This window comes from Papio anubis, chromosome 6 (assembly GCF_008728515.1).
Source record: "Papio anubis isolate 15944 chromosome 6, Panubis1.0, whole genome shotgun sequence".
Taxonomy (NCBI): Eukaryota; Metazoa; Chordata; class Mammalia; order Primates; family Cercopithecidae; genus Papio; species Papio anubis.
The window spans coordinates 15,048,421-15,120,509 of NC_044981.1; positions in this window are offsets into that span (position 1 = coordinate 15,048,421).

Below are 72,089 nucleotides of genomic sequence, written 5' to 3' on the forward strand. Positions count from 1 at the left end.
CTCGGGTAGCTGGGATTACAGGCAAGCGCTATCACATCTGGCTAATTATTTTGTATTTTTAGTGGAGACAAAGTCTCACCATGTTGCCCAGGCTGGTCTTGAACTCCTGCACTCAGGCAATCTGCCCACCTCAGCCTCCCAAAGTCCTGGGATTACAGGCATGAGCCACCGTGCCCAGCCCTTACTTTTTTTTTTTTTTTTTTTTTTAATATTTAAAATAAAAATTTTTTCCAATATAGAGACAGGGTCTCCCTGTGTTGCCCAGGCTGGTCTCAAACTCCTGGGCTCAAGCAATTCTCCCATCTCGGCCTCCCAAACTGTTGGGATTCCAGGCATGAGCCAGTACACCCAGCTGCAAATGTATTATTACATTAATGTTTCAAAAGATACTCTGCTATTAAAATTCAGCAATGAGAGCCTTTTTTCCGCTTTTCAGGAAAAAATAAAATCAACGACAGAATTTTCTAAGATTTACCAGCATTTACCAGATTTACCAGAATTTCCTAGATTTACCATCAGTTAGGTTTTTCTATTGGGGTTGGATTCTACTTGTCTTTTAAGAAACATATGAGTCGGATGAGATTTGATAAAAATTAAGTACTCAGCCAGGCGTGAACCCACTCACTATCGACTGTCACAAGAACACAATGGGGGTGATCTCCCCCATGATCCAATCACCTCCCACCATGTCCCTCCCTCGACATGTGGGTTTTCAATTCAAGACGAGATTTGGGTGAGGACACAAAGCCAAACCATATCACAAGCATTTGCAATAAAATTCCAACTAAATCAGAGACTTTGAAACCTACATGTAAAGGTCTTATGTGAGTGCCAAGAAAGTAGGGCTGTGCAATTCTTGGGTGGATTTAGGAAATGCTTCATGGAAAAAAATTACACCAAGGCCAAGTCTTAGAAAATGTGAGCAAGACAATTCACTATATCCCCATTTCAGGAGTTCACTATGGCAAGGTGACGCTAGGGCTTGGATGCACCCAAGGAGATGTTCTTGAACAGGATTTAAGCACCAGATTTAGCTTTAACATTCAAGGTTTCCTGAGTAGAAATCCCATTACTGTAGAGCCCAGCAGTCTGAGTTATAGCCAGACTGTAACAGAGAGTGGATGGAGGAAGATTAATTAAGGCAGTTGGGTTTGAAAGGACAAATGAATCTGACATAGCAACATGACAAATGTGTGTGAGCCCAACACTAATTAGCAATAAAAAAATACTTATCTTCTAAATACACAAAGCACATATTTTCAGTGACAACTCATTCTACTCCTAATCCCCACATAAACATGTAGGTCAAAGAATGCCTGGGTCAAATTGGTGCTTTCATCCCCTGTATCCACATGGGCGTCACTAACCAGCCCTCGAGTGAGGGGAAGATAGTCCATCTGGGCCCATTTGGAGAGAATGCTCATTTGCCAAAAGGCAGATTTACTCTAAGGACCACCTCTCCACTCATAAAGCTCTCTGCAAATGTGCAAAGAATTTAAAGGCAAGCTAGTATTTATATACTTACTCCTCTGCATTTTTGCCCTTTCAGTTTTAAGGTAGAATGGCTTGTTTCACCTCTCTTTTGGAGATCAAAGAGTTTATACTCAATCTGGACTGAACTAAACAGGCCTTCTTCTGGGAAAAGGTCTGAGGGAGCCCCCAACTCTGGATCTACGCAATCAGTTAACGAATTAATTATTCAGAAATTCTTCTCTGTCACTGTAAGGTTGTGTGTGCTAGTTCTTCCTCAGGAAGGACCTCCCTTACCACCTTAACACAGTGAATAACCCCTCGCCCACATTCTCTGCTCCTGCCCACATTCTCTGCCCACATTCTCTGCTCCTGCTTTATTTTTCTTCATAGCATTGATCATTGCCTAACTTTATAGTGTAAATATATTTTTTTGATTCCTATCTTCACCTCTATTATGAAAGCTCCCCTTGATGGAGACTTTGAGAGTTGTATTTAATTCTGTCAACCCAGTGCATAGAATAATGCTTGGCATGTGATAGGCACTCAATAAATACTTGCAAAATGAGTGAGTGAGTGAGTGAATGAATGAAGTCGAATAAATGAGGCTGAGACTGCTTAAAGTTCATCCCAGGCCAATTCCCTCACTGTTGAGAACTAAGTGCAATGGTGGTCTTCAGAAGGAGGTTTTTCTGGGAGGATCCACCCCTCATTGTGTGAGGAGCTACTAGCCCTTGGCCAGAGTGTCAGATAAACATAAGAAAAATTAAATAGAGTGTGAAGCTCTCAGCGGCTTGGAAGAGTGTCCTATAAATAGGGAGGAGGAAGAAGGCCTTGGAGGTTAGGGATGACTCAGACAGTTTTGTCAGGACATGATTTTCAACTTTCCACCCACGGACACTTTGGGTTGGTTAGAGAATTATTGCTAAATCCTGACAACGTGTGCCTACAGTGTGATTTCTGTTCTCTTTCTCTCCGTTCCCCTCTCACTGACCCTTTTCTCTCTACCGCCATGCACATTGTTTCTGGGAAGTCTGTGAGGAATCCACCATCAAGAACCTGTAAGCTACTGTAGTTAAACTTTGAATGCGGTCCGTTCCCAGCGTCATTTCCCCTTCCCTTTCCCGCAGGCCCTGGTGTCTGTTGGTCATTGAGGGTCAACTCTGGGGCTGAGGTATATGATACAGAGTAAGCCGATCAGCCTATTCCTTTCGCCTAGCCAGAGACTGGGTTAGGTCAACAAGCAGACATTGCTGGGCACTTTAGGAAGGAAGTTTCCCAGTCTTTGAGTGACCCCTTTGTCAACACATATGAGTAGGGGAGCATGTAGTCCAGGACTTACCGGCAGCCATCTTGTGACCCTGAGATGAGCAGGGATGGAGCAGAGCCACCAAAGGCAGAGAGGAGAGAATGAGAGAAACAGGATCTCGGAGACATCCCTGAGCTACAAGAAGCCTGCCCTAGCTCTGGGTTTTCCAGTGGATGCAAGCCAGTATATGCCATTCATCATTCATCCATTCATTCATTTATTCGTTCATTCATTTATTTATTTATTTACGAAGAGTCTCGCCTGTTGCCCAGGCTTGGAGTGTAGTGGCCTATCTCGCTCACTGCAAGCCCGCCCGGTTCGTTTTATTCCTCTGCCCCATTCTCCTGAGTAGCTGGGATTACAGGCGCATGCCACCACGCCAGGCTAATTTTTTGTATTTTTAATAGAGATGGGGATTCACTGTGTTAGCCACAGATGGTCCTTCCAGTTCCTCACCTCTATGATCCACCAGCCTCGCCTCCCAAAGTGCTGGGATTACAGGGGCGGTGAGCCACCACACCACCCAGCCTATTCATTTCTTTTTTTTTTTTTTTTTTTTTGAGACGGAGTCTCTGTGTCGCTTCAGGCTGGAGTGCAGGGCGCTGATCTCTCGGCTCACTGCAAGCTCCTTCCTGGGTTCATACACCATTCTCACCTCAGCCTCCGAGTAGCTGGGACTACAGGCTCACCTCGGGCCTCGGGCTATTTTTTGTATTTTAGTAGACGGCTTCACCGTGTTAGCTGGTGGATGGTTCTGGATCTCCTGACTCTGATTCACCTCACTGCCTCCCAAAGTGCTGGGATTACAGGCTTGAGCCACCGCTACCGCCGGCCATTCATTTCATTTTAGAGACGTCTTGTTCTGTCACCCAGGCTGGAATGCAGTGACGTTGGCTCACTGCAGCCTCCACTTCCTGGGTTCAAGCAATTCTCCCACCTCAGCCACCCCAGTAGCTGGGACTATAGGGCGCCAAGCACTCCACCACGCCACTTTTTGTATTTTTAGTAGAGATGGGGTTTCACCATGTTGGCCAGGCTGGTCTCAAACTCTTGGCCTCAGGCGATACGCCCGCTTTGTCCTCCCAAAGTGCTGGAATTACAGGCGGGCGTGAATCACTGTGCCCGGTTATGTTCCATTTATTGTGTAAATCAATTTGAGCTGTTGTTAAAACTGAAAGCTGCCTAACTGATACATTGGTTCGGATTCTTCTTCCCAACTTAAAGTGAATTAAAGGAGTTTGTCTCTTTTTTTTTTAAGTTTAATATATTTCATTTCAAATGTCAATATATATATTTGAGGCCACATTGCAAATATGGATTCTAATAGTGCAATACCTCCTTGTTGAGCCAACTTTAAATTCCTTTAACTTTTATGGTTCACCGGTAAATCATAGCAGAGGATCATGAGAATAAAGATCTGCCACTTTCACTTTTAACCATGTAAAATTAGGAAATTTTATTAATAAAAGGTATTTGTGAAAAATCATACATGCATGAAGAGTCTTATTATGATATAACAGTGAATACATAATTCTAGCCACCACCAGAATATAACAAAAATTGTGTAGTGAAAATAAAATTCACAGTAACACTACCAAAAAAAAATGTCTGGGTTCAGTTAGATTGGTTACCGAGACAAGTTTAATTTAGATATCCCATTCTGAAAGCCTCAGGAAATGCTGGAGATGGAGCCTGGGTTCTAGCAAGCAGTTAGGTCTCTAAAATCTGGTGGAGCTGTAAAGTTCGATATTGAGATCTGGCCCCATAAAATAAACTTATTTGTTTTTTTTTTTTTTTTTTTTTTTTGAGATAGAGTCTCTGGCCCAGGCTGAGCAGAAGCAACGACTTCAGCTCACCCGCAACCCTAACCTCCTGGGTTCGTCATTTCTCCTGCTTCTGTTCCTGAGTAGTTGGATTGCAGGCATGCAAACCATCACAGTCCAAATCCATTTTATTTAGAAGAGATGAGGTTTTCAACCATAAGTTGGGCCTGTGGGCTATCTTTGAAACCCTACCCAAGCACCCCGTCCAACCTTGGCTCCTCAAAGAGTGCTGGGATTATTAGGTGTGGACCCAAATCATGTCCGGGCCCATTTTTGGCTTTGGTTTTTAACCACTGTGTAATGATGGTGGGAGGATGCCTGATTTTTAATTCTTATGCTGGTGCTTTCTTGTGTGGATAGTTGTGCAATTTGGTGTTCCTGCAAGGAGGGGGTGATGGCTGGAGGGATCTATTTGGCCATCTTGCTCCGCCTCCCTTAGAGGAGTTTGTCTTAATAAATAAACGCAGAAGATAAACATTGTTTGATTTTCCCAGATTTTATTGTGGATAAACTATTTTAATTTAATTATTTGTTTGGAATGAAATTTTGTACACTTGCATATTAGGGAATCAGAAAGATCTGGAGCTTTGAAACTGAAATGCTTCACTCATAAACTGATAATCAGATATCTTAGACCAAAATCTTCTTCAATATTAATTGGCATACAAAATACCCTTTGAAAAAGGCTATATAGAGAAGCTGAATGTGTCCAGCGATTAAGACAGCATTTATTTATACTCTTATGCTGGTTTATATATACCCTTATACTGGTTGAAATGTTTCTAATTGATTAGACACATGGAATATCTGAGATAGAAGGGATATCAGGCAATGAGGTACAGTAGTTAAGAACAAGGTTAACTTGCCCAAGTTCTATCTTAACTTCATTTTCGTAGGTCTTGTTGGTGCTGATATGAGTTGGGTCTGTGTTGCCACCCAAATCTCATGTCAAATTGTAATCCTCAATGTTGGAGGAGAGGTCTGGTGGGAGGTGACTGGATCACGGGGGCATGGATTTCCCCCTTGTTGCTCTCGCGATAGTGAGTGAGTTCTCGTGAGATCTGGTTGTTCAAAAGTGTGTAGCACCTCCAGCCCCTCTCTTCCTCCTGTTCTGACCATGTGAAGATGTGCCTGCTTCCCTTTCCCCTTCCGCCATGATTGTGATTGTAAGTTTCCTGAGGCCTCCCCAGTCATGCTTTCTGTACAGCCTGTGGCACCATGAGCCAATTAAACCTCTTTTCTTTATACATTACCCAGTCTCAGGTATTTTTTTATAGCAGTGTGAGAAGGGACTAATACAGTGGCCTATCCAACATTCATATCCCTCCTTCCTCTCTCCTAGTGGAGCCCTGATTTCATTCTCCATGCCACTAGAGAAAGCTACCTATTTCTCTGGTGCCAGGAATGAGTCTTGATTTATCTAAACTAATCAAAGCAGGCTTATCCTCCTTTTCAGTTATTGAAACGTATCAGTCCAGGAAGACACACACAGGAGGATTTTCCCAAGAGTCTCTAGGACAGTTCCTCTATGAGAATTTCCAGAAGTAATTCCCTCTCTTAGGCTTACCATGGAAAAGAAAGCAAAGAACCTTGACTACTGTTGACAGCCACTCCTCAACCATGAGGTAACCTAGGCTCAGGACGCAGTCCACACTGCCTATAGCAGAGCAGAAAGATGGAAAGAGCCCGAAGTCCTTGTTACAGACCAACCATCCACCAACTTTAAAGCCTATTCTGCCTTTGGATTTCCTGTGAGCTATGTGAGCCAATAAATGTCCTTCTCATTTAAGCCAGTTTGAGTTGGGTTTTCCGTTACTTGTAGCCAAAAACAACCTCACTTTTAGGCTCTTTAAATCCTATCTCTTAGGTATGTTGGGAGGAATAAATTTGATATGAAGTGCTTAGCATAATGCCTGCATCATATAAGTGCTTAATCAATGGGCACTCTGATTATCTAACTACTCACGTTATAGATTACTTGCCCAAGTTAACATAGACTTCCTCTGAATGGTCTGTGGATTAGTCTAAATGCATCAAACCAGAGAGAGGACCAGGGCAAAAGTCAGGTCATTGAATCAGGAAGGCTGATGACACAAGGACCAAGATCCTAGAGGCAGAAAAATTTCAAAGCCGGAACAAAAGGCTAGTTAGATAGGGTCGGTAGCAGATACCTTGAAGGTGTAGCAGGAATGGGCCAGGGCGGATCTCCCAGTCGCCAGGCTCCCACATGGCAATTTCACCCTGTCCTAATGGGCCCTGGCTGGGGTCCTAAATGGAAGACCATGTGACGCAGCATGTTAGTGGCAGAATCTAATTAAATACTGAGATCTTACTCAGTCCAGCACCCTTTCCACTACACCAAATTTAATTCCATTGCATGGGCATTTGTTTTTATTACATTCAGAGGACTTCTCATAAGTTACCTGAAATCACAGAATGCAAGAGGCAAAGTACTCACTCCCCACTTCAAAGTAAGTTTAGTGACTCTCCTTGGGTAGAAGGAGATGAGCTGGGACTTTACTATCTACTTTGTATGTGTTATGGTTGAAGTCTTCACAAAGCATGATGTTTCTTTTTATACACGAAGGAAACTGGATCTTTAGTTTAATAAGCATTCAGTAGTCCCTGCTTCTGCCCCTTCTAATCAGGACAAGTGGTTGACAAGTATTCCTTTTTTCACACACACACAAGCACACACGCAAATACAGACTTTCTGTCCAAAGCCCAGGCAGTATTTCTAGACGCGGCCCTTTGGGTGTAACATGCTTCCCCAGTCCTTCCACCTCCATGCACTTTTCCTTGCCCTTCTGGAGAGCCATAGCACTCTAGGGCAGATATGCAAAACTTCAGCTCAAACAGACCAAGTGCTGAACTGTCCCAAAGCACACTCAGCAGGGGAGGGTGACCCTGCTGCACTCATAGAAGGCTCCAGAAGAAACACGCTCATCTCTCTCTGCACTCCTTCTGTTGAACAGGGCCCTGGGTACATTCCACACACTGACATTATGGCCACAGGGCCAGCCCTGTTCACTGTGGGGATGTTGGAGGGAAGGTGGTCTTGTATCCCTATCCTGGGCCCTTTTCCTCGACTGATGGGACATTTTCCCACCCGTCCGCTCCCACCAACACACCATCCTGCTTGGTATTTCCTGGCCTCCCCCATTTTCCTCTCAGCTCTTCGCACCCTGCTGTCTGGAAAGAACCTAATGTGTTCAATCCTGCAGAGTTGCAAATGGTAAATCAGAAGGAAAATAGTGAGAACAAATTGTGTACCTTGGCACTGAGTGTCTCTGGGGGAAAAAATACAACCAGACCCAGTCACCAACCACAGTACAAGATTGTGATGGGAATCATGCAAGTTTCCTGTCTTAATTTCTACGAGTAAGACTTATTCCCAGACCTTGGTGGCACGCTGGTGACAGGAAGTCTCCCTAGAAAGGTCACACATAAGCTGTCTCATATGAACCCTAAGAAATAATCCTGGAGTCTAGGATTCTTGTGAGGGTTAACTGAGGTAATTCATGAAAAAAAAAAAAAAAAAAAAAGTCCCAAAGCAGGCTACCCAAAGTCAAGTTCATAATTTCATCCCCCAGCCAACTGGGTAATTCTCCTGGTTTGGTTTGGCCTCCCAGAGTGCTAGGAGGATTACAGGCATGAGCCACTTGCCCAGCCCCTGAGAACATTTTTAATAGCCAGAAGCCATATCTTTAGCACCATTTTGTCTTCAGAAGTAACCCAAATTGAAACATTATTTACTCACACACAAGTTTTTATCTCTTTTCTTTTTTTTTTTTTTTTTTTTTTTGAGATGGAGTCTCACTCTGTTGTCTAGGCTAGAGTGCAGTGGCATGATCTCAGCTCACTGCAGCCTCTGCCTCCCTGATTCCAGCAATTCTCCTGCCTCAGCCTCCAGAGTAGCTATGATTACAGGTGCGCACCACCATGCCTGGCTGATTTTTGTGTTTTTAGTGGAGGCGAGGTTTCACCATGTTGGCCAGGCTGGTCTCGAACTCTTGAACTCCGGTGATCTGCCCACCTCGGCCTCCCAAAGTGCTAGGATTACAGGCATGAGCCACCGCACCCAGTCTCTATATCTCTTTTCAATGTAAGTACACGGGGAAGCAGAAACCCTTGGTTGGTCTGAGTCAACTGGGCAGCTCGCTGACAAAGAAAGCTTTATTTCCTGGGTTAATGGTACCAGCCCCTCCCAGCAATGGGAAGATGCCAGTAGGGGAGGGCATTCCCCACAGGCAAAGCCTCAGGCGCTATTTTGAGCAGGCCTTCTAGAGGCTGAGTCTGGACTTGAGGTCGCTGAAGGTTTCTGCTTATTCTGAAAGATGATCTAACTAACCTAAGATAAGCGCCAGGTGTCTGTGGTCCACATTTCCTCACTGTGCTTTCTCTGCCTGGAACTGGCCAGGGGACGCTGATGGTTCAGTAACTGCAGAAAAGCCAGCTTTAAGACTCTTAATTACTAGTTTAAATAACATGGTACACTGGCTTTGGTAACATGATATATTTTATTGGGTTTGTTCATACTCATGACAAAGAGAAGCTGAGGTTTATGTGCCTAAAATATACCTATTAGGCCCTGTGATTTGGAATTATTGGGGGACAGGGGCGGGGGACACTAGTGACTTTCTAATGTCCATCTTTTCAAGGCCTGAGGGTGGCTGGCAGGCACAGCAAAGATGTTTTCATGCCAGAGCCTGCCAGGTCATCCAGTGTGTGGAGATTTTCACTAACTCATACCAAACCTGCCCGTGTCCCCATGCTGATTTACGGGACTAACCTGTGATGAGTTTGGGTGTCCCATAATAAAATGTCACCTGATGATATATGAGGGAAAAAAACAACTTGTGATTTTTGATATTCAGAAACACTTATCCTTTCCCAAAACAGGAAGATGGCTGTGCTTTCCTACGGCTCTGGAGCCGCCGGGTTTCTAAGCTCTTTTGTGTCTTTGAACATTTTTGTCTGAGAACTTGGCAGCAGAAGGCCTGGCTTCAATGGGAGAACCTGGGAGCCCAAGTGCACAGACTTCCCGAAACAGGGAAACAAAGAGAGCTGAGGCCTACACGGCTTGGCTGGCTTTCTATATCAGTGGAGGTGTTTGCGGGCTGATCACAAGGGCAATGAAAAAGCCTCAGACCCCGGAGTGCCAGCTTCCTAGGGCTGCTGTAACAAAGTACCAAAACTGGGTGCTTTAAAGCCATAGGAAATCATTCATTACAGTTCTGAAGACAAGAAGTCACAAATCAAGGTGTCGGCAGGGCTCCTCGCATTCTGAAGGCTCTGAGCCAGCGGTCCCCAACCTTTTTGGCACCAGCGACCAGTTTTGTGGAAGACAATTTTTCCACGGATGGAAGGTGGGTGTGGTTTCAGGATGATTCAAGCACATTACATTTATTGTGCACGTTATTTCTATTATTATTACATTGTAATATAATATATAATGAAATAATTATATGACTCACCATAATGTAGAATCAGTGGGAGCCCTGAGCTTGTTTTCCTGCAACTAGATGGTCCCATCTAGGGGTAATGAGAGACAGTGACAAGTCATCAGACTTTAGATTCTCACAAGGAACGTGCAACCGACATCTCTCGCATGCACCATTCACAACAGAGTTCACACTCATAGAGTATCCAATGTTGCTGCTGATCTGACAGGAGGCAGAGCTCAGGTGGTAACATGGGCCATGGGGAGCAGCTGTAAATACAGATGAAGCTTCGCTCCACTGCCCGCCACTCACCTCCTGCTGTGTGGCCCAGTTCCTAATAGGTCATGGACCAGGGCTTGGGGACCCCTGCTGTAGGGAGTGGCTGCTCCATGCCTTTCCCTTGCCTCCTGGTATTGCTGGCCATCCTTCACCGTGCCTCACTTTTGACACTTGGCTCCCAGCTCTGTCTCCGTTGTCACATGGCCTTCTCCCTGTGTGTCTTCACATTGTCTTCCCTCTGTGCCCATCCCTTCCCATGTCTCTTCTTATAAGGACACCAGTTGCATTGGACTAGGGGACCCATCCACATTAGTATGACTTCATCTTACCTAATTACATCTGCAACAACCCTAGTTCCAAACAAGGTCACATTCTGAGTTTCTGGGGGTCAAGACTATGTCTTAGTCTGCTCAGGCTGCCATAACAAAATACCATAGGCCAGGTGGTTTAAACAGCAGAAGTTTGTTTTCTCACAGTTCTGGAGGCTGGGAAGCCCAAGATCAAGGTGTCAGCAGGGTCAATTTCAGAGAGAGCAAGAAAGCATGAGAGAGAGTACTCAAACGTCTCTTCTTACAAGGGCACTGCTCTGGCTGGGCACAGTGGCTCACACCTGTAATCCCAGCACTTTGGGAGGCTGAGGTGGAAGGATTACCTGAGGTTAGGAGTTCAAGACCAGCCTGGCCAACATGGTGAAATCCCATCTCTACTAAAAATGTAAAAATTAGCCAGGCGTGGTGGCGGTCACCTGTAATCCCAGCTACTCGGGAGGCTGAGGCAGGAGAATCACTTGGACCCGGGAGGAGGAGTCTACAATGAGCTGAGATCTTACCACTGCATTCCAGCCTGGGTGACAGAATAAGACTCCATCTCAAAACACAACAAAAAACAAAGGCACTGCTCCCAGCATGAGGGCCCCACCCTTATGACCTCATCTAAGCCTAATTATTTCCCAAAGGCCCCACCTCCAAATGACATCACACTGGGGGTTAAGGCTTCAATATGGGGATTTTGGAGGGACGCAAACATTTGGTTCATAACAGACTTCAACATATCTTTTGGGGGACAGCCACACACCCACCCAAGGAGATACAGGGCAGTCAACAGGGACAGAGGTGCCAGGTCTACCAGCTACATCCTCCAGTGACAGGAGACAATGGGAGGAGAGACCCAACTGTTCCCACAGGATTAGACATCCCAAATTAGTCCTCTAATGACTTGACCATTTGATACTGAAATCTGCATGAGGCACTTCCCAAACAACCTTCACATAGGTGGAGAGGGTTAGTCAGGGTGGTCATTTGCCCTCCTCCCTTAGAAAACAAAAGCTGGCTAGTTAGCAGAGAGTTCTCTTGTGGGTAATGCTGGCCAGGCCAGGAAGTGGTTCTAAAAGCCAGCACAGTTCCCCTGATTGGAAAAAGCCTGGGAGGGCACAGCCCAGCTGGGACTCAGCCTAACTGATGTCTCTTCTCGGCTTCCACATCACTGCCACAGACAGGTTTAGCAGGAACCGTCCTTTGCCCACTCATGTTGCTCATGCACATACAGTCTGTGGAGGGGACACCCACGTTTCCACTTCTTAATGGCAGTCCCTGTCCTTTACCCCAGCCTCCCAGATCACAGGATGAGACTAAAGGCTGACAGCCTTCTCCAAAAACAGGCTCCTTTGGCCACATCTCCTCTGTAGCCCTATTCTGCCCCTCTTTCCGCACACGGTCCTCGGTTTGGAAACACTGTGCTCTACCACTATTAATAATACATAGGGAGAGCCCATCTTGAAGGAACTCCAAGGGCTTCACAGGCATTATCTAATTAGCCCTCATCACATCCTAGTGAGGCTTAGCAAAAGCCCTTCTCCAGCAAAACCATAAGGGAAGACTGCACACAGGGTCAAAGCTGCTAAGAGACAGAGGCATCCTCAGGTTGTCCAGGAGGGCAGAGGACCCAGCACTGACCCTGGAGGTAGGGGAAGATCACTTGAGCACAGGAGTTCGAATCCAACCTGGGCAACATAGTGAGACACCATCGCAAAAAAAAAAAAAAATTATTTTAAAAGATTCCTTGCCTAGAGATTCATAGCTAGTAAATTTCAATCACACTCCACCCTAGATGTTCTGACTCAGAGATAGTGGTCTTTCCAGTTCACCAGGGCCACTCCATTCTCTTGTAATGATTTCAGAAGCATAGCCATGAGTATTTGCCGATTTGCAGCCACTCTTGCTGTGTCAGACATCACTGCTGGTCACTGATACAGCTCCCCTGTCCTTCCAGGCATGCAGGAGGTCTGATTTTCTGCTCCACTTAAAGTCGGGCATGGCATCTCACTTGCTTGCACCAATGAAATGTGGGCAGAACTCACGTGTGTCATTTCCAGGTAGAAACATTTGACTTCTGGCCTCTCCAGCTTTCTTCCCCGGCTGTGCAGTAATAGTGAAAGCTTATAGGGGCCGGGCGCGGTGGCTCAAGCCTGTAATCCCAGCACTTTGGGAGGCCGAGACGGGCGGATCACAAGGTCAGGAGATTGAGACCATCCTGGCTAACATGGTGAAACCCCGTCTCTACTAAAAACATACAAAAAACTAGCCGGGCGAGGTGGCGGGCGCCTGTAGTCCCAACTACTAGGGAGGCTGAGGCAGGAGAATGGCGTGAACCGGGAGGTGGAGCTTGCAGTGAGCTGAGATCCGGCCACTGCACTCCAGCTTGGGTGACAGAGCGAGACTCCGTCTCAAAAAAAAAAAAAAAAAAAAAAAAAAAAAGAAGAAAGCTTATATTGAGATGGAGCCTCTGGCAGCCTGGTGTCCGGAGTGACACCATGAACTGAGCTTTCCTGTTGACCTGCATCAAAGATGAGCTAAAAGTGTCTATACGGTTTTAAACTACTGAGATGTTGAATTTGTTTATTACTGCAGCATAACCTATTCTGTCCTGATGGATACATTACCCAGAATTTCTTCATTCAGTCTCTTTTTGTTTGATGAGACCCTGTCACCCAGGCTAGAGTGCAGTGGCAGGATCTCAGCTCATTGCAACCTCTGCCTCCTCGGTTCAAGCGATTCTCCTGCTCAGCCTCTCAGGTAGCTGGGACTACAGGGGCATGCCACTACGCCCAGCTAATTTTTGTATTTTTAGTAGAGACGGGGTTTTGCCATGTTGACCAGGCTAGTCTCGAACTCCTGACCTCAAATGATCCACCCACCTCGGGCCTCCCAAAGTGCTGTATTACATGCATGAGCCACCGCGCCTGACCCCTCATTAAGCCTTGAGCAGGAATAAATCTATCCTAGCTCTGAGGGATAGACCCTAATTGGCATATATCAATCAATTTAAAGTTACCTACTCCTCTGCCGCAGCAATTGGTTGATGTATGGATAATAATCTAGACCCAAACCAATTAACTCGTAGTATTTGCTTAGAGTAGTTCAGGGATGAGCCAATCAGTGTTAAAGTACAAACTGTTGGATGATTATGGAGAGCAGCGCTTTCTCCCCTTTCAGGGTAAGACCCGGTTGCTGCAGGCGACAATCTCGCAGAGGAAGGAAGCCCGCTGAAAACAAAGGTGAATCACAGGCAGTGGAGGGGGGTGGGGGCAATCTGCAAATTGTAGACACACAGAGCCCTGCCTGAAGCCCACAGTCAGCTGTGGACCTGTCAGAAAGGAACCAGTAATGACTCTTAATTCTCTAAGCCAGACTGAAGTGAGATTCTGTTACTTGAAATTTAATTTTTTATTTTATTTTATTTATTTTGAGACAGGGTCTTGCTCTGTCACTCAGGCTGGAGTGCATGGTACTATCTCTGCTCACTTGTACCCTCGACCTCCCAGGCCCAAGCGATCCTCCTGTTTCAGCCTCCTGGGTAGCTGGGACAACAGGTGTGTGCCGTCATACCTGGATAATTTTTGAATTTTTTGTAGAGACGAGGTTTCACCATGTTGCCCAGGCTGCTCTAGAACTCCTGGGCTCAAGTGATCTTCCCACCTCAGCCTCCCAAAGTGCTGGGGTTACAGGCGTGAGCCTACTTAAAATTTAAAAAACAATCTGCCAGGCGTGGTGGCTTATGCCTGTAATGTCAGCACTTCGGGAGGCTGAGGCAGGCGGATCACCTGAGGTCAGGAGTTTGAGACCAGCCTGGCCAACATGGTGAAACCCCATCTCTACCGAAAATACAAAAATTAGCCAGGCATAGTGCTGGGTGCCTGTAATCCCAGCTACTTGGAAGGCTGAGGCAGGAGACTTGTTTGACCCCAGGAGGCAGAGGTTGCAGTGAGCCCAGATTGCGTCACTGTACTCCAGCTTGAGTGACAGAGCAAGACTGTGTCTCAAAAAAAACAAAACAGAAAACAAACAAACAAACAAAAAAGCCGGGCATGGTGGCAGGTACCTGTAATCCCAGCTACTAGGGAGACTGAGGAAGGACAATTGCTTGAACCCGGGAGGCGGAGGTTGCAGTGAGCCCAGATAGTGCCGCTGCACTCCAGCCTGGGGGATGGAGCAAGACACAGTCTCCAAAAATAAAAATAAAAAATAAAAACAACCTTCACTGATCGTTTTAAACAACTCCTGCCTCAGAATACTAACCTGCTGACATAGAGATATCAATCTGTATGTATTTCTATAATCAGTGCTCCATCTTTTTGGGGCTTGACACTTTGAATTTTGTTAGGATGCACATATTTGTAAGAAAGGCAACAGAAATGAATTTTAGAGTCAGAAAGGAATCGTTAAAACATCCGATCTAACTGCCTCATTTTATAAATGAGGGACTCAGGCGCAGAAAGGTAAAGTCACTTACACTGGGCAATATGCACTCTGTTTCCTGCTGACCTCCGACCCCACGGACTTAAATTGTGCTGTGTCAGAGTTGTCCTGGGCTTAAAAGGAGATAACATACATCGAGCTTCCAGCACAGTGGCTGACATAATGTTGATAATCAACAATTGCTGACTTCTTTTTATCAGTCACTCACATTTTAGGATAGAAGTGGGGGGAAGTGGGATGATAAACAACAGGCACTCCTTTCACGGGCTGTTATAGTGAAAGAACGCACCTTGAGCAGAGAAGCAGCCAGGACTTGGCTACTCGGAGAGGCTGAGGCAGGAGAATCGCTTAAACTCGGGAGGCGGAGGTTGCGGTAAACCGAGATCACACCATTGCACTCCAGCCTGTCAACAAGAACAAAACCATCTCAAAAAAAAAAAAAAAGGAAAAAGAAATACCTAGTGGAGATTGCTCAGGGGACCAGTGGTCCCGGTGAACCTGCAAGGACAATGGCCCATGACATTTGAGTGGCTGCAGTAACAGAGATCCATGTCCGCCGGACTACAAAAGCCTGGGAGACAGACACAGGCTGCAGGGCATGTGCAGTGACTGACTTAGATCCTTGCTCCAGCCCTGACCCAATAACTGCAGCAAGAATGGAGCATCTAACCGAGCACAGTGGCTCACACCTGTAATCTCAGCACTTTGGGAGGCCAAGGCAAGTGGATCACTTGAGGTCAGGAGTTCAAGACCAGCCTGGCCAACATGGTGAAATCCCCGTCTCCACTCAAAATACAAAAATTAGCCAGGCGTGGTAGTGCATGTCTGTAATCCCAGCTACTGGGGAGGCAGAAGAATTGCTTGAACCCAGGGGGTCGAGGTTGAAGTGAACCTAGATCATGCCACAGCACTCCAGCCTGGGCAACAGAGTCAGACTCCATCTCAAAAAAAATAAAAAATAAAAATAAAGAATGGAGCATTTACCTCCCGGGAGCAAGCGGGAGACAGCCCAGAGGGAGGAGGAAGATTTAGTCAAAGGGAACCCCAGGCCAACAGAACCAACCGTGCTCATTTAGTGTTTTGTTAAAAGCCAGCCCTGGAGAATGCTTTTCTTGTTTGTTTTGGGTTCTGGTGTTCTTAAGTCTTGTTTAAATGAGATAACAAATGTAAGCCACCCCACCCTGTCCTGACACAAAATGAACACAAAATAAATGGCAACTGTCTTTCCCTGCCTTTTTTTTTTTTTTTTTTTTTTTGGTAGACAGGGTCTTGCTTTGTCAACCAGGCTGGAGTGCAGTGGTGCACACATGGCTCACTGCCGCCTTCACCTCCTGAGCTCCCAGCAACTCAGGAGGCTGAGGCAGGAGAATCGCTTGAAACCAGGAGGCAGAGGTTGCAGCGAGCCGAGATTGCACCATTGCATTCCAGCCTGGGGGACAGAGTGAGACTCTGTCTCTAAATAAAGAAACAAATAAAAATAGAATCTTTCGGTGGGCATGGTGGCTCCTGCCTGTAATCCCAGCACTTTGGGAAGCTGAGACTGGCGGATCACCTGAGGCTTCACCTCCTAAGCACCTCCCCATCTCAGCCTTCCAAGTATCTAGAACCACAAGCATGCACCATCACAAGCAGTTAATTTTTGCATTTTTTGGTAGAGATGAAGTCTCACTTTGTTGCCCAGGCTGATCTCAAACTCCTGGGCTCAAGCAATTCTCCTGTCTTGGTCTCCCAAAGTACTAGGATTACAGGTGTTAGCCACCAAGCCCAGCCTCCCTTGCTTTTGTTCAAAGTAGTGACTCTCACCTAAAATTCAGTTGGACCACATATACTCATCCAAAAAGCATAGGCTTCTGTGTAGATTTAGAAATTGCAAGATATGCCCTCATCTTATCAGCTGTACAGTTGTAGGTTATCACCTGTTTTCTTTATTTATTAACTGAAGATAACATAACCCCTACTGTACGCTACGCACCCCACAGTGCTGTGTGCGAGGATTAAGTGAGACCATGGAAAGGGGAGGGGTTTTATCAGATGCTAAAGAACTGTACACCTTCAAAATTCTTATTATTCCAACGGTTCTCTTAAGTTGGTGATTAGAAACTGACAAGCTCCTTCCAAACGAAGCCATAGTCTCCTGACTTCACGACCTCAAAGAACAAGGCAGCAGCCCTCTCTTTCTCTAACCTATTTATTTATTTGTTTGTTTGTTTAGGTAGAGACATGATCTTGCCATGCTGCTCAGGCTTGTCTTGAAAGTCTGGCCTCAAGTGCAGTGGTGTGATCGTAGCTCACTGCAGCCTTGAATGTCTGTGCTCAAGCAATCCCCCCACCCCACCCTCCCAAATAGTGAAGACCACAGGCATGCACCACCATGCCTGGCTAATTTGTATTTTTAATGTTTTAATTTTTTATTTTTTTTACCAATGGGGGTCTCATCATGTTGCCCAGGCTGGTCTTGAACTCCTGGTCTCAAGTGATTCTCCACCCTCAGCTTCCCAGAAAGCTGCAATTACAGGCAGGAGCCACCACCACGCCTGGCCACAAACACAGTTTTTTAAGAGACAAATTTATGGGATTTATCTGATCACCACTTTGCTCAAGCAAATCATTTTTCCAATCTATATTCAGTAGCAGCTGCGGCAACTGCAAAATGACTTACTGTTCATAACACTTTGCTTTGGCGACAGGAAGGAAATTAGACAAACTGTAAAGGTCTCCATATTTCATTCCGTATTTATGTAAAAACCCAAAACACAATAATGCTTTGCAGTTGTTCCTGATGTCAGACGGGCCAGAGGGTTATGGAGTGAAGGAATTGGCAAAGCCAGCAAGTTGGTGACCAGAGGACAGCTCCAGAGAGGGTTACCAATCACAAGGGACAGGGGGAGCTGGACAAAGGGCCAGTCATAGGTCAGGGTGGCCATCACCCTACCCTCACACCACCTATGTCCATACACAGACATCCACTGTCCATTCTCTTCCCTCTCAGCTCCTTCTCTTAGGAAAGGTTCTATTTTTATTTATTTTCCTTTTGAGATGGAGTTTCGCTCTTGTTGCCCAGGCTAGAGTGTAATGGCAAAATCTCGGCTCACTGCAACCTCCACCTCCCAGGTTCAAGCGATTCTGCCTGAGCCTCCCAAGTAGCTGGGATTACAGGCATGTGCCACCACACCTGGCTAATTTTGTATTTTTAGTAGAGATGGGGTTTCTCCATCTTGGTCAGGCTGGTCTCGAACTCCTGGCCTCAGGTGACCTGCCCGTCTCAGCCTCCCAAAGTGCTGGGATTACAGGCATGAGCCACTGTGTGGGCTGAAGATTCTATTTTTATTTATTTCTTTATTTAGAGACAGAGTCTCACTCTATCCCCCAGGCCGGAGTGCAATGGTGCGATCTTGGCTCCCTGCAACCTCTGCGTCCTGGTTTCAAGCGATTCTCCTGCCTCAGCCTCCTGAGTAGCTGGGATTACAGGCATGCGCCACCATGCCCAGCTAATTTTTATATTTTTCGTAGAGACGGGGTTTTGCCATGTTGGCCAGGCTGGTCTTGAACTCCTGACCTCAAGTTATCCACCCACCTCAGCCTCCCAAAGTGCTGGGATTATAGATGTGAGCCACCACACCCAGCCAACTCTTAGGAAAGATTCTGACAGAAGTCATTTAAGCCTCAAAGTGGGTGTAAGACACTCCACTGCCTCTCTCTAGAGGTATTTCCATTTTAACTATTATCACTGTTTAAATACAGATGTGTCCAATCTTTTGACTTCACTGGGCTACACCGGAAGAAGAATTGTCTTGGGCCACACATAAAATACACTAACGATAGCTGATGAGCTTAAAAATAAATTGCAACAAAATCTCATAATGTTGTAAGAAAATTTACGAATTTGTGTTGGGCCGCATTCGAAGCCATTCTGGGCCACATGCGGCCTGCGGGCTGTGGATTGGACAAGCCTTGTTTAAAACCTTTAGTACAAAATTCAAAATTCAAGCCCTCTGGCCAAGCACGGTGCCTCATGTCTGCAATACCAACAGCATGTTGGGAGGCCAAGGCGGGAGGATTGCTTGAGCCCAGGAGTTCAAGGCTGCAGTGAGCCGTGATCATGCCACCGACCTGGGGAATAAAGCAAGACCGTATCTTAAAAAAAAAATTCAAGCCCCCTAATGTAAGAAAGCACTCCTGGCCAGGCACGGCGGCTCGTGCCTGTAATTCTAGCACTCTGGGAGGCCGAGCCCGGCAGACTGCCTGAGCTCTGGAGTTTGAGACCAGCCTGAACAACACAGTGAAGCACCGTCTCTACTAAAACACACACACAAAAAATTAGCTGGACCTGCGACTGTAGTCCCAACTCCTCGGGAGGCTGAGGCAGGAGAATTGCTTGAACCCGGGAGGCGGAGATTGCAGTGACCGAGATCGTGCCACTGCACTCCAGCCTGGGTGGCAGACAGAGCGAGACTCTGTCTGTTAAAAAAAAAAAAAAAAAGAAAAGAAAAGAAAAGAAAAAAGAAAGAAATAAGGCACTCCAGTTTGCTTCTCCTGCCAGTTCATCATTACTCCACCAACTCCATGTTGCAGTCAACTCGATGTGCCACGCATGTGGTGACCAACAGTTCTGCACCCTGACTGCAGTGGTAGTTACCAATGTCTGTTTCATGGTATTGATGTTGTAACGTAGTTATGCAAGATGCCACATTGGGAGAGGAGGGCTGATGGGTGCCCGGCACCTCCCTGTACATATATTTTTTACAACTTCCTGTGACTCTACCATTATTTCAAAATAAAACGATTGGCTGGGTGTGGTGGCCCAAGTCTGCAATCCCAGCACTTTGGGAGGCTGAGGTGGGCAGATCACCCGAGCCCAGAAGTTCAAAATCAGTCTGGGCAACATGGCAAAACTCTGTCTCTACAGAAAATACAAAAATTAGTCACGTGTGGTGGTACGTGCCTGTAGTCCCAGCTACTTGTGAATTACAGGTCGAAGTCGAGGCCGCGGTGAGCTGCGGCCACTGCATGCCACTGCACTCCAGCCTGGTGAGAGAAAGACCTCGTCTCAAAAAAAAATAATAATTATTATTATTATTAAAACGTGCCAGGTCTCTTGTGTCTTTCTCTCTTTTCTGAGAACATTATCATTCTCATATATACCTTCTAGACCTTCCTCATTCTTCAAAATCAGCTTGCTCATCACGGCTCAACACCAAATAGGCACTGAATTAAATAAAATAATAAATAATAAAATAAATAAAAAATAAATGTTTGATGAATAGGCAAATGAATGGTCCCTGTTATTTATGGGATAAAGAATTAATAAAGCAGCAAAGGCTGGGCACAGTGGCTCATGCCTGTAATCCCAGCACTTTGGGAGGCTGAGGCAGGTGGACCACGGGGTCAAGAGATCAAGACTATCCCAGCCAACATGGTGAAACCCCATCTCTACTAAAAATAAAAAATTAGCTGGGCATGGTGGCACGTGCCTGTAATCCCAGCTACTTGGGAGGTTGAGACAGGAGAATGGCTTGAACCCGGGAGGCAGAGGTTGCAGAGAGCCGAAATCGCGCCATTGCACTCCAGGCTGAGCAACAAGAGCGAAACTCCATCTCTAAATAAATAAATAAATAAACCAGCACAATTTAGCAGTTAAAAGCATGAACTCAGAAGTCAGGCTGCCTGACTTCAATCCCAGTTGTATACTCTCTGTGTTTCTGAGCACCTCTGAGCTTCGTTTCCTCATCTTGGGTAGGAATAGTATGCACACTGTAGGATGGTTGTGAGAATTCAGTGAGTGAATACACATAAAGTGCTTACAACACTGCCTGGGCACAAAGTAAGCTCTTAAAATTGGGCTTTTATTATATCTGGAATGGCGTTTCTGACCTGTCTCCAAACATATCACTGTCCCCCACGTTCCCATATGTACCCAAAACATCCTGTGCTACTCCTCCACCCACCCCTACACCTCCATCTTGCTGCCAGCATCATCTTATCATACTGTGTCCTGGTTATCTACTGCTATGTAACAGACCACCGCAAGAGTAGTGGCTTAAAACAACGATACCATTTATTTTGCTCAAGAATCAACAGTTTGGGCAGGCTCTGTGAGAATGGCTTTTCTCTGCTCTAGATCATATCAGCCCAAGTGGCTCAAAGGCTGGGGGATGGATCTAAAGCCATATTCGCTCACATGCTGGTGCTTGATGCAGGCTATCAGTTGAGACCTTAGCTGGGGCTTCTGGCCAGGAGACAGACACACAGCCTCTTCGTGTATCCTGGGCTCTCTCATGACATGATGGTTGAGCTCCAAGGGCAAATGTCTGAACAGAAAAAGAGCCAAGTAGAAGCCATATCACCTTGTATGACCTAGCCTCAGAAACCACCTGGTGTTACTTCCTCTACTATCTATTCATCAAGGAAGTCACAAAGGTCCTCCCAAGTTCACAGTAAGAAGAAATAAACTCCAACTCTCTTTTTTCTTTTTTTTTGAGACAGCGTCTCACTCTGTTGCCCAGGCTAGAGTACAGTGGCATGATCTCAGCTCACTGCAACCTCCAATTCCTGGTTCAAACCATTCTCCTGCCTCAGACTCCTGAGTAGCTGGGATTATAGGCACCCGTCCTCGCGCCTGGCTAATTTTTGTATTTTTTAAATAGAGACGGGGTTTCACCATGTCATCCAGGCTGGTCTTGAACTCCTGACCTCAGGCGATCCAACTGCCTCAGCCTCCCAAAGTGCTGGGACTGCAGGTGTGAGCCACTGCACCTGGCTGAACTCTTGATGAGGGAGTAGCAAGGTTCTGGCAATGTGGGACCAGAGATATTACTGTACTAACCGTGTGTTTTACTTTCTGTATGTTGATGCTTTGAGATCTGGGGTCTTGCTGACTCTGAAGGGACTACTCCTCCCAGGATTAGCCAATTCCTAGAGACAATAAACAAGCTCAAGTTCTAACTCCTCAGGATAGAATTCAAGACCCCTCCAATTAGGCCTCAGTCTAACTTTCTGACTTCCCTCTCTCTAGCCCCTCTACAAACTACTCCAACGGTTTAGCCAATTTCCCGTTCTCCAAAGACACCTCGCAATTACTCTTTACTAGATCTCTTGCTCATCTTTCAAAGTCCAACCTGAGCCCCCACTCCTCCGTGCTCCTCCGTGAAGCCATTCCCATTCACAGGGATGCATGTCCTTTCTGAACCCTGTCTCACAGCATTCATCCTCTGCACCAGTCCCTTTATTGCTTGGTTATACAACAGATCTACCTATGTTGTAATTAGATTCCGAAGATTAAAGCTCTAAGGAACTTTAAGAGATTATTTTGTTCAACACCCTTAATTTGAAGTGAGGAAACCAGGCCTGAGCGATTACTGACCCAAGGTCCCAGCACTCATTAATGGCAGAGGAAGGAACAGAAGCCACAAACCCATTTCTGCTCTCTTCTCTTTCCTTAACACCAGGTTGCCTCTATTTTAAATGTATTAGTCTTGTCCCCGGCAGAGTTTTGAAGCTATATCAGGGCAGGCAAGGACTATATCTCAAGTCACTTGTATCCTGACAACATCCAGCAATGTCGTAGTAAATTTATGTTGAAAACCATAAAAATGTTTCTAGTTCATTCCTACCCACTAGGACACTAGGAACTGATACCTTTTCTTTTTTTTCTTTTCTTTTTTTTTTTTTTCTTTGAGAGAGTCTCACCAGTCCAGTGGTGGATTCTGTGCCACGCAACCCCTTGTCTCGGGTTCAAGAGATTCTCATGTCTCAGCCTCCCAGGTAGCTGGGACTACAGGTGCACACCCACCACACTGGACTAATTTTTGTATTTTAGTAGAGACAGGGTTTCACCATGTTGGCCAGGGCTGGGACTTCAACTCCTGGCCTCAAGTGATCCTACCAGCCTCGCCTCCCAAAGTGCTGGGATTACAGGCATGAGCCACTGCACCCAGACTTGAAATTTTTTTCTTTTCTTTTTTTTCTTTTTTTTTTTTTTTTGATATTTGAGTTCATTTTGTCCCCAGGCTGGCGCAGCCGCACCATCTCATCTCACTGCAACCCCATTTCCTGGTTCAGTTTATTCTCCTGCCCCCAGCCTCCTGGCTAGCTGGGACTACAGGTGCCCACCACCACATCCAGTTAATTTTTGTATTTTTATTAGAGATCTGGCTTTGCCATGTTGGCCAGGCTGGTCTTCTCGAACTCCTGATCTCAGGCGATCTGCCCGCCTTGACCTCCCAAAGTGTTGGGATTACAGGCGTGAGCCACCATGCCTGGCCAAAATTTTTCTTAAGAATAAAACATTTTTCTCCTCTTTTAATACAGAATACCTTTCTTAGGAGTTTTCTAAAAGTACGTTAAGCAAACCAAAACAAGAGGAGGTGGGTAATATACTTGAAGAAACTTAGCCAATTCAATTTTTGCAACCTCAGAAGCATGCTCCATTTATTTCTTGGACCTAAGTGTGGTCCCACCATAAATTGAACCAGATACACTTGCTCTAATGTTATCTCAACTTTGCAGGCAGATCGTAACCCAGGGTTGGTTTAGTTCATCTATTTCCTAGTCCATTAATCCATTGCTCTTGCTGTCTCAGCCGTGCGGGCATTCTTTCAGTTGGAACATACGGAGGCTGCTTTCTCCAAAAGCTCAAAAGCAACAAAGCAAGAATGAGAGAAAAAGCAAGAAAGCAAGAAACTGAGAAAAAGCAAGAAAGAGAAAAGCAAGCAAACACAGCTTTCATCTCTTCCCTTATAGAAACAGAGCCCCTTGAGAGCGCCCGCAGGACCTACTTAGAAAGGTTATTTTGCAAATGTCCCATTAGCTGGGGCATAATACAGCTCTCCTCCAGCAGAAAAGCTCCACTTTCTGGGAGTCTGTTCCCTCCTCAGCCTAATGGATTCTGTCAGGGGCAGGATGTGGCTTTTGCCATCGTGGGCCATAAAATCCAGGAGTAATGGCTGCAGTGATGGGGGCCTCCTGCCGGCCCATCAGCACTGGAGTTTGATGGTGAGGAGGAGAGAAAGGAAAAGTGGGAAAAGTTCTGAATGCTCAATAACTTTTCAGCGGTAAGATGAGGGAGAAAGAGATCTAGAGCCATAATTGCAGAAGCGTCTTGCAAAATTTAATTAAAACTTAGGCAGAAACGAACACTAGAAACAAGTGTCATTCATCACCTTAAACCGCCAACTAAGGTAAACACTGCCACAAACTCAGGAAAAGAAAGGGAGGAGAATGGAACGAGGGGTGATCACTCTAGATATCAAACAAATCAAATTACCCTGAAGGCCCTACCAGACACATGCATTAATCATTGGTTATCCCAGCTGCACACCTGTATAGAGAGGAGAACTTGGCGAGCTCAAATTGACTCTGGCTGGCAAACTGGGAAAGCAGAAGGGACAGGGCGGCAGGCCAAGGGGAACCCAACCCAGAAGTGACCACGTGGCACCCACGGCTCTGCACCGGCCAGGTGGAAGGAGGACCGTGTAAGATTCACGCGAGGGCGTGCAATCATCCCCAGCTTTCCAGTCTTGCGTCTTGTTTTCTGGATCCTATGTAGCTGGACAAACCTGCTGAGCTGCAACGTGAAGCAACTTTCCCTGGGAGGTGGAAGGCCTCAGGGTGAATCCAAGCCAATTCCAGGGATGACAGAGTGGGAAAGCAAGTTGAGCTTTCAAATCCTTTATGTGGCTGGTTTTCTCCTCTCCTGAGATTCAGCATTTAGTAGGAGGGAGACGGCATAGGGTGGGGTAGGGACAAAGTGAGCCGCTGACTTTGTTTCCCGGGGCACAGGCTTTGTACACCCACAAGTCCCCAGGGCTGGTCACAAGCTGAAACCTTCTTACTCCAGACAGAGGAGGCTGGAGGGCAGCTCAGCCATCCAGGCTGGGAGCTATTTGCCCTTGATGAGCAATTTCAAGTGGGAACCATCTGAGTGTGTGCCTGTGTGAATGCCAGAGTGCATTTAGAGGGAACAAATGATTTATTATTGGGGCCTCGAAAAAGTTGCTTTCAAAAAGAGAGGGAGCCTCTTATTCCCCTCCTTATCATTAAAACCTTAAAGGGGTAGAATCCATTTGGTCTCTTAAGCCAGGCTGGAAGGGAGTCACAGCTAATCAAGCAGCCCGCTCAGCTCCTCCAGCCCTTCTTTGAGTACAACAATATGTATAAACTGGCAAAAGGGACTGCAGACTACTTTGATGTTAAACAAAGAGGAAAACCTCCAAAACAGGGTAAAAATTGTATCTCTGTTTAACTCTTCCATGTCCTTTCTTCAGCACAAATTTAAGACACAGCTAGACTCCAGGGAGAGTTACATAATGAATAATTATCATTTCAGATACTTAGATCCAAGTATTTTGTAGCAAGAGAAAACGTCCAGTGTCCTCTTCTGAATTACTTTCTCTGATTAAGATTTTTTTGTTTGTTTGTTTTGTTGTTGTTTTTGTTTTTGAGATGGAATGTCACTCTTGTTGCCCAGGCTGGAGTGCAGTGGCACGATCTCGGCTCACTGCAACCTCCACCTCCCAGGTTGAAGCAATTCTCCCGGCTCAGCCTCCCAAGTAGCTGGGATTACAGGCACCTGCCACCAAGCCCAGCTATAATTAAGTATTACTTTGCTAATAACAAATACTGTGCTCTGGCCAGGCACCGTGGCTCACACATGTAATCCTAGCACTTCAGAAGGCTGAGGTGGGAGGATCACCTGAGCCCAGGAATTTGAGATCAGCCTGGGCAACACAGTAAGACCCTGTCTCTACAAAAAATAGAAAAAATTAACCGGGCATGGTGGTGCACACCTGTCATCCTGGCTACTTGGAAGGTTGAGGCAGGAGGATCACTTGAGTCCAAGAAGTCAGAGGCTACAGTGACCTGTGGTCGTGCCACTGCACTCCAGCATGGGTGAAAGAGGGAGACCCTATCCCCAAAATAAATACATAAATAAAATACTGTTTTTTGAGCAGTTTCTGGGGCCTGATGCTACAAGAAGAGCTCTATGGTAACCACCTCATTTAATCCTTCAATAACCCTGTGAGATCCATATTGTTGTCTCACTTTAAAACTAGAGGAATAGACGAGTTAAGGGACATGCCTAATATGTCCCAGACTATGATAGAGAAGTGTTCTTTTTTTTTTTTTTTTTTTTAGACTGAGTTTTGCTGTGTCTCCCAAGCTAGCGTGTAGTGGAGCGATCTCGGCTCACTGCAACTTCTGCCTCCCGGGTTCAAGCGATTCTCCTGCCTCAGTCTTCTGAGTAGCTGGGATTACAGGTGCACACCACCATGCCCAGCTAATTTTTGTATTTTTAGTAGAGATGGGGTTTCACCATGTTGGTCAGGCTGGTCTTGAACTTCTGACCTCAGGTGATCTGCCCACCTTGGCCTCCCAAAGTGCTGGGATTACTGTCATGAGCCATTGTGCCCAGCCTAGAGAAGTGTTCTAGTGTTCTTTTTAAATTTCTAAATCATTTGAAATGGATCTTTTTTTTTTGTTTTTTTTAGACAGAGTTTCGCTCTTGTTGCCCAGGTTGGAGTGCAATGGCACGATCTCGGCTCACTGCAACCTCCACTTCCCAGGTTCAAGTGATTTTCTTGCCTCAGCCTCCCGAGTAGCGGGGATTACAGGAGTGCGCCACCACGCCCAGCTAGTTTTCTATTTTTAGTAGAGACAGGGTTTCTCCATGTTGGTCAGGCTGGTCTCGAGCGCCTGACCTCAGGTGATCTGCCCACCTCGGTGTCCCAAAGTGCTGGGATTACAGGAGTGAGCCATTACGCCCTGCCAAAATGGAATTTTTCTAAAATATATTGTATGCTTCCGGCTTACAAAAGAGAAAATTCCTAGGAAATGTCCAGAGGAAATGATCCCTGGGCAGGTTGGAATTCCAGCCTTTAGGTCCTCAGGGATGCCAGGGAAGGAGAATCTGTTGTGAACAAAGCCCACAAATTGCTGCCTATGTGGGGAAGAGGAGCGTGTGTCAGGGGCAGCCGGACAGAAGGAGAAGTCAGAGGAGTTGGAGGTTGGAGATTTGGTGAAGTAAAAGAGAGCATTAGGAAGATTTTCAATCACGATAGATTGAAAACCAGCCATGGTTCAAGAAGGAAGACCTCGTAAGATTCTGCCATACATATTGTCCCACTTCTCCTTGGTAATGACGGGGTTCAGGACACGCTATCACAAAAGATGGCACCTTGGCACAGCAGAGGCAGAAGCGTCACTCTGTCTTTCCCCTTGCCCTCCCTGCTGGAGCAGATCATAGACCTTCACTCCAGAGGTGCTCTCCCTACACCTGGAGGAAAGCAGCTTCCTTAGCAACGTAGGAGCACAGAGAAGAATCTGGACAAACAGGATCTGCTAGACGCCCCCAGTTTGTCACCATTAGATTCTACCCACATCGTTCAATCACATTTCTCCACAACCATCCACTCTTCATCAAACCTAAGCACACAAATACACAGGTTTCCCTGTTTCTTTGGGTTTTCATTTCTGAAAGCTACTGTGTTTCATAAAACTTACATTAAATAAGCTTTTGGGGCCAGGCACAGTGAACCATGCCCGTAATCCCAGCACGCCAGGAGGCCAAGGCAGGAGAATCGCTTGAGGCCAGGAGTTCAAGACCAGCCTAGGCAACATGGCAAGACCCCATTGCTACCAAAAAAAAAAAAAAAAAAATTAAAACTTAGCCAGGCATGGTGGTGCATGCCTATGGTCCTAGCTATTTGGGAGGCTGAGGTGAGAGAACTGCTTGAGCACAGACATTCAGGACTCCAGTGAGCTATGATCTCACCACTGCACTCCAGCCAGGTGACAAAATGAGACCCTGTCTCTCTCTTTTTTTTTTTTCTGAGATGGAGTCTCACTCTGTCACCTAGGCTGGAGTGCAGTGGCACAATCTCGGTTCACTGCAACCTCTACCTCCAGGGTTCAAGCAATTCTCCTACCTCAGCCTCCTGAGTAGCTGGAACTACAGGCATGCACCACTATGCCTGGCTAATTTGTATATTTTTAGTAGAGACAGAGTTTCACCATATTGGCCAGACTGGTCTCGAACTCCTGACCTCAGGTGATCCATCTGCCTTGGCCTCCCAAAGTGCTAGGATTACAGGCGTGAGCCACCGCACCCAGTGACCCTGTCTCCAGAATAAATAAATAAATAAATAAATAAATAAAAAATAAATTTGTGGCCGGGTGCGGTGGCTCACACCTGTAATCCCAGCACTTTGGGAGGCCGAGGCGGATGGATCACCTGAGGTCAGGAGTTCAAGACCAGCCTGGCCAATATGGTGAAACCCCATCTCTGCTAAAAATACAACAATTAGCCGGACATAATGGCAGGCACCTGTAATCCCAGCTACTGGGGAGGCAGAGACAGGAGAACCACTTGAACCTGGGAGGCGGAGGTTGCAGTGAGTTGAGATTGTGCCATTGCACTCCAGCCTGGGCAACAAAGAGTGAAACTCCATCTAAAAAAATAAAAAATAGAAATAAATTTGTATGCTTTTATTTTATTAATCTGTCTTTTATTATAAGGATCTCAGCCATGAACCTAGTAATAAGTGAGAAAAGTTATGTTTTCAACCCCTACAGTAATGAACAATAAAATTACCTCTCAAACAAAACAAAGCAAATTATTAATTATTTTACTGACATATAATATTTGTACATATTATGAGGTACGTGTAATATTTTGTTACATGCATAGGATGTATAATGATCAAGTCATAGTATTTAAGATATCCATTACCTGGTATATTTATCATTTCTACATGTTGAGAACGTTGTGAGTCCTCTCTTCTAGCTATTTTGAAATATCAAATATGTTGTTGTTATTGATAGTCACACCATTCTGCTATCAAACATTAGATCTTATTCCTTCTAACCGTATGTACTCATTAACCAACCAAACTCTCTCATATTCCCCATCCCCTTTATACCCTTCCCCACCTCTAGTGTCTATCACTTCTACTCTCTATGAAACAATGGTTTTTTTTTTTTTTTTGAGATGGGGTCTCACTCTGTCACCCAGGCTGGAGTGCAGTGGCACAATCTCCGCTCACTGCACTGCAGCCTTGACCTCCCCAGCTCAGGCTATCCTCCTGCCTCAGCCCCTCAGGTAGCTGGGACTACAGGCGTGAGCCACCATGCACAACTAATTGTGTATTTTTTGTAGAGATGGGGTTTTGCCATGTTGCCCAGGCTGGTCTCAAACTCCTGAGCTCAGGCAATCTGCCTGCCTCAGCCACCCAAAGTGCTGGGATTATGGGCATGAGCCACCATGCCCGGCCTTGAAACAAATTTTTGAAAAATGAAAATGTGTATGCAGGAGACTGGAGTGGGAGGATCGTTTGAATGCAGGAGTTCGAGGGCCAAGCCTAAGCAACATAGTAAGAACTCCCCTAATTCTTTTAAAAAAAGAAAAAAAGAAAAAAAACCCTGTATGAACCAAAACATGAATCGTGGTGATGGCTGACTGATGTTAACCTTATTCTCCTTCCTTATTGCACTAGAGCTCCATTTTAACTCACACCAAAACATTGCGTTGGATGCCCAACTTTCAGGCTAAGTATGGATCATATCCAAAGAGCCTGCGTGGGGTAAGACATAGCCTGACTCCCAGATACTATCATTCACATTTACAATAAAATGCAAGGATCATCACATTATTTCGTTGTATTCAAACTGTGTGTCCATAAACCTGAGAAATGGGGATGGGGGAGGGGTGGAGTCAGAAAGAACTGATTTGTGGCTGGGCACAGTGGCTCACACCTGTAATCTCAACACTTTGAGAGGCCAAGAAGGGGGAACACCTGAGGTCAGGAGTTCAAGGCCAACCCAGCCAATGTAATGAAACCCCATCTCTACTAAAGATACAAAAAAAATTAGCCGGGCGTGGTGGCGGGCACCCGTCATCCCAACTACTCGGGAGGCTGAGGCAGGAGAATCGCTTGAACCCAGGAGGTGGAGGTTGCAGTGAGCCAAGATCACGCCATTGCACTCTAGCCTGGACAACAAGAGTGAAACTACATCTCAACAAAAAAAAAAAGGCCGGGCACGGTGGCTCAAGCCTGTAATCCCAGCACTTTGGGAGGCCGAGACGGGTGGATCACGAGGTCAGGAGATCGAGACCATCCTGGCTAACACGGTGAAACCCCGTCTCTACTAAAAAATACAAAAACTAGCCGGGCTAGGTGGCGGGCGCCTGTAGTCCCAGCTACTCGGGAGGCTGAGGCAGGAGAATGGCGTAAACCCGGGAGGCAGAGCTTGCAGTGAGCTGAGATCCGGCTACTGCACTCCAGCCTGGGCGACAGAGCGAGACTCCGTCTCAACAACAACAACAACAACAACAAAAAAAAACTGATCTGTAATCCTAGCTTACTAGCAGAGTCACTTTGGACACTTTAATCTCCCAGCCTCAGTTTCTCTTTCTGTAACACAGAACTAAGGATACCCACTTCACAGGACTATCATGAGAGTCAATAACTCCTGGAGAGCCCTTTCAGGGCTTACTGTATGAACACACTAAATGAACAGATGCATGTTTTGCCCGCGTTTACAACATAACACCTTTGCCTCCTAGCCTCTTACACTGTCAAATTGAACTTTATTAAACACTGAATGTTAAACCATAAAATTCATGGTGAGATGGATCTGTTCTGGACACCATTTTAAGGACTATGGCAATTACCAAAGTGCTCAGATAAATTCACTGTGAGTTGGTGCCACAGCATGAGACGATATTGGAACGAAGCTACCGTGCAGAGAATTAAAATGGGTTGAGCAGCCAATTAAATGTGTGCACTTCATACTTTCACAGGCTTTATCTCACTCAATTAATAGGATGGCATCATAAGGTTGATATTTTTATTCCCATTGTACAGAAAGCTTCGACAACCCCCAAGGTCACAGAACCAACAGTCGGCACAGCTGGGATTCATATCCGCATCTCATTGACTCCAAAAACCCTGCTTTATATATTGCTTCATGTTGTTACCTAATTTCATAATGAATTTAGATACTGGAATTGTATTAAGAGTACCCAGAACATTATTTAAGGCTGGACAGTTTCAGGTAAATTTTTCAATAGTTTACGATCCATGGATGAGTGATTCTGAATATTACTGGTGAGATGCAATTTCTCTCTCCGTCTGTCTTCCTCTTTCTGTTTCTGTCTTTCTCCATCCCTTCCCCCGACCCCCGCCACGACTTCATAGTATCCTCATCAATGTAAAGATGAGATTGTAAATCTAAGATTGTTTTTTTTTCTATTTAATGTACTAGGTAAAGAGAGAGGCCAAGAGAGAGAGGGAGAGAAATTACAAAGAGATATTCCTTAACCTCAAGAGTTTACCCTTGAGATTTGTACTGAAAACATTTACTCTAAGGCTAAAGTAGTACTTTCATGTCTCTGCTGGTACTTTAGCCAGAGTTTCCAAACCAGTGTGCCAAGATCATGGGTCCTGGTGAGGACACTGATCCCTTCAGACATCAGGGCAACCAGAGCTGGGGTGACCTCAGTTCCTGGTCTGTCACCTCCAGCCAACAGCAGCCCTTACCAATCTTATCATACCTATATGGACCTCCCTGGGAGAACAATTAGGAAGCTCTGTCTCAAGTTGGGAGGCAAAGGTTGGGCAGAAAAGCCATGTGGCAGAGGTATCCCTTGAAACACTCCCCAGAAGACCCAAGGTGTCCAAATACGTTTCTCCTCTAGGAGAAATACGGCATAGAAGAGTCCAAAAATTGGCCGGGCACGGTGGCCCACACCTGTAATCCCAGCACTTTGGGAGGCCGAGGTGGGCAGATCACTTGAGGTCAGGACACAAAAAATTAGCCAGGTGTGGTAGCACATGCCTGCAATCCCAGCTACTTGGGAGGCTGAGGTACAAGAATCGCTTGAACCCAGGAGGCGGAGGTTGCAGTGAGCCAAGATCATGCCATTGCACTCCAGCCTGGGCAACAGAGTGAGACTATGTCTCAAATGAAAAATTAAAAAAAAAAAAGAGTCCAGGCCGGGCGCAGTGGCACACTTTGTGAGGCCGAGGCAGGCGGATCATGAGGTCAGGAGTTCAAGACCAGCCAGGCCAATATGGTGAAACCCCGTCTCTATTAAATATACAAAAATTAGCCGGGCCTGGTATTGTGTGCCTGTAATCTCAGCTACTCAGGAGGCTGAAGCAGGGGAATCTCTTGAACCCAGGAGGCAGAGGATGCAATGAGCCAAGATCACGCCATTGCACTCCAGGCTGGGCAACAGAGCGGGACTCCATCTCAAAAAAAAAAAAAAAAGAGTCCAAAAATCTAGACCTGGAACTGTCACTAAGCTCCCTGTATGTTCCTTCCCCTCCCAGAGTAGGCCTTGACTCTCTACAGCCCTCTACCATTCTAACTTCCTGGTTAGAAAAAAATATATCTATCACTTAGAAATGAAGGTGCAGCTCAAAGGAAGAAATATGGCAGCATTTGCAGCATGAGAGTCAGTCATTTTATTTTTTCGTTTAAAGTGAATTTTCATTTAGTTCGACTCCAACCATCCTGATGGAACCACAGTTTGGCTGAAGGGTAAAATGATGTGTGCACTGGAGTGACTCGTGTAGACATGACCTAATTCTCAGCTGCCCCACCAATATTTTATTCTTCAGCACTGACCTACTAGACAACTGGCATTTGACATTGCTGTTGCTGATGCATGCAAGTATGCCTCAGCCCCTTCCTGGAAGCTGTGGCATCCTTATCTCCATCTGCATGGAGCCCCAGGGACTTTCCAGGGAGAGGCTGCTATTCTGGGGAGTCAGCACAAGAACTAACTTGCTATTTTGTCTTCAGACCACAAACACCTATTATTTGAGCAACCATTTCTATGATAACCAGGTTACCCTAACTCTCTAAGCCTCAGTTTCCTCTTCTGTAAGATAGGAATAACAGCCAGGTGCAGTGGCTCACTCCTGTAATCCCAGCCCTTTGGGAACCCAAGGTGGGTGGATTACCTGAGGTCAGGAGTTCAAGACCAGCCTGGCCAACATGATGAAACCCCATCTCTACTAAAAATACAAAAATTAGCCAGGTGTGGTGGCATGTGCCTGTAACCCCAAGTACTCGGGAGGCTGAGGCAGGAGAATCGCTTGAACCCAGGAGGCGGAGGTTGCAGTGAGCCGAGATCGAACCATTGCACTTCAGCCTGGGCGACAGAGCAATACTCCATCTCCATCTCCAATACTTCATCTCCAAAAAAAAAAAAAAGATAGGAATAACAATATCCACGTCAGAGGACAGTTGTGATGATTAAATGAGAAAATGTATATAAAGTGTTTGACACAGGCCAATCACCTCCTTCCCTTCCTGGCCTTGTTCATAGCCTTCTCCATAGATGATACCAAGTGAGGAGTCCCAAGAGGTGGAAAAACCTGTGCTGAGAGGACGAGCAGGCAAAGAATCCTAGACAAGGTCTAGATGGCCCACTCCTGTAATCCCAGCACTTTGGGAGGCCAAGATGGGTGGATCTCTTGAGGTCAGGAATTTGAGACTAGCCTGGCCAACATGGTGAAACCCCGCCTCTACTAAAAATACAAAAATTAGCTGGTATGGTGGCCTGTGCCTGTAATCCAGCTACTTGGGAGGCAGAGGCAGGAGAATTGCTTGACCCAGGAGGTGGAGGTTGCAGTGAGCTGAGATCCCACCACTGCATTCCAGCCTGGGCAACAGAGGAAGACTCTGTCTCAAAAAATAATAATAATAATAATAATTAATTAATTTAAAAAAGAATATTTAAAAAATTAACTAATTTTAAAAAAACATTAAAAAAAAAAAAGAATCCTAGACAAGAAAGAGTCCATTTCAAGGTCACAGTCTTTTCCTGCAATGAGTCGGTAACTGGAGGTAAAACACTCCAGGAAGAGCAGAATCGAGCTAAACAATAAGCTACTAAGCCTGCAGCTCTTAGACAAATGTGGACTTGTGAATGTAAATCTAACAATTTTGACATATAAATTTTTTTTTTTTTTTTTTGAGACGGAGTCTCGCTGTGTCCCCCAGGCTGGAGTGCAGTGGCCAGATCTCAGCTCACTGCAAGCTCTGCCTCCCGGGTTTATGCCATTCTCCTGTCTCAGCCTCCCGAGTAGCTGGGACTACAGACGCCCGCCACCTCGCCCGGCTAATTTTTTGTATTTTTTCAGTAGAGACGGGGTTTCACCGTGTTAGCCAGGATGGTCTTGATCTCCTGACCTCGTGATCCGCCTGTCTTGACCTCCCAAAGTGCTGGAATTACAGGCTTGAGCCACCACACCCGGCTATAAAATCTTTTTTTAATTCCACAAATTAAAAGTAGGGCCCGGTGTGGTGGCTCATGCCGGTAATCCCAGTGCTTTGGGAGGCTGAGGTGGGAGGATGGCTTAGCTCAGGAGGTCAAGACCAGCCTGGGCAGCATAGCAAGACCCATCTTTTCAAAAAGTAAGAAATTAACCAGGTGTGGTGGCATATGCCTGTAATCCCAGCTACCTAGGAGGCTGAGATAGGAGGATCACTTGAGCCCAGAAGTTTGAGTCTGCAGTGAGCCATGATCACACCACTGTACTCCAGTCTGGACAACAAAGCAATACCCTTTCTCAAAAGAAAAAAAATTAAAAGGAGGTTGACACCATTTGTGAGAACATTCGTGTTATCCCCACAGGTGGCAATGAATAATTTGCTCCATTGGCGGTATATGTCCCTTTGACTCCAGTAGAAAACACATAGCAAACTAGAGCTCGGGGACCCCAGAAGTGAATTTGGGCTTATGGGTAATATACAATACGCACTTTTATAACTACAGAATGGGCTGGCATTTGCTGTTACCACTTTATACATATGTGCTTGTCTCTTTCTAAGTCACTAAAACCAATGTTTATACTGCATATATATCAAGAAACATAAAGGTGCTCATTTTATTTGACCCATTCATTCTTTTTTTTTTTTTTTTAAGACAGAGTCTCACTCTGTCACCCAGGCTGGAGTGCAATGGTGTGATCTCAGCTCAATGCAACCTCCACCTCCCGGGTTCAAGCGATTCTCCTGCCTCAGCCTCCCAAGTAGCTGGGGTTACAGGCATGTGCCATCACGCCTGGCTAATTTTTCTTGTGTTTTTAGCAGAGACAGGGTTTCACCACGTTGGCCAGAATGGTCTCGAACCCCTGACCTCATGATCAACCCGCCTCAGCCTCCCAAAGTGCTAGGATTACAGCATAACCCACCATGCCCAGCCCCATTCATTATATATCTGGAGATTTTTCCTAAGGCAATAATTCAGTGGCTTAAGCTAGAAACCTGGACATTATTGTCAGGACACTGCCACAGGCAAGAGCAGATGGTGACAAAGTGAGCCATGGTACGGCCACTCAGATGAATACACAGCCATTAAAAACAATGTTTTCTGTAATCCACGTTATAGCATGGGAAATGCCTATAATATAATATTAACTGAAAAGGGACAAAACATTAAATATAAGGATGATTACATCTCTACTTCTTAAAATCAGCAAACATAAAATAAAAATACAACAGGGAACTATGCCAAAACATCAAGAGTGATTTTCTTTGAGTGGGAGAGCTTTTCTTCTTTTAACTTTTTCTTTCTTTCTTTCTTTCTTTCTTTCTTTCTTTCTTTCTTTCTTTCTTTCTTTCTTTCTTCTTTCTTTCTTTCTTTCTTTCTGTCTTTCTTTCTTTCTTTTTCTTTCTTTCTTTCTTTCTCTTTCTTTCTTTCTTTCTTTTTCTTTCTTTCCTTCCTTCCTTCTTTCTTTCCTTCCTTCCTTCTTTCCTTCCTTCCTTCTTTCTTTCCTTCCTTCCTTCCTTCCTTCCTTTCTTTCTTTTTTTTTTGAGGTGAAGTCTTGCTCTGTCACCCAGGCTGGAGTGCAGTGGCGCAATCTCAGCTCACTGCAACCTCTGCCTCCCAGGTTCAAGTTATTCTCCTGTCTCAGCCTCCAGAGTAGCTGGGATTACAGGCATCTACCACCATGTCTGGCTAATTTTTGTATTTTTTGTGTTTAGTAGAGATGGCGTTTCACCATGTTGGTCAGGCTGGTCTCAAACTCCTGACCTCAGGTAATCTGCCTGCCTCAGCCTCCCAAAGTACTGGAATTACAGGTGTGAGCCATCATGCCTGGCCTCTTCTTTTAACTTTTTCTAAATTTTCTGGTTTTTAAAATTGAGGTATTATTTATGTACAGAAAAGTGCACAGATCTTAAGTGTACAATGAATTTTAACAAATATGTACAACAATATCCCAAATCAAATTCTCTAAGGCCCCTTTCTTATTGATCCACTTCTGAGCACACAGGCAACCATTATTCTTATTTCTGTCTCCTTACATTAGTTTTGTCTGTTCTTGAACTTTATATAAATGGAATCAAGTGTGTAATCTTTTGTGTGTGGCTTCTTTCACTCAAAATGTTTTTATGATTCATCCAAGTTGTTGAATTTCTTTTTATTATTGACTAATATTGCATTGTATGGACACCACACATTTTGTTCATCAAAACCATCATTTCATTTGGGTTGCTTCCAATGTTTTGCCATGGGAATAAAGCTGCAATGAACATTCTTGTAGAGAGAGAGATATATATATATTTATATATTTCTTTTGAGTAAATAAGAGGGGAAATCCTAGATTATTTTACATATATATATATATATGAACGAAACTGCCAACAATTTTCCAAACTGGTTGTACCATTTTGTACCACAATCAGCAAAGTATGACTATGAGAGTTCCAGCTGTTCCACATACTCTCCAGCATTTGGTATTGCTGCCTTTGAAATTTTTGCTGTTCTAATGGGGGTGTGATAGCACCTTGCTCTTTTTTTTTTTTTTTTTTTTTTTTGAGACAAGATCTCTCTCTATCACATGGGCTGGAGTACAATGGTGCAATCTCAGCTCACTGCAACACTTTGGGAGGCCGAGGCAGGTGGATCATTTGAGGTCAGAAGTTTCCTTCTGTCAACTCAGCTGGAGTGCAGTGGCATGATCTTGGCTCACTGCAACCTCCACTTCCCAGGTTCAAGAGACTCTTGTGCCTCAGCCTCCCAAGGAACTGGGACTACAGGCACCTGCCACCACGCCTGGCTGAATTTTTTTTTTTTTTTTTTAAAGTAGAGACAAGGTTTCTGTATGTTGACCAGGCTGGTCTTGAACTTCTGCCCTTGGTCTCCCAAAGTACTGGAATTACAGGCGTGAGCCACCATGCCTGGCCAAAATTTTTGAGTCCACAGCTTTCTTGGAAGTGGCTGGGTACCAGGGCTTGCTCTGCTCTGTAATCTCACATTTCTCGTTTTCTGTGTTGAAGATCGCACCTTCCTGGTGTCTGGGCTTCCACAGCTGCTTCTTTTTGAAGTAAGCATCAGTGAGCTGTTTTGGGATTTTCACATTGCTGATATCAATTCTTGAGGAGGTGGCAACAACAAATTTCTGGTGTGCTCTTCCCAGAGGAACTCAATTGAGAATGAGAGGTTCAGTTACAAGTAACAAGCCAGTGCCCAGTCGCTTCGGGAAAACCACTGTCTTGCCTTTGCGGTGCCCAGTGAGGATGAGCCGAGTGGTCCTGGGAGAGATGCTGGCCCCGTTTTCTCACGTGCTGGCTGGAGGGGCTTGTGCCCTGGTTCAACAGCTCCCCAGGCTTATCATCAAGAGGACAGTACTTAGGCATTTTGCAAATCTTAACCACCCAGGTACCATCATTCTTGTCACCAGCAACCGGTCTATTAACAGGGAGAAGAACAATCCTCTAGCTTTTCAACCCCGGATTTAGCAGTTGAGTACCTCCTCTTGTACGTGGTCTTTCTGGAATACACAGCAGATTAGGAATATCTGCCAATTCCTCTGATGAGGACAGGATTTCGTCTGCGGTGGGGCTTCTTCTTCTTGGGTTTTTTAGCCTTAGAGTCAGGTTACCCTTTTTCACCTTGCCACCTGCATCAACCTTCTTGCCTTCAGGTTTCATCTCCTTAGTATCGGGCTTCTCATCTTTTTCTTGCAAGATGTGAGAGAGAGCTAAGGCCCTGGCTTCCAGTCTGGAATCAATCCAGCGTATTTTTATGTACTTATTTCCCATCGTTACACCTTCTTTTGTGAAATGCCTGTCCAACTCTTCTTTAATATTTAGTCCTGAGTCCCACAGGCAAGCTCTGGTCCCCAGCCACTTCCAAGTCTTCATTTCAGGTCCTTTGGACCCAAGGTGAACACTGGGGTGGGTTTCCAAAAGAAATCGAGAGCTCTTACTAAAAGTAGGGTGAATGGATCTGGATGTCCCAAAGTAATAAATGCCCACCACATTTTCTTTCTCTCCCAAGCCTCCATTCTGCTCCATCTTGATCTATCAAGACCCCGCCCATCCTCTCAAGGCCAAATCTAAACTCAGGCCTCTTCCAAAGAATTTGTCCAAATCCCCTCCTTCCTCTTCACCACCACCACCAGAGTAATTTGTTGTATTATCTCATATGGCAATTCTCTCACTCTGCGTATTAGTCAGGGTTCTCCAGAGAGACAGAACCAATAGGAGGCATATATAAGGGAGCTTATATTAGGGAGAATTGGCTCGCATGATTACAAGGCAAAGTCACCATGATAGGACATCTGCAAGCTGGGGGAAGAGAGAAGCTGGTAATGTGGCTCAGTCCAAGTCCAAAAGTCTCAAAACTAGAAAAGTCACCAGTGCAGCTCTCAGTCTGAGGCTGAAAGCCTGAGAGCCCTGAGGAGGCTCCCAGAGTCTGAGTCCAGTACCAAGAAGCCTGGAATATGATGTACACAGGTAGTAGGAGCAGAAGCAAGTGTCCGGCACTGGAAGAGAGAAAGAGCTGGAAGAATCAACAAGCAAGCTAATCCCCCTTCTTCTGCCTGCTTTGTTCTAGCTGTGCTGGCAGCCCATCGGATGGTGCCCTGTCTGCAACATTGAGGGTGGGTCTTCCTCTCCCAGTCCCCTGACTTAAGTATCAATCTCCTCTGGCAACACCCTCACAGACACATCCAGGAATGACACTTTACCAGCCATCTAGGCATCCCTCAATCCAATATTAATATAACACACCTAATATTAATCAGTACACTCTGCAATTTACTTTCAGGATTTGTAACTCTGGGTCTCATTGACCCTACCACATAATAACTTTTTAAAGATCAGAGTCAGTCTTTTTTTTTTTTTTTTTTTTTTTGAGACAGAGTCTCGTCCTGTCGCCCAGGCTAGAGTGCAATGACGCAATCTCAGCTCACTGCAACCTCCCTCTCCCACATTCAAGTGATTCTCCTGCCTCAGCCTCCCAAGTAGCTGGGATTACAGGTGTGCACCACCATGCCCTGCTAAATTTTTTTTCTTTTTTTGTTGTGTCTTTAGTAGAGATGGGGTTTCACCATGTTGGCCAGGTTGGTCTCAAACTCCTGACCTCATGATCCACCTGCTTCGGCCTCCCAAAGTGCTGAGATTACAGGTGTGAGCCACTACGCCTGGCCCAGAGTCAGTCTTGCAGTAACTTGACCTAGTATCACATGCATAGCAAACTACACATTCCTTCATGCATTCATTCAACAAATATTTATTGAGCATCTTTTTTGCACCAAGGCTGATGCTAGAGAATGGCATGCAATGATGAACAAGATAGGCACATCCCTGCCCTTGTGAAGCTTGTAATAGTATGAAGGATATAGATAGGAAAACAGTCAATAACAGCACAAAGTGATAAGTACTCAAATTGGAGGAGTACAGAATAATACAAGAGCATATAGGAACAATGCTGAGACCTGAAAGATGAAGAGCCAAGTGAAGACTTCAAAAAATTGTATTAAATATAAGTGATTTAAATTAAAAATTACCAAACATACAAGGAATGGTGAACATAATCAGTCAAGCAAAAACGGGGAGGAATTAAAGGTAACTCTCACCCATTCTAGAGATATGCATCATTTGATTTGCCTCTGACATGCTTAGGAATTTTTTTTTTTTTTTTTTTTGAGATGGAGTCTTGCTCCGTCACCCAGGCTGGAGTGCAGTGGCCCAATCTGGGTTTATTGCACCTCCACCTCCCAGATTCAAGTGATTCTCCTGCCTCAGCCTCCCAAGTGGCTGGGACTCAGGCACCTGCCACCACATCCAGCTAATTTTTGTATTTTTAGTAGAGACGGGGTTTCACCATATTGGCCAGACTGGTCTTGAACTTCTGACTTCAAGTGATCCTCCCGTCTCAGCCTCCCAAAGTGCTACGATTACAGGCGTGAGCCACCGCCCCCAACCAGATTTTTTTTTAAAGCACAAGGGAGATGTTTTGGAAGGTAAAAAGCCAGAGGCTCCCGCCGGGAGAGGGAACCAGTGCATGAGCCTCCCAGATGAGGCTGTGCAAGCATTTTGCTGGTGTGCAAAATGTAGTGATTCAGGAGGAGGAGGGAGGATGGAAGGAAAAAAGTTGAAAAAGCAGTTATGAATTGTGAAAAAAAAAGATGGTGTTTATTTCTAAATGACAACTCTTTATCTTCCTACCCCAGGCCTATTTGTTGACAAGCCATTCTGTCAAAATCTGTTGGTCAAGGAAAGGGAGACCCACCTGCATGTGGTACATTAGGCCTTGATCTTGTGTCTGTTGGAATCCAAGAGGCTCTCCCGTAAGCAATCAGCTTCCTAATGGGCACTAGGCACCTCCGGGAATGGGAATTTGACCAGGCTTGTCAAAATCGCCAGACAGAAGCAGAATCTTTCTCATTTTCCTGTTTCTACCACAGGAGAGGAGCAACTCCAGGGGCCGTGCCAGTCCTTCAAGGACAAGAGCTAAAACTACCGTGAAAGCTGCTCAGACATTAGCAGGGCACACACATAAATCCATCACATCTATTTTTTAAATCTGGATGAATAAAACAGACACAGGCTGGGCACACAGCGTATCTTGGAGCTGTGGGAACAGCTTATGGTGTAACTCAATAGAGTGAAGGATTCTCACTCTCCCTCTCTCTCTCTCTTTCAAAACCCTATCACCAACCAGCAGTGAATTAAAATTGCCTGAGAAATCAAGCAGGTGGTAATGGCCTCTCTGTCAGATAAGTTATCCGAGGACAGACTTTTTTCTGAGGCAGTTACGCTGCCTTCCTCAGCTCCGTGATGCAGAAACCCACAGAGATTAATGTCAGCTGCATCGTGGATACAGTGACACCCTAAAAAGAAGAGGTGTGGATGACTAGGGGAATGCCCAGAGAACCCTGGGGTGGGGAGAGGCCAGGGGAGGGTCACGGGGGCTCCCTTGGACCCAAGGCCACCGTGATGAAGACTTGGTCATGTGCCTTTAGCTTCCTGGGGAGGGCTGTGACAGCCAGAAGCCACAACATGAGTTTTGCTGGCCTCTCTTCTGACTCCTGTTTAGTACTAAAGCGAGGAGGAGCAGGGGCGGGGAACCGGGGAGAGGAGGTGGAGGAAGAGTCCAGTGCAGTCATCACACAATCAGCAGAACGAGTCGTTATGGGTTTGACAAATGTGGGAAGATTAGAAAAGATCTCGGGCTAAAAACAAATATCTTCCCATTTTCTTTACAAAATTCCCAGCCCCTCTCGCCCCACACACTTACATACCCCCACCCCAACTAATCTGTCTTGAAGATAAACATGCTTTCTTTAAACTCTAAAACCTGTCTTCCATTAATGCTGGTTTGGAGAGTGAAGCTTTCCCTGCTGACTGATTACAGAAAATTGCTTATTTAAAGAAACCTGGAATCTCTCTTGCAGACAATGCCTTCTATTCCGGACATCATTTTAGAGACTTGCACACAAACAAGAGAGATTAGCAAGCACCTTGAGACAATCCAGGTACAAGGGGAAGAGTATAGAGCTGGTTCACACAAGTGCACCCTCACTCACATGGACACAAACACACAGCCCAACCCAGTGCACCACATAGGACACAGCTGCATTTGGGCCTCTAATTACTTTACTGTCTAATTCATGCTAACACAGCAATTAGTGATAACGCTCAAAACACTCATACACATTAGCTTGACGACATTTAATTATGACATTAGATGTATCGCACTTCAGGAGATATGTAACTCAGCAAGGAATAAGAAATCTATATGGATGGCCCATTTAAACCACCGTGAAATAAAAATAGAGGAAAGTCATGAAATCCTCACTTTGTCATTAAAAGAAAATGTTTAACGGGTGCGTTTTTATGTGAAATATGCCATTTCCAGATGCTGATTGGAAATCTGGTCTCGCTGGCTCAGAAAACATGATTAGGTTTTTATGTTTAAAAAGAAAGGAAGCGAGGAAGGAAGGAGGGAAGGAGGGAAGGAGGGAAGGAGGGAAGGAAGGAAGGAAGGGGGAAGGAAGGAAGGAAGGAAGGAAGGAAGGAAGGAAGGAAGGAAGGAAGGAAGGAAGGAAGGAAGGAAGGAAGGAAGGGAAGGAAGGAAGGAAAGGAAACGGGGAAGGGGTAGCTTTGCTCTTGATTATTGCTTGATGGCTCTGTGTATCCATCCTCATTTTCAGCACCTTAGACATCAGCAGAAGATATAGGGGAAATGGGACATTTTTTGCTGGGATGCCCCTTAAGATGTGCCATTTGCTATCGGTTTACATGGGGCCTGTTCATGAGACATGATTAATAGTTCAGCAGCACTGCCAAAAAGCACATAAATCTGGCCATCCACAGTGTAATTGACACACTGCTTGTCTCGCAGATCCCTACAGCACTTGCTTATCCCAGTCTAATCCCCCAGTGGGTATTCGAAGCAGCTGATTATGCAATGCACAGTTGCTGACACTACAGTTTGGGGGTCTTTTCCTTATAGCACCCAATTAACTGCGACACAAAGCCCTACTCCCCTTGATCAACCTTGACCAGGTGTTAAGTACCAGCTGAATGAACACAGGCGATAGCACAAATGCCACTGAAGCATCCCGGCCTAAACAGAGCGGGCGTTGAGGAACCTCCATCTACGCATTCTGCATCAAGTTGCCTTTGCTTTAGACTTGCCAAGCACCCTAGCTTTGGTTCCTCACACCCAGATCATAGCAATCTGCCACCGAACCCTGCAAGGTTACCACTGTGAGCTCCACCTGTCTTCTCCCCGACCCGTCTCACCCTCTCTTCCAGCTCATTCAACATCTCTCTTTTCCAAATCAAAATCCAGCAGCTCCTCGCATTGACTTGCTGTGGGAACTTGAAAACCTCAGCCCTGCTCTCTAGTCCTCTGATTTCTCCATTTCTATGAAAATTTTAAAAACAAAAACAACACTGACTTAGCAGAGCAGCAACTGGGAAGATTAAAGATTACATAATAAACAAGTTGTAAAGCCCTTTGAAAGCACAAAATGCTGTAGGAGTAATTATTATCATTGTTATTAATCACCTCGGTTCATCACATAGAGTAAACATGCAATAATAAAGAGGGGACCTAAATGCAGTATCAGCAGCAAGACCCATTTCTTACAACGCTATTTGCTTGGATTCCATCACAGTTATAAAATTTTGCGCTCATCTAGCACTTTTTGTCTGAGAATGTCAAAGTGCTGCACAAGCACAGGCTCTAATTACACTAATCCTTGCAACACACAGGGAGCAGCAGAGAGAGGCCACCTCCAGTCGTGTAACTCGCCATCTAAGCACATCCTATCCTGGTCTGGGGAGGTCTCCCTGCTGAGGGTTGCATCTAGAAACTTCCAAAATCTGACATTCCTAGGTGAGTCATATATACACATATATATATATACACACACACATATATATAATGTACACATACACACACATATTTTTAAAGCACAAGTAATTAATGTCAGGCATAATACACAGAGGTTTCAATATATTCTTCTGTGTGGGGATTATGTATTCAGCGTCTTGCTAGTAACCACATATACCTTGATCCTGCCATTTGGGTTTTTTTTTTTTTCGTTTTGTTTTGAGACGGAGTCTCACTCTCTTGCCCAGGCTGGAGTGCAGTGGTGCAATCTCGGCTCACTGCAAGCTCCGCCTCCCGGGTTCACGCCATTCCGCTGCCTCAGCCTCCTGAGTAGCTGGGACTACAGGCTCCTGCCACTACGCTCAGCTAATTTTTTTTTTTTTTTTTTAGTAGAGACGGGGTTTCACCATGTTAGACAGGATGGTCTCGACTTCCTGACCTCAGGATCCACCCGCCTCGGCCTCCCAAAGAGCTGACATTACATGCGTGAGCCACCACGCCCAGCTTTGTTTTGTTTTGTTTTTTGAGATGGAGTGTTGCTCTGCTGTCTGGGCCAGAGTGCAATGGCGTGATCTTGGCTCACTGCAACCTCCACCTCCTGGGTTCAAGTGATTCTCATGCCTTAGCTTCCTGAGTAGCTGGGATTACAGGCACCTGCCACCATGCCTGGCTAATTTTTGTATTTTTAGTAGAGACGGGGTTTCACCGTGTTGGCCAGGCTGGTCTCAAACTCCTAAACTCAAGCGATCTGCCCAACCCGACCTTCCAAAGTGCTGGGATTACAGTCGTGAGCCACTGCGCCCAGCAGATCCTGCCATTTTGGCCCATGGTTTGTGTGTTTTCCATCAAACAGAGCCTGAGAGAAAGTCTTCCGTGCCTTACTGTTTGTAACATTGCCAGCCTGGAAGTTCTCATACAGTGATGATTACTAATGATAGTAAATAAGTTTATACAGAAAAACACAATGAAAACACTCTATGTCGTCAACATCTTGTCCCTGTGCCAGTGTCCTGCTCATCTGGGACGAAAAGCCCCAGCTGTAGATCATTCTCATACAATATTACAGTATTGCCAAAACTTTGTTGTAGGTTTTGGTGTAAGGAGATGGACAGTTTTGACTGTAATAATAATTCTGTCCTACCACTAATAAGAGAAGAACAAATTCCATTCTGGGGAATTTGCATCTTTCCAATGGAAGAAGCATGATGCAGTAGTCTCCAAAGTAGGATTCCTAAACCCCAGACTGTGTGCAAGATGACCCATTGAGACCCACAAAGGGCATAGTCAGACCTCTATTTTATTTATTGTATTCTATTTTACTTTGTAAAAAAATAATTACATTAATTTTAGTAATGCGTTATGCAATTTGAGAGTAAAATTGGGAAGTATACAAACACTGAGAATTCCCAACTGGGCAAGCAAAAACATTTGAAGAGTTAAAAAAAAAAAAAAGAAATGAGAAATATTTTCATAGTGAAAGACAGGTGTATTTAGGTTAGACTCTACTAACTCTACTTCTTCATATTAGAAATGTTTCTGGGCTCAGTGGTTCATGTCTATAATCCCAGCACTTTGGAAAGCCGAGGCAGGTAGATTACCTGAGGTCAGTAGTTCGAGACCAGCCTGGGCAACATGATGAAACCCCGTGTCGACTAAAAATACAAAAATTAGCTGAGTGCAGAGTGCACACCTGTAAGTCCCAGCTACTCAAAAGGCTGAGGTAGGAGGATTGCTTCAGCCCATGAGGTTGAGGCTACAGTGAGATATGATCACACCACTGTACTCCAGCTGGTGACAGAGCTAGGCCCCTGTCTCAAAAAGGAAAGAAAGACAGAAAGAGAAGGAAGGAAGGAAGGAAGGAAGGAAGGAAGGAAGGACAGACAAATGTTATTGAGCCAGGGCCAGGCATAGTGGCTCATATCTATAATCTCAGCACTTTGGGAGGCTGAGGCAGGCAGATCTCCTGAGGCCAGGAGTTCGAGACCAGCCTGGGCACATTGCTAGATCTTCATCTCTCCAAAAAAAAAAAAAGAAAGAAAGAAAAAGAGAGAGAGCGCCACACACATTTATCTATAAAGATTTGTTAAAGTCCCTAAAACCAAAGAGGATTTGTCAGGCTGGGCCATGATTTCAGCCCTCATTCACACAACAATTAGAAATAATATTGGGCTCCCCATGTAGTTCTGACCACGTTTAATTGTGACCAAAGTGGGCTATGAAACATTTCCAGAAATCAAAGAACCTTAGCCCAAAGTAATACTGCCTCCCAGGTTCAAGTGATACGCATGTCTCAGCCTCCCCAGTAGCTGGGATTACAGACGTGCGCCACCATGCCCAACTAATTTTTTTGTATTGTTAGTAGAGGCGGGGGTCTCACTGTGTTGGCCAGGCTGGTCTTGAACTCCTGACCTCAGGTGATCCACCCTGCCTCAGCCTCCCAAAGTACTGGGATTACAGGTGTGAGCCACTGCACACAGACTAAAATAGCAAACTTTATATTATATATATTTTACCATAATTTAAAAAATTGTTTTAGTGGCCACATTAGGAATAATTACAAACAGGCTGGGCGTGGTGGCTTACGCTTATAATCCCAGCACTTTGGCAGGCCGAGGCAGGCAGATCATTTGAGGTCAGGAGTTCAAGACCAGCCTGACCAACATGGTGAAACCCCGTCTCTACTAAAAATACAAAGAAAAAAAAATTAGCTGGGCATGATGGCGCACACCTGTAATCGCAGCTGCTCAGAGGCTGAGGCAGGAGAATCACTTGAACTCTGGAGGCAGAGGTTGCAGTGAGCCAAGACTGCACCATTGCATTCCAGCCTAAGCGACAGAGTAAGACTCTGTTTCAAAAGAAAAAAAAATTATTACAAATGGGGGTAATTCATGTTAATAATATATCTCCCTTGGCCCAATATATTCAAAACATCATTTCAACATGCAATCAATATTATTATTGATATTGTTATTATTGATAATCACATGCCTGTAGTCCCAGTTACCTGGGAGGCTGAAGCAGGAGGACCACTTGAGCCTATGAGTTCTGATCTGTCACACATGATGCCGATGGGGTGTCTGCACTAAGTTCAGCATCACTATGGTAGCCTCCAGGTTGCCTAAGGAGGGGTGAACCAGCCCAGGTCAGAAGTGGAGCAGACCAAAACTCCCATGCTGATTAGTAGTGGGAGTGAGTAGCAACTGCACTGTAGGCTGGGCAACATAGCCAGACCCTATCTCTATTAAAATAAGAAATTTTTAAATACATATATTTTGGTCAGGTGCAGTGAATCACACCTATAATCCCAGCACTTTGGGAGTTCAAGGCAAGTGGATCACTTCAGCCCAGGAGTTCAAGACCAGCCCAGACAACACTGCAAAACCCCATATCTACAAAAAATACAAAAATTAGCCAAGCACGGTCGTGCACGCCTGTGGTCCCAGCTACTTGTGAGGCTGAGGTGGGAGAATCGCTTGAGCCCAGGAGGTTGAGGCTGCAGTGAGCTATGATTGTGCCACTGCACTCCAGCCGGGGCAACACAGCAAGACCCGGTCTCAAATATATACATATCTATATCTCCACATATACACACACATACATATTCTTTTTCTCATACTATGTCTTCGAATTCCAGTGTGCATTTTACACTAACAGCACATCTCAAATATGACTAGCTACATTGCAAGGGCTCAGTAGCCACCAGTCACATGTGGCTACTGAACTGACAGTGTTACTCCAGAGGAAAAAGAGATCTGTGGAGAAAAAATGAAAACTGCAGCATCATTGGAGCCCTGGTCTGTCTGCCGGGGGAGCCCTTTCAAAAAATACAACCAAAGGAAAGGGAAGGTCATGTCTCTATTGGTGAGACCAAAAGAATCACTGGAAACCTAGAACTGCAGGAAAAAGTGTTCGATAACGTGAAGAGCAAGATAATAACAACAGTTAATTGTATTTTAAAAATTTGCCATGGTTGGGCACAGTGCCTCACCTATAATCCCAGCACCTTGGGAGGCCGAGGCAAGCAGATCTGTTGAGCTCAGGAGTTGAAGACCAGCCTGGGCAACATGGTAAAATCCCCATCTCTTCAAAAAATACAATAATTAGCTGGGCATGGTGGCGCACACCTGTAGTCCCAGCTACTAGGAAGGCTGAGGTGGGAGGATCACTTGAGCCCAGGAAGTGGAGGTTGCAGTAAGCCAAGATTGTACCACTGCACTCCAGCCTGGGCGGTAGAGCCAGCCAGACCTTATCTCAGGAAAAAAAAAAAAAATTGACCATGTGCCAAGTACTATTCTTTCTCACAGCCCTGTGGAGGAGACTTGCTGGTGCTAGCCTCATTTTACAGATGAGGAGACAAGCACAGAGAGAGGGAGTAAACCACACAAAGACACACAGAGGGTAGATGGCAGAGCTGGGGTCTCACAGTGGCTCACGCCTGTAATCCCAGCATTTTGGGAGGCGAGGTGGGCGGATCACTTGAGGTCAGGAGTTCTAGACCAGCCTGGCCAACGTGATGAAATCCCGTCTCTACTAAAAATACAAAAAATTAGCCGGGCGTGGTGGTGGCACCTATAATCCCAGCTACCCAGGAGGCTGAGGCAGGAGAATTGCTTGGTCCCAGAGGGCAGAGGTTCCAGGAGGCAGAGGTTGCAGTGAGCTGAGGTCACACCCCTGCACTCCAGCCTGGGTGACAAAGCGAAACTCCATCTCAAAATAAAATAAAATAAAATATGACAGAGCTGAGATTAAAACCCAGGCAGGCAGTAGCTCCAGAGCCCTGGCCACGAACCACCCTGCTATTGTCTTGCCCTGAGTGTGCCACATTCTCCAGACATACTCCCAAGGCTGAGGAGGAAGGGGGATGGTGATGGCCCAAGGGAACATCAGGGTGCTGAAACTGTCCGCATAGAGTTGGGAAGAATTGCATGCCAGGTCTGGACAGACCTACAATAGAGTTATAGGCCAGGCACGGTGGCTCACGCCTGTAATCCCAGAACTTTGGGAGACCGATACAGGCAGATCACTTGAGGTCAGGAGTTTGAGACCAGAATGGCCAATATGGTGAAACCCCGTCTCTAATAAAAATACAAAAATTAGCTGGGCATGGTGGCTCACGCCTGTAGTCCCAGCTACTTGGGAGGCTGAGACAGGAGAATCGCTTGAACACAGGAGGCAGAGGTTGCAGTGAGCCGAGGTCGCACCACTGCATTCCAGCCTGGGTGTCGCAGCGAGACTCTGTCTCAAAAAAAAAAAAAAAAAAAAAGGAAGAAGTAGAGTTATTATAAAGCATTAATCAGGCTGCACTGCAGCCCACTTCCTTGCTGCTAAAACTCACATAGCACTAGGTAGTGACCATTTGCATCCCCCTTGTTCCTAGAGACAGGATCTCTGATATTAGGGTCATACGGCTTTTGTTTAAGGATGACTTAAGATGTTTTTCAGACCCAGAATTCCAGCAACCAGTTCCAGCAATCCCCACAGAGGAATGGGATCAGCATGAGAATACAGCTTCTTCCTCTCCCTATTCCTTGATTTTACACTGCACACTCCCATCAATCAACCATCTCCACACTTTGGCCCACTCCAAAACCCTTGCCCCAGACTCCTTGGCTAGATGATTTCCTCTATTTCCACTTGGCAGCCCTACCATTAACACTCTTTCTCTGCTGCAACTTGGTGTCTCAGCATGTTGACCCGCTGTGTGCTTTGGGTAACAAACATATTACAATTACAGTACCGCTTCCTGGCACATGGCAGGTACAGCGTCAACATTTAGAAGGAGCAGAGGTGCACGAGGAGAGAGAGAATCCGTCAACACAACAGCACCAGGAGCAGCACACACAGCGCGTCAAGGGGTCTGGGCAATGGTGTGCCATAACGACACCTGAGGGCAGCCCACCAAGGAAATGCTGGTGGCCCTAGAAGACCAGCCCAACGTGGCAGGAACACATCGCAGGCCCTAGCATGGTCCAAGCAATAGCAGCAAGCAAGATAATAAGCAAACAAGGCAGCATCACTAGAGATGCTGATGGCAAGGAACAGGTGCCAGCAGGGGTTACAGGCAAGGCACTCACCAAGGAAAAGAAGGACAGAGAATATCCAAGAGGAATGGCTGTGAGGCAAGGCAGAGTGACTGCACTGGCAGAATTTACTCTGTCACCACCAGCCAGCAAGACCCGCAGATGCTCAGTTTAGTCAGGTGAACGGACACCAATTGCAGCTTAGGCTAGATCGTAGTGTTGAAAACTTGGTGCTAGTCTCTCTCTTTTTTTTTTTAGATGGAGCTTCACTGTTGTTGCCCAGGCTGGAGTACAGTGGTGTGATCTCTGCTCACTGCAACCTCCACCTCCCGGGTTCAAGCAATTCTCCTGCCTCAGCCTCCCGAGTAGCTGGGATTACAAGTGCACACCACCATATCTGGCTAATTTTTGTATTTTTAGTAAAGACGGGGTTTCACCACATTGGCCAGGCTGGTCTCAAACTCCTGACCTCAGGTGATCTGCCTGCCTCAGCCTCCCAAAGTGCTGGGATTACAGGCGTGAGCTACCACGCCTGGCCTGTGCTTGCCTCTCTTGATACTAAAAGTTTTTCTCCTAGAAAACTGAACAGCTGGACAATGAAATCCAAGACTTGTCTGGAAAAGACCAGGATAAATGGAATTTGGCCTAAAAAGTGAGTTCACTGGCATTTCTATCTCCCTCTGTGCTCTGTTCTGAAGTGCCACGAATTAAAAAAATAATAATAAGGAGGAGCTCCCTGTGTCATGATATTTCCCTATAGAATAAAGACGAGTGTGAAATAATGTTTATTTCAGGACATAGTGACGCCTCAGCTGGAGAACTTAAGACACCAAGTTTCCAGATGCCGGGTAATGGAAATCAGGTCAGGCAGTTAATAAACAGCACAGGAGTAAACAGCTTAATTTATCCTTCAAAGAGAGAAGAACCAGCCAGGCCCGGGTACAGTATCTATACTGCTGGGGTGAAATTGCACTTCTGATTATCATGTCACTGCTACACAAATGCCCAGCCTCCCATCGAGCCGGCATTTCAGAGGTGAGCCGTTCCCTATTCCGTCCCAATTGTCAACTGCTCCTGTCATCGCCGAGCTCACGCTGAGCCACTACTGAGCTTGACAGACAATACCAATAACAACAACAAAAAGCCCTGCCTGGAAAATTATTGTTTTTATACACAATACAGATCATTCAGTAGACAGTTTCCAAAACATCCACCCACCCACGAACATGGTCTCTAGTCCTACCCCCTGAGATCCAAGCATACCCCGAGGGTGCACAGTCCTTTACCAGGCCACTGTGGTCTTAGACCGACATCATGATTAGTAGTATGCTTGCTTCTATTAGTGTCAGTAGAGAATAAGAAGAACGGCAGGGGAGAACGAATCCACAGAGTCCCAAGTACAGAAATTAAAGCTGGTATGCTTTTAAATTCATTGTATTACTCAAATAAATACACATGATGATGGAAAATTTAGAAAGCCCAGATGGGAGGCAGACATAGTGGCGCATGCCTATAATCCCAGCACTTCGGAAGGCTGAGGCAGGAGGATTGCTTGGGGCCAGGAGTTCAAGAACAGCGTGTGCAACATAGCGAGACCTCGTACTAGAAAAAAATTTTAAAGTTAGCCAGGGCCGAGCATGGTAGCTCATGCCTGTCATCCTAGCACTTTGGGAGGTCAAAGCAGGCAGATCATTTGAGCTCAAGAGTTTGAGACCAGCCTGAGCAACATAGTAAGACCCCGTCCCTAGAAAAAATATAAAAATTAGTCAGGTATGTGGTGTGTACCTGTAGCCCCAGCTACTAGGGAGGCTGAGGTGGGAGGTTGGGTTGAGCTTGGGAGGCAGAAGTTGCATTGAACTGAGATCACACCACTGCACTCCAGCCTGGGTGACAGAGCCAAACCCTGTCTCAAATACATAAATAAATAAATAATTTTTTTAAAAAAATAGCCAGGCATTGTGGCATGCACCTGCTGTAGTCCCAGCTGCTCGGGAGGCTGAGACAACAGGATACTTGAGCCCAGGAATTCAAGGTAACAGTGAGCTATGATGGTGCCATCACACCCCAGCCTGGGCAACAGAGAGACCCTTTCTCAAAATAATAATAATAATAAACACAGATGGAGGCGAATATGTTTCCAGGTAAGGAAACCAATATATATTTCTGCATAATTTTATTTCAAAAGATAAGTTAACAAGATCCAGCTTTTTGATGATTACTAAAAAGTTCATTCATACAAAGAAGAACAAAAATTAATCAGCCCAAACTATCTCCCTATGAACTTACTAAGAGCAACTGTGTCTAGTGCGATAGATTCCACTGGAGTTTTCCTGGAGGTTTTATATCCACATGTACAAAATGGAAGGCTCCCCCAGAGACCTCACTCACATAATCCTGATTTTAGATGCTCAAAGCAAATAGGATAGGAAAACCAAGGAGAGGCAGTTGAAAGTAAAGGAATTGGGGATGTTAGTTTCCAGGCTGGGTACCAAAAATCCAGGGCCCCTTGCTCCTTGCCATTGGTTCCTACCCTGTAGGACACAGATCCCTACGGGTTAATTGCAATGAGGTTGCAAATCCATACTCAGTAGTTTCTAGCAATAAGATAATTAAAAGTATAACGACTATCACATGAGGCTCATTAAACTCTTTGATATTAACAAGGGGTCCTCACCCTCGTAAAGTTTGAGGCCATTACTCTAGCCTGTCTTTGACTCTTAAGGCTTGAGTGCTTAAGTTATCTCCCATCTAGGTCCTATACATCCTCACTCAGAGTATGTGGTCAGAAGCCTTCACTCTCCAGGGCGCCTCAGACACCTCGCTTCTCTTTTGTTTTTAATTTAATTTTTTTTTTTTTTTTTTTACAAAAAATAGAGACAGAGGTCTCACTATGTTGCCCAGGTTAGTCTCAAACTTCTGGGCTCAAGCCATCCTCCCATCTCAGCCTCCCAAAGTGCCGGGATTATAGGCATTGGACCCAGTCCACCTCACTTCTCAATGCAAGGCCTCAGTTTCCCCTTAACACCATCATCAGTCCCAATGATGGCAGTAAAGGGTACGCACGGAATAGCCAGCCCACAAAGGTCATTTTAGGAGTAGTGGGATAATATGTGCCCATTCCCTAGAGACATTCATTTCAAAAAAGAATGTTACCTTAATGATGTTGAGTTTTCTCAAGAGCTCCAATTACGGCCCACCACTCCAATTAGCACATCACTTGCTAAATATGTATCCAAACTGATTTTCTAATCACAGAAAAGCTATTGCAAGTCAACTAAATGGATACGTTCTCACATGGAATTAGGTTCTCAAGATTTATGAGGTCTTTCTGGTTTTTTTGTTTGTTTGTTTGTTTTTTGAGGCCAAGTTTTGCTCTTGTTGCCCAGGCTGGAGTGCAATGGTGCGATCTCGGCTCACCACAACCTCCACCTCCCAGGTTCAAGCTATTCTCCTGCCTCAGCCTCCTGAGTAGCTGGGATTACAGGCCCCTGCCACCACACCCAGCTAATTTTTGTATTTTTAGTAGAGATGGGGTTTTGCCATGTTGACCAGGCTGGTCTCGAACTGCTGACCTCACGTGATCCGCCTGCCTCGACCTCCCAAAGTGCTGGGATTACAGGCGTGAGTCACTGCGCCTGGCCAAGATTTATGTCTTCTATTTCCATGTCTGCCATCAGAGTCGTATCTTCTTGTCCAGTCTCAGATTCTCAAGATGCAAAAATGGATTAAAAATTCACTCCATTGAGAATGTTTGCAATTTTTTAGGGATGCTATAAACACGAAGTATGTTTATATTATCAGGTTTATGTCATATCACAATGTCAAATTTTGTAGACGATGTAAAATAAACACTTGAAAAAGAACTAAAATATTTATTTAAAATATACCATATAAAATATATATTTTATTATTTTTCAACCTATAAAAGCTAATCATGTCAACTTAAGCTAGAAAATTGCTGGCCAAATAGTACATAGTATTTTGTCCCTGAGACATCAACCAGCAGAAAAGTATAGAAAAGAATAAGATCTGATGTCAGAGACGTGGGTTCAAACCTCAGCTGTGTCACTCACAGACCTCCATATTGGGTTAACTTGTTTTCCTCATTTCTAAATAATAATAATCACAGGCCTGCAAAGAGGATTGAATGTAATAATGCAAGCAGAAGCAAAGATGCTGTGGAAATATTCTCTATTAGAGAGAATATTAGAAGGCTGAGGCAGGAGGATTGCTTGAGGCCAGGAGTTCAAGGGCAGCCTGGGCAACATAGTGAGACCTTGTACTATGAAAACTTTAAAAGGAAGTCTAGGCCGGCCCACGTGTGAGCATGGTGGCTCACACCTGTAATCCCAGCACGTTGGGAGTACAGTCTAGCCAGCTAGTCAAGAACCAGAACTAACCTTAACTAGGGTGAGGTGTGGGCAGCAGCGGATACACCCCCAATCCTACTGGAAATGTCTGTCAGCCTCTGCACCCCTCTTACCATCAGGGTGCCCCATTGAGAGAGACAAAAAGTCGCTCCCCACAAAAGAGCTTGCACAAAAGATAGGTCTTCACCATAAATCCCTTAATGCTGGCTTAGCAGTTAACATGTGCTCAAATATTTTTTCATAAAAACCCACCATCAGAATCATATGATAGACTCAAAAACCTCACTGCTTAGTTCTTACCAGGATTGCCATCTCATATCTTGCAAACAAAAGAAAGAAAACAGCACATTCGTTCTAACAAAAGCATCCTTGTATCCCTCATCATTACCATTTGTCTTATTACCTACACCCTGCTTGCACTTGCTATGCCCACCAAGGTCACGGAATGACCCTTTGCCTGCCTCATTGTAATAGAGTTCATCCCTGGGTGCTTTTCAGAGTTGTACAGAAGCAAAAAACAAACAAATAAACAAACAAACAAAAAACTGTATCTAAGTAATATATTTTTAAAATATTAACACAAAACTCTGAATTTTAGAACATATAGAGGTCCTGAGGTCAAACATCTTCCCTCAACATATGTTATTACCATTCAAGTTAAAATCAAGTTGGGTTACTGGAGGTTACTATAGATCCAGCTTCCAACCAAAAGGAGCTTCTCATATGATGCTTTTCTATGCAGTGTTTTGTGGTTTTTTGGTTTGTTTGTTTTTTGGTTTTGTATTCATTATTTAAGAGACAGAGTCTCATTCTGTTGCCCACATTGGAGTGCAGTGGTGCGATCACAGTTCACTGTAACCTCTAACTCTTGGGCTCAAGTGATCCTCCCACCTCAGCCTCAGAAAGAAAGATGTAATCATTATAAACATTCAAAAACAAGACAATTTTGTTCATAACCTCACCAACCAAAGATAGCCATTAGTATTTTGCCACAGATACTTACAGTCTTTTTCTTCCTATGCAAGAATATGCATTCTTTTTTTTTTTTGAGACAAGGTCTGGCTCTGTTGCCCAGGCTGGAGTACAATGGCCCTATCTCAGCTCATTGCAACCTCTGCCTCCTAATCTCAAGTGAGCTGCCCACTTTGGCCTCCCAAAGTGCTGAGATTACAGGCGTGAGAGACCATGCCTGGCTTAACCTTTTTATTTTATTTTATGTTAATTAATTAATTAATTTCTTTATTTTATTTATTTATTTTTAAGACGGAGTCTCGCTCTGCCACCCAGGCTGGAGTACAGTGGCATGATCTCGGCTCACTGCAAGCTCCGCCTCCCCGGTTCATGCCATTCTCCTGCCTCAGCCTCCCAAGTAGCTGGAATTACAGGCACCTGCCACCATGCCTGGCCAAGCCCCATTCTTGTAGTGGAGGAGTGTCTGCATGGGCTCTTAGCATGTCCTATACCAAAAGAAATATGAGTCAGTTTTCTCTGACCAAGTTTTCCTCAGAACTATCTACATATACAAAAAAACAAAATAAACCTCTAAATATAGTCCCAATAAATGTCTCATCCAATGTCTTAGAACTAGTTTTTAACATCATCCATAGGGACTTATTCTCTACGCAGGGGTGTCCAATCTTTTTACTTCCTTGGGCCACACTGGAAGAATAATTATCTCGGGCCACACATAAAATACACTAACGGCTGGGTGCAGTGGCTCACATCTATAATCCTAGCACTTTCAGAGGCTGAGGTGGGAGGATCACTTGAGGTCAGGAGTTCGAGACCAGCCTGGCCAACATGATGCAACCCCATCTCTACTAAAAATATAAAATTAGCCGGCGTGGTGGTGGGCACCTGTAATCGCAGCTACTTGGGATGCTGAGGCAGGAGAATTGCTTGAACCCAGGAGGTGGAGGTTGCAGTGAACCAAGATCACGCCACTGCACTCCAGCCTAGGCAACAGAGCAATACTCCATCTCAAAAAAAAAAAAAAGATTAATTAATGACTTAATTTAATTTACTTTAATACATTAACACTAACAATAGCTTGTGAGCTTTTAAAAAAATCTCAAAAAAACCCCATAATTTTTAAATAATGTTTACAAATTTGTGTTGAGGCCCGTTCAAAGCATTCCTGGGCCACATGCTGACCAGGCTGGTCTCAAACTCCTGACCTCAGGTGATCTGCCCGCCTCGACCTCCCAAAGTGCTGGGATTTATAGGCGTGAGCCACTGCGCCCAGTCCAAAAAGTGATTTTTAAAAGTATCAGGGATGGATGGCCAGGCGCAGTGGCTCAAGCCTGTAATCCCAGCACTTTGGGAGGCCAAGACGGGCGGATCACGAGGTCAGGAGATCGAGACCATCCTGGCTAACACGGTGAAACCCCGTCTCTACTAAAAAATACAAAAAAACTAGCCGGGCGAGGTGGCAGGCACCTGTAGTCCTGGCTACTCGGGAGGCTGAGGCAGGAGAATGGCGTAAACCCGGGAGACGGAGCTTGCAGTGAGCTGAGATCCGGCCACTGCACTCCAGCCTGGGCGACAGAGCAAGACTCCGTCTCAAAAAAAAAAAAAAGTATCAGGGCTGGGCACAGTGACTCACGCCTCTAATCCCAGTACTTTGGGAGGCAGAGGCAGGCTGAGCACTTGAGTTCAGGAGTTTGAGACCAGCCTGGGCAACATAGTGAGACCCTGTCTCTACTAAAAATACAAAAATTAGCCAGACATGGTGGCGGGCACCTTTAATCCAAGCTACTCAGGAGGCTGAGGCATGAGAATTGCCTGAACACAAAAGACGGAGGTTGCAGTGAACCAAGATCACGCCACTGCACTCCAGCCTGGACAACACAGAGACCCTGTCTCAAAAAAAAAAAAAAAAAAAAAAAAAAAAGTACCACCCTGGCAATAACTTGATCATTTGGAAGATATTATCCTTCCCATAAGAGCATAAATTTAATACAGAAAACATTGTCAGGCCGTGCACGGTGGCTCATGTCTATAATCCCAGCACTTTGGTAGGCTGAGGTGCTTTGGGAGGATCCCTTGAGCCCAGGAGTTCAAGACCAGCCTAGGCTACATGGCAAAACTCCATCTCTACAAAGAATACAAAAAGGCCAGGTGTGGTGGCTCATGCCTATAATCCCAGCACTTTGGGAGGCCGAGGCAGGTAGATGACCTGAGGTTGGGAGTTCGAGACCAGCCTGACCAACGTGAAAAAACCCTGTCTCTACTAAAAATACAAAATTAGCTGGGCGTGGTGGCACATGCCTGTAATCCCAGTTACTCCGGAGGCTGAGGCAGGAGAATTGCTTGAACCTGGAAGGCGGAGGTTGCGGTGAACCGAGATCGCGCCATTGCACTCCAGCCTGGACAACAAGGGCAAAAATTCCATCTCAAAAAATAAAAAAAGGATACCAAAAAAAAATTAGCCGGGCATGGTGGCATGTGCCTGTAGTCCCAACTGCTTGGGAGGCTGAGGTGGTAAGATCACTTGAGCCAGGGGAGGTTGAGTCTGCACTGAGCCAAGATCATGTCACTACACTCCAGCCTGAGCAATAGAGTAAGACCCTGTCTCAAAAAATAAATATAAGCAAAAAAATTTAAAAATTTAAAAAAATTTAAAAATTAAAAAAAGAAGAAAGAAAGAAAAACTTTGTCATAGTGTGTCAGAACAAGTTACTACTGAGTGGCCACTGAACAGGGCCATGAGGGGGCTCACATTTGTGTATATTTGAAATCACAGGCTAGCTGTCATGGCAAAACTCTGTGCTTGGAAAGAGAACTAGGGTCATAGCTTTGTGCAAACTGAGGTTGTCTTAGGATCATGGGGACCACACAGCCCCTGAGTAGATACCATGTTCCCAATCCAGCTGGGTGCTGAGGAATCCTTAGTTAAACTATGAGCCCCTTAAGGGCAATGTTGGGACTCAGAAAGCAATACCCCAAATGGAGGCCTCAAAAGAGTTTCTCTTAGCTTCTCCTGCCTTCCTATCTCTAGCCCCTCATTCTCCCCCTGAGCTAGCCATAGAAACTAGAATCTCTCTTCCTCAAAGTGGGTCATAGACACCAGAACCCCTTTTTCCCCAAACCAGCCATAAAACCTACAAATATTACTCTAATTTTCCCCTGCCTTTCTGTGTAAAAACTGGTCATAAAGAAATTATCTGGGCTGGGCGCAGTGGCTCATGTCTGTGATCCTAGCACTTCGGGAGGCCAAGGCAGGGAGATCACATGAGGTCAGGAGTTCGAGATCAGCCTGGCCAACATGGTGAAAACTTGTCTCTACTAAAAACACAAAAAATTAGCCGGGCGTGATGGTGCATGCCTGTAATCCCAGCTACTCAGGAGGCTGAGGCAGGAGAATCCCTTGAACCTGGGAAGCAGAGGTTGCAGGGAGCTGAGATTGTGCCATTGCACTCCAGCCTGGGCAACAAGAGCAAAACTCTGTCTCAGAAAAAAAGAAAGAAAGAAAGAAAGAAAGACAGAAAACAAAAGAAATTATCTGACCTATCTTGTTTGACTGTAGGTCAAAAGACCCCCATTCCAGAGACAGCCAGGCCCCATTCCCACAAGGAAGGAATGCAGCACAGAGAGCCCAAGAAGAATCTAAACAGGCCCTGCTGGGCTTCCCCACTCAGTCTATTAGCATCAGATGAATTATAGTGATTTCTGGCCAATCATTATTTCGACATGGCTGTGCATACTTTGTTGAGGCCAAGCATAAAAAGAGACAGTTTCGGCCAGGCGCAGTGACTCACGTCTGTAATCCTAGCACTTTGGGAGGTCGAGGCGGGTGGATCACCTGAGATCAGGAGTTCAAGATCAGCCTGGCCAACATGGTGAATTAGCCGGGCATGATGGTGGGTGCCTGTAATCCCAGGTACTCAGGAGGCTGAGGTAGGAGAATCGCTTGAACTTGGGAAGCAAAGGTTGCAGTGAGCCGAGATCATGCCACTGCACTCCAGTCTAGGCAATTGAGCGAGACTCCGTCTTAAAAAAAAAAAAAAAAAAAAAAAAAGGCACTTTCCCCTGTATCTTTGGTTCTTCATTCTGAAGGCTCCTGTGTCATGAAGAACTATGATTAAATAAATTAGTATGCCTTTTCTCCTATAAATTGGCCTTTTGTGAGTTGACTTTTCAGCAAACCTTCAGAGGACAAAGAAGTGTTCCCTGCTTGTCCCTACAGCAAGATCTTACCCATCCTTGCAACCACTGTCCCTAGCACAGGGCCTAACACTGGATGAATGAATTAAAGCACCATCAAAAGTTTCACCTGCTGGAAGATGAGCTTCCCCACTGCTAAAAGATCTATCAGGACAACAATAGCCATCACAGCTGTTTCCCAAGACCTGAACTTGCCTCTGTCGATCAGTAAGGATTAGCCCTGGGAAAAACACTGGAACATTAGAATCCTTTCTTTGCATTCAACAGTGCCTCCTCGTTTTTGCTGCTTTTCCTCCTAAGAATGCAGAGCCCTAATTTTGCCTGGGCCCCTTGTTGGGCCCAGAGTCCACTGAGGCCCGCCTGCACTGTGACGTTTGCTCACCAAAACAAAACCCTGTTTTCTCAGAACTTCATTTGCAGGGAAGGAACAGATACAGTCACACTTGTGTTTCAATTTCAGTTAACCCCTCTGAACCATAATTTCCTCATCTGTAAAATGAGGGTAATATTTCTTTCCAACATCAAGTTATGTAAACTACTTGACATAGGGCCTAACAGTACTTAATAAGCAGCAGCTAGTACTATTATAATTAAAGACCACAAAGGAATCCCAGCAATACAGATGGGTGAAGGAAAAGAGAAGTCGAAGAAGCCTCTTTTAGAAATAGCTAAATCAGGTCAAGCATGGTGGCTCATGCCTGTAATCCCAGCACTTTGGGAGGCTTGAGGCAGGCAGATCACTTGAGGTTAGGAGTTCGAGACCACCCTGGCCAACATGATAAAACCCTATCTCTACTAAAAATACAAAAAGTAGCCAGGTGTGGTGATGAATGCTTGTAATTCCAGCTACTCAAGAGGCTGCGGCAGGAGAATCTTTTTTTTTTTTTTGAGACGGAGTCTTGCTCTGTCGCCCAGGCTGGAGTGCAGTGGCCAGATCTCGGCTCACTGCAAGCTCTGCCTCCTGGGTTCACGCCATTCTCCTGCCTCAGCCTCCCGAGTAGCCGGGACTACAGGCGCCTGCCACCTCCCCTGGCTAGTTTTTTGTATTTTTTAGTAGAGACGAGGTTTCACCGTGTTAGCCAGGATGGTCTCGATCTCCTGACCTCGTGATCCACCCATCTCAGCCTCCCAAAGTGCTGGGATTACAGGCTTGAGCCACCACGCCCGGCCTGACAGGAGAATCTCTTGAACCCAGGAGGCAGAGGTTGCGGTGAGCTGAAATGGTACCACTACACTCCAGCCTGGACAACAGAGTGAGACTCCTCAAAAAAAAAGCTAAGTCAGTAGATAGAAGAAATAAGACCTAGTGTTTGATAAATTAGTAGAGTGACTACAATAAATCTATTGTATATTTTTAAATAGCCAGCAGAGAATATTTCAAATGTGCCCAGTATAAAGAAAAGATAAACGTATGAGGTGATAGGTATTCCAATTACTCTAATTTGATTATTACACATTATATAAATGTATCAAAACATCACATGTACCTCACAAATATGTACATCTGTTAAGCATCAGTAAAAAACAATGGCTGGAGGCCAGGCGCAGTGGCTAATGCCTGTAATCCCAGCACTTTGGGAGGCCGAGGCAGGCAGATCGCCTGAGGTCAGGAGTTCAAGACCAGTCTGGTCAACATGGCGAAACTCCATCTCTACTAAAAATACAAAAATGAGGCGAAAGTACTGCTGTGTGCCTGTAGTCCCAGCTACTCGGGAGGCTGAGGCAGGAGGATTGCTTGAACCCAGGAGGCGAAGGTTACAGTGAGCTGAGATCACGCCACTGCACTCCAGCCTGGGCGACAGAGCAAGACTCCATCTCAAAAAAAAAAAAAAAAAAAAAGGCTGGGTGTGATGGCTCATAGCTCATGTCTCTAATCCCAGCACTTTAGGAGGCCAAGGTAGGAGGATCACTTGAGCCCAGGAGTTTGAGACCAGCCTGGGCAACATAGTGAGACCATCATCTCTTAGAAAAAAAGAAAAAAGAATAGCTGAGTCAGATCTTGATTTTTTTATCTAAGCCAATTAAAGTGATCATGACAGGATGGTGATAGATATAGCGAGTAGTCTGTGAGAAGGAAATCATATTTTTGAAGGGATGGCTAATGCTTTAGGTTCAAATTCAGTGTTTAGTGGAAAATTTTTCAAAAAAAGAGAAACCTAAGTCATCTTAACACAGTCTCTCTCTCTGTCTCTTATCTCTCTTTCTCTCTCTGTCTCTGTCTCACACACACACACACACACACACACACACACACACACACAGAGCTTTCCGGCATCCTTGAAGTCAATAAAATTGTGACCCTAATACATTAAGAAAAATGCCCTAAACCAGCCAAGAGTGAAAATAAACATGACTGAGCAATAAATTAGGATCTCCTTCACTCTCCTTCTACCTCCCACATACTTGGGTTTTGCATGGGGAAAAATACAGTCCATATGGAGGCTTTGGCGAGATCAGGACCCACCTCCCGCCCTCTGCACACATGCACGCCCTCCCCCAGGTGACTCCAGGCCCGTGCATCCAGGGGCACTGCATAAATATTAGCTGATGCAGATGGAATGAGCAGATGTCTGCAGTCCCCCCACCCCAGGCTGTGAGGGACAGCCAGTGAGGGTGAAGAGGAGACATAGAAGGAAACAGATGCCCTGGTTTCCAGCCCATTTTCCTGGTCCTTGAGTGGCAGTGGTAATGGTGGGAAGAAGTGCTATTCTGACATTTGATGACCCCCCTCCCCCTTGTGCCTTTTTCTATACCATAGCCCTCAGATCTAGGCAAAATATTGGAACCAAAGCAGATTGGAGTTCTAATCCTATCCATCCACACGACAAACAGGAAAGCCAGGGCCCAGAGGCTTCAAAAGACTTGACCAACCTCATATGCTAGCTTATTGCAGAACCAAAAACAGATTCTAAGTCTTCTCCCTTCCAGGCCAGTTCTGCTTTTTCACATTCTCCTGCTCCCATTGTATGACTCAAGATTAATTATCCAACTTCTCATTAAACAGTATGTGCCAGGCATTGTGGTGGGCATTGGAAACAGTAAGATTCTCCGATAGTGATAATAAAATATCGCTCTGAAGATGCCAAAAAAAAAAAATTACTCTGCGAGATTGTTACCGGTTAACATCAAACACCTACTATGTGCCAAGTTCAGTACTATGTGCCAGAAAAGAATAAAATGGATAAGACACTCTCCCTCCTCTCCTTGGGATTCTCCTGGTTTAGACTAGATTCTACTGAGATGGATAAACAGAGAGGAGACTCAGACCATGAATGAACATGGAATAAACACAGATAACAAATAGACACGATTAAATATTTAGATTATGTATTGGCCTGGGGTTAAGTGGATTAATGGAGTGATGAGTTGGGCAGAGTTATGGGATTTCCATGTTTAGACAGAGTGGATTAGGTCGTCTAGTGTATGGAAATGCAAATCGAAACTGCTATCATCAGCATTAACACCCTGTGTGCAGCTCTAGAGGTGCTTTTCTGTCAAAGGGCGGAAGGAGCAGGACAGACAATGTCTCACCATCTTTATGACATCCTGGTGAGTCAGAGAACCAACACTGTAATTCCCAGGCTCCTGGGGAGGAATCAGATCCAGGGCAGGGAGTGGGAAAGTCAAGAGCCTCTCAAATCCAGTCCTGGCTCCTGTTCACCTCCAGTCCAATTGCCTCCCTGGAGCACTTAGGCAATCCAAACAGGCACCAACATGATGATTCATTGTACTACAGCCCTTTTGATCTTTTCCTCAAAGGAAGAGACATTGTGAGTTACCTTGTAATTATTTCTCAAGTCCTTGAAACATGTCTGGGATTCTGTGTAGAGCATAAGTTTCTTAAGGGCAGGGACCCATTTTGAATGACCCCAGTCGCTTTGCAGCATAGCCAGGAAGCACTGAAGATGTAGCAGTTGTTCTCTACTTTCTTGCTGAGTGAGCAAACACTCTAAAGAGAAGCAACAGAAGAAAAAGATGGTTGTGCCACTGATCAGATGCAGTTCTCATTGCCCATTCATTTCCTACCCGCCCTGCACACATCCTGCCCCTAGGAAGCCTGATCCTGAAACAAGTCTCTACCGGGTCAGTGATTCATTGAGATGTCCCTGAAATCACTTGCTTGACTCCATGTCAACAGAAAGAAAAAGGGGCTATTCATGAATAAGAGTGAGAAGCGCCTGAAGATCTTGCCACTTTGTTTTTATGGAGAGGATGCCATAATCATATTCTCATGGGCATCCCACAGTGTTTCTTGTCAAAAAATAAGAGCTTAGGCCTAAGCTCTTGATTTCGGCTCCAAACGTGAGCTTACTCCCTCCATAATGTTCCTTCCAAACCTGACCCCCATTCACTAACCAGATAAATACGAAAGCAAAGTGCTGTGTATGTTTGTTTGTTTGTTTGTTTGTTTAATTATTAACCTCTTGTTTCATCATAGCATCATGTTGCTTGTGTGCTTTTTGGTTTGGTGGGGGGTTTTGAGACAGGATCTCACTCCATTGCCCAGGCTGGAGTGCAGTGGTGCGATCTCCACTCACTGCACCCTTGACCTCCAGGGCTCAAGCAATGCCCCTGCCTCAGCCTCCCACACACGTTCCACCACGCCCAGCTAATTTGTTTTGTTTTGTTTTGTTTTAAGTTTTTTTAAAAAGATGGGGTCTCCCTATATTGCCCAAGCTGGTCTGAAATTCCCGGGCTCAAGTGACCCTCCTGCCTCCGCCTCCCAAAATGCTGAGATTACAGTGAGCCACCATGCTCAGCCCATGTTACTTCTTCACAGCATCATCAGACGTCTTGTCTGTCTTCCAGGCCTCTATTATGGATAAATGCTAATTTGCAAAGCAGTTCTAGGAGTGATAAAATCTGGGCATGGTGGAGTGCGGGGTAGATAGTGGAGAGCGCTGGGTGTGACTCCAGATCCTGACGCTGCATTAGACACATGACAATCTACATATATTAAATAGCCTAAAGGATCCATTCCACTAGGTAAACACATCTCAAAGCATCATGTGACACTCTCCTAATGCAATGGATCCTCACTTGGGCTTTCTGATTCCCGGGGGGTGACAAAGGTAGTGGTCTGCAAGCTATATTTATCTTTTAATTTCTCAAATTAGAAAACCAGGATTTTGTCTCTAATGCCTTCAACTACCCCACATAACAAATTCTGGTTATTTCATGTAATGAATCCCTAAGAGCCTCTTTGAATTTGACCCTCCTCCCATGGACCCTATGTTTTAAACGATCCTATCAATAAAACAAACAAAAACAAAACAACAGCAAAAGAAGCATCATGTTAAATGCTATAAATATATACAAGTTTTACTTGTCAGCTAAGATAAAGAAATAAATAAGTGGCATTCTATAGTCATAATTTAAGAAGAAGTATCACAACCTTCTAAGACAACCCTTCTAATTTACAGGTGAGAGAACCTGAGACCCTGAGATATTAAATAACCTACCTTTCAAACTAGGATTTAGTGCCTCACTTCCCAAAGAGGCAACTGTTCTAGTCAATTGCAAAAGTCTACTTAGGCTCCATTCTTTTCACTGCGGCTCCCTTGCCTGTTACCTTCATTCCCACCAAAAACTCTGCCTTATGAAATAAGGGGAGAAACCTACCTCCACTTGCTGGGGAGGCACTGTTCCAATCTTACCATGAGTTAGGTTCAGACCAACGCTGCAGATGGTTGCCAGATATGGGCAAATATGCCCATGGCCTCTCTCCCCACTCCTGCCGCGTGCAGTCCTCCACCGCGTCTCTTCTGGGGTGTCCTTTATCACCACCCTCCCAGAATCTCACTTGGTTCCTGACCCTGGACCATCTGCTCCTCCCACCACTCCGTCAGTTCCTGCCTATTCACCTGCCATTTCTCCCAGAGAGATGCTGCGTCCTCCGCCTTCATCTCTCCTCCAACCCCCTATGCCCCTACATCTGATTGTTCCCAAAGCACTAACTTGCCTCTGGTTCATCCTCTTCTGTGAGGTTCATCCTTTGCTTTCCTATTTATCTGGTTAGTGAATGGGGGTCAGGTTTGGGAGGAACATTATGGAGGCAGTAAGCTCATGTTTGGAGCTGAAACCAAGAGCTTAGGCCTAAGCTAACACTTAGGCCTAAACAGACACTAAATGTATCTGTTACCTCCCTTGTGTGTTGTTTGCTCAGTAAATGAGAACTAACACAGAGCCCTGCAGTTCTAAGGGAGTCTCAATCCTTGAAAAACTGACTTATATATTGCTGCCTTGGTGGGTCTACACAAGAAACTGTTAGTCCAAAATGACTTTGGCCTTCATTCACAGTAGGAGGGGGATATTTAAAAGGTAGGTGCTGGAAATCCCTCGAGAGTTAAAATATTCCTTGAAAATACAAACTGGCAGGCTGAATTCATTATTGTAAGGGTTTATTTTTTCTTTTAAAAGCAGAAAAACATTTTTCAATACTCGTGTTATGTGCTTTAAACATTGTCCTGACATCTGTTATTTAAAAGCACAACAGGCCTGGAGCAGTGGCTCACCCCTGTAATTCCTGCACTTTGGGAGGCTGAGGTGGGCGGATCACTTGAGGTCAGGAGTTCAAAACCAGCCTGGCCAACATGCTGAAACCCCGTCTCTATTAAAAACACAAAAATCAGCCGGGTGTGGTGGCATGGGCCTGTAGTCCCAGCTACCAGGGAGGCTGAGGCAGGAGAATCGCTTGAACCCAGGAAGCAGAGGTTGCAGTGGGCCAAGATCACACCACTGCGTTCCAGCCTGGGCAACAGAGTGAGACTCTGTCAAAAAAAAAAAAAGCACAATAGAAAGCATGCTTTCAACTACAAACACAGATAAAATATGGAAACAGCTCTGTGTTTCCAGGTTATAGCCATGCTAAGCAATAGAGATTTGCGTGACTAAGCTTCTGCTATGCTGACATATGCAAAATCCACAAGCAATCAAATCATTCTTCTTAGTTTGGCAATGTTTAAATGAGAAACAGAGCCTTCACCTTGGGTCTGAAGACTTGTGGGCTCACCTGAGAACTCAATTTCACTCACTTTAATAGCAATTTTAAAACAGATTTATCTAAATATTAGGTCTCCTTAACTTAAAGTGATGTGGGTAGTGATTCTGATTATAGGAATAAACGGTCAGTAGAGATTAGACCAGGGCAATCCGGGCATAATTCACCTGAGATGTGGCACAAGTTGATATTTAAAACTCACCATTTACTTGCAAAAAACAAAACCTAGAACCTAATGATATTTATCATGAAACTTACTTCACGGTAAGTTTTTTGTAGTGATATTTTTTATTTTCTGTTAAAATGTTAAATGAATCCTCAAACGTCTAGTCAGTTGTACACTACAGTGACAGCATCTGTTTTGTTGTTTTCTATTATAATTATAGTGGATCGGGGTTCTAATCAAATCATTTTTCCCAAAATATCAATTACCTGCCATAAAATGGGCTCAGATTTTGAATTTCCTGAATCGGCCCTAATTGCAATCATTTAAATTTTTTTTTTTTTTTTTCTTTTTCTGAGACAGAAAAAAAAAACCCTAGGCTGGAGTGCAGTGGCGTGATCACAGCTCACTGCAGCCTCAACCTCCCTGGCCTCGGGTGATCCTCCCACCTCAGCCTCCTGAGGAGCTGGGACTACAGGCATGCGCCACAACAACCGGCTATTTTTTTTTTTTTTCTGTATCAATGAAGTTTTGCCCATGTTGCCCAGGCTGGTCTTGAATTCCTGGGCTCAAGGGATCCACCCACATCTGTCTCCCAAAGTGCTGGGATTGTACGCACTAGCCACCATGCCTGGCCTAATTTTAAATTTTCTGTTGCCATTTTATAATAAATAATTGAAATATTCTGGAAATTGTTAGTTGTGTTTCTTCCAGGGCAGGGGGTTGGGAGGTGAAATCTAAGCGTCCCTGAAACCTCGTGTTAGATTTGCACGTCTTGATGTTAGTGTAGGAAATACAGTCGCTGCTCAGGCCTGGAGAAAGAGTCGTAGTGGCCCACTCATGCCTGGATTATTTCACAGGATGAAAACACAGCCAAGGCGTCTGGCTCCCGCTCTCACAGCCATTGCAGTACATTGAGCTCCATAGAGACAGCGCCGGGGCAAGTGAGAGCCGGACGGGCACTGGGCGACTCTGTGCCTCGCTGAGGAAAAATAACTAAACATGGGCAAAGGAGATCCTAAGAAGCCGAGAGGCAAAATGTCATCATATGCATTTTTTGTGCAAACTTGTCGGGAGGAGCATAAGAAGAAGCACCCAGATGCTTCAGTCAACTTCTCAGAGTTTTCTAAGAAGTGCTCAGAGAGGTGGAAGACCATGTCTGCTAAAGAGAAAGGAAAATTTGAAGATATGGCAAAGGCGGACAAGGCCCGTTACGAAAGAGAAATGAAAACCTGGCCGGGCGCGGTGGCTCAAGCCTGTAATCCCAGCACTTTGGGAGGCCGAGATGGGCGGATCACGAGGTCAGGAGATCGAGACCATCCTGGCTAACACGGTGAAACCCCGTCTCTACTAAAAATACAAAAAAATAGCCGGGTGAGGTGGCAGGCGCCTGTAGTCCCAGCTACTCGGGAGGCTGAGGCAGGAGAATGGCGTGAACCCGGGAGGCGGAGCTTGCAGTGAGCTGAGATCCGGCCACTGTACTCCAGCCTGGGCGGCAGAGCAAGACTCCGCCTCAAAAAAAAAAAAAAAAAAAAAGAAAACCTATATCCCTCCCAAAGGGGAGACAAAAAAGAAGTTCAAGGATCCCAATGCACCCAAGAGGCCTCCTTCGGCCTTCTTCCTGTTCTGCTCTGAGTATCGCCCAAAAATCAAAGGAGAACATCCTGGCCTGTCCATTGGTGATGTTGCGAAGAAACTGGGAGAGATGTGGAATAACACTGCTGCAGATGACAAGCAGCCTTATGAAAAGAAGGCTGCGAAGCTGAAGGAAAAATACGAAAAGGATATTGCTGCATATCGAGCTAAAGGAAAGCCTGATGCAGCAAAAAAGGGAGTTGTCAAGGCTGAAAAAAGCAAGAAAAAGAAGGAAGAGGAGGAAGATGAGGAAGATGAAGAGGATGAGGAGGAGGAGGAAGATGAAGAAGATGAAGATGAAGAAGAAGATGATGATGATGAATAAGTTGGTTCTAGCGCAGTTTTTTTTTCTTGTCTATAAAGCATTTAACCCCCCTGTACACAACTCACTCCTTTTAAAGAAAAAAATTGAAATGTAAGGCTGTGTAAGATTTGTTTTTAAACTGTACAGTGTCTTTTTTTGTATAGTTAACACACTACCGAATGTGTCTTTAGATAGCACTGTCCTGGTGGTATTTTCAATAGCCACTAACTTTGCCTGGTACAGTATGGGGGTTGTAAATTGGCATGGAAATTTAAAGCAGGTTCTTGTTGGTGCACAGCACAAATTAGTTATATATGGGGATAGTAGTTTTTTCATCTTCAGTTGTCTCTGATGCAGCTTATACGAAATAATTGTTGTTCTGTTAACTGAATACCACTCTGTAATTGCAAAAAAAAAAAAAAAAGTTGCAGCTGTTTTGTTGACATTCTGAATGCTTCTAAGTAAATACAATTTTTTTTATTAGTATTGTTGTCCTTTTCATAGGTCTGAAATTTTTCTTCTTGAGGGGAAGCTAGTCTTTTGCTTTTGCCCATTTTGAATCACATGAATTATTACAGTGTTTATCCTTTCATATAGTTAGCTAATAAAAAGCTTTTGTCTACAAAAAAAAAAAAAAAAAAAAAAAAAGAAAACACAGCCAAGCCCCTAGTCTCTCTGGTCCAGCCTGAACTTGAATCTGGACTTCCTTCGTCTAGTATTTCCTCGTGTTGTAAAGAAGCTGCCGGCCATTGCTTCTGCTTCATTTCTGGAACTTAGTGTCTTTCCACTTGAGAGGAGTCACTGGCTAGCCAGACCTGATCCCCATTTCAGAGAGCTGGGCAGAAAACAAAGTGCGTCCTGCATCTAGATTGCTGGAGAATGAGCCTGTGCAGCTCCTGTCCTAGCCCTCCCTCCCTACCTCCTTAAGAACAGTCATAGTGGGCCAGGCACGGTGGCTCACGCCTGTAATCCCAGCACTTTGGGAGGCCGAGGCTGGTGGATCACGAGGTCAAGAGGTCAAGACCATCCTGGCCAACATAGTGAAACCCCGTCTCTACTAAAAATACAAAAATTAGCTGGGCGTGGTGGTGCACGCCTGTAGTCCCAGCTACTCCGGGAGGCTGAGGCAGGAGAATCACTTGAACCCGGGAGGCGGAGGTTGCAGTGAGCCAAGATCACACCACTGCGCTCCAGCCTGGCGACAGAGCAAGACTCTGTCTCAAACAAAAAAAAAAGAAGAGGAAAAAGAACAGTAATAGTGATGGGGAGGAAAGTGTTGGTTCCAAGGTTCCAGGATGTGACTGAGTCTCAGGGAGCAAAAAATGGATACTGGTCCTTTAGGAATGGCAGAGACCTGCCCACCTAGGTTCCCAGTGGTGGCAAGACCTCTGACAGACAGTGCAAGCCCACAGCAAGTGAAAGTGCCTGCCTTCTCACCAACTTCAAAAGACTTGACAATAAGTCTTTCAGCAGAGTCTGTGAAGGTCTGAGGTAGGTCAGTTTTTAGGAGTGCGTAGGCTTCCAGGCCTCTCACGTCAGTGCTTCCCAGCTATAATGTGTGCATGAATCACCTGGGTCTCTTGTTAAAATGCACATACTAATTTAGTAGGTCTGAGTTGGATCCAAGTTTCCTTTTATCTTTTTTCTTTTCTTTTTTTTTTTTTTTTTTTGAGACGGAGTCTCGCTCTGTAGCCCGGACTGGAGTGCAGTGGAGCAATCTCGGCTCACTGCAAGCTCCGCCTCCCGGGTTCACGCCATTCTCCTGCCTCAGCCTCTGGAGTAGCTGGGACTACAGGCGCCCGCCACCGTGCCCAGCTATTTTTTTGTATTTTCAATAGAGATGGGATTTCACTGGGTTAGCCAGGATGGTCTTGATCTCCTGACCTCGTGATCCACCTGCCTCGGCCTCCCAAAGTGCTGGGATTACAGGCGTGAGCCACTGCACCCGGCCAACTTTTTGAATCTTTAGTAGAGACAGGGATTCATCATGTTGGCCAGGCTGTTCTCGAACTCCTGACCTCGTGATCTGCCCACCTCAGCCTCCCAAAGTGCTGAGATTACAGGTGTGAGACACGGTGCTGAGCCAGATAAATAATCTTTGACTGTACTACCATGTTGTGAGCATTCACTATGTATTAGCCATCATACTTGGCTTCTCACATGTACATCACCTAACTTATTCCCCATGAAAGGCAGGTATCATTAGTCTTATTTTATAGCTGGGGAAATTAATTCTCAATGAGTTTAAATAAATTCTTCAAGCTCTCTTGGTACAAAGTGGTTGAACTGAAAATTCAACTCAGGCTCATTCGCTCCATAGGGGCTGGTTTTATTATACCATTTGTTGGTCTCTACCGGGTCAGACAATTTCTGAGTCTTCTCTCAGGTCCACAGATAACCTACTTCATCCACCTACTTCAGGTTCCACTTCCCAGGGAACCATCATATCTTCCTCAAAATCAATAGAATCCTCTGCAGCAGGGGCTTAATTTATCCTTCCCTTAATATCCATTTGGAGCATTCCCAAAACAGGGAAGACCATAGTCTAATGTATTCCAAGTTCAAGAATATGCCTCACCCTGACACAACTTAATTTTACAAATTTTTTTTTTTTTAGACAAAGGGTCTCCCCATCTTGCCCAGGCTGGTCTCAAACTCCTGGGCTCAAGTGATCCTCCTGCCTCAGCCTCCCAGAGTGCTGGGATTACAGATACAAGCCACTATGCTCGGCCCAAATTTGCAGATTTCTAACGGTCGGTTTATGAGCCATCTGCAATTCTTCTGGAGAAGCTTCTCCAAGGTTGGGCACAGTAGCTCACACCTGTAATCCCAGCACTTTGGGAGGGCAAGGTGGGTGGATCACTTGAGGTCAGGAGTTGGAGACCAGCCTGGCCAACATGGTGAAACCCCATCTCTACTAAAAATACAAAAATTAGTCAGGCATGGCGGCACATGCCTGTAGTCCCAGCTACTTGGGAGGGTGAGGCAGGACAATCGCTTGAACCCAGGAGGCGGAGGTTGCAGTGAGCCAAGATCACACCATAGGACTCCAGCCTGGGCAACACAGTGAGACTCCATCTCAAAAAAAAGAAAAAAAGGAAAGAAAAGCTTCTCCAACAAAGAATTCCTGGAGGGCTGAATATAGCTTCGTTGGGGTTTGCCTCACTTTGTTTTCTGTTGCTAAAGCAGAAAACCACATACCTTGTAATTTACATGAATTTAGCCTCCAGAACCATACGTTAAATAAACTTCATAAGAAATTTATGGTTTTTGTATTTTTAGTAGAGACGGGGTTTCACCGTGTTAGCCAGGATGGTCTCGATCTCCTGACCTCGTGATCCGCCCGTCTCGGCCTCCCAAAGTGCTGGGATTACAGGCTTGAGCCACCGCGCCCGGCCTTAAAAAATGTCTTAAAATTATTCGGATGTCATGGCACGTGCCTGTAGTCCCAGCTATTCTGGAGGCTGAGACAGAAGGATCGCTTGAGCCCAGGAGGTCAAGGCTACATTGAGCTATGGTCATGCCACTGCACTCCAACCTGGGCAACAGACAAAGCAAGATCCCATCCAAAAAAAAAAACTTTCTGGGAAATTTACCAAGGCTTTACTTCATTCCTGAGACAGTTGGCTTCATTAGGTCCACTAGCAGAGGGACCTTGACTTGCTCCTAAATTAGGTTTGGGTCATATGTCTTTCATGACAAAT